Source organism: Topomyia yanbarensis, unplaced genomic scaffold (genome assembly GCF_030247195.1).
Source record: "Topomyia yanbarensis strain Yona2022 unplaced genomic scaffold, ASM3024719v1 HiC_scaffold_15, whole genome shotgun sequence".
Classification (NCBI taxonomy): Eukaryota; Metazoa; Arthropoda; class Insecta; order Diptera; family Culicidae; genus Topomyia; species Topomyia yanbarensis.
The window spans coordinates 99750-171838 of NW_026683327.1; the positions used below are offsets into that span (position 1 = coordinate 99750).

Genomic DNA, 72089 nt, shown 5'->3' on the forward strand with positions numbered 1-72089 from the left:
TGACTCATCGAGGAAATGGTGCTAAATGGCACGAGAAAGGAACAAAAGGATTTAAAACAGTTGCGGTGCCAAATGCAGCAGGACAGGGAAACAAATGGCTCAAAAACTTGTGGTACTGAGGCCAAAGAAGAATCGGTATCGGAAGAACCGCCGGTGAACTCTCAGTCGGCGTAGGCTGAATACACTGCCGGGGACTAGACTGAGTAGACTGCAACGAGACACCACCAGATCACCGGGGCACCAGCTAACCGGACGCTCTACTCCACCGGAATCGTCGAAATGTTTTCAGCACCTGGCTGGTTGGCTCGATTTCTGGAGAACTCTCGCCGGGAATTTTGTTTTTTGTGATCTTTTTTTCTGCTAAGGGTGTTTTTGAATAACCGCTAAGAACCGGAGACCACAAGAAATAACTCTGAAAGTGGACTAACAAACTCTGCACTATACAGTGTGCACCATGCACGGACTGTGAAAAGCATCCAAACGTTCCGAGAGTCACCATACGAATGAGATTGACATAATGAAGGAAATGAATTTGTGTCTCATCCAGAATCCGCTTAAGATGGTAAGCCCTAGGTACAAAAATCGTATGTTTGTGTTAGGCTATTGTGCAATGATAATTGTCAATAATATTTTATGAGTTCTTATAAGGAAAAACAAATCTAAATCGCCAAGAATGTTCCTAATAAATATAACAGGTGTTTCAGTATATTTTATCCACTAATCGACAACATAACTATATCACAAACCGTACATTATTAACGCACTAAAAATCTTCCAAGTTTCATCATGAAATTGGTGCGTTATTCGCTTCCAGCCGCTTCTGGCGAGTTTTTCGTTTCACGTACACCATCTCGGTAGCCCACATGACAAGCGTTACAATGGTAAATGCATTGATGAATGTAATACTTTTCGAGTAGTTGCCAGACAGATCTCGCATCAACCCAACCAAGGGTCCGATCGTCATCAGAATGATACCGTTCATCATCATCTGTATGCTGGAAGCCGACGGAAGACGCTTGATCGGTATGTAGCTGGGGATCACCAGGCTCATGTAGACTGTACGGACCCCCTTCGAAACTCCGAGGAAGAAAGCCACTACAATCATTTCCGGGAAGCTTCGGGCTGCCAAAATGCCTAATGGTCGAAGAAAGAAACACATTACGATTTATATTTCGAATTTGTTGATTAACTTACCGAATCTGAAAACAATCAGCATCGCAAGGGAAATCATGTACATGACCCGCGGGGTTAGCTTCAGCAGATCACCCACGAAAGGGGAAATGAATCGGAACATCAAATCTGCCACAGCCAGCGTGGACATTATCGATGCAATCTGTTCCGTGTGATAGCCGAGATCGTTTAGGATGAATGGAGTCATTAGTGAGAAATTAATTTCGGCAAATACAGAAATTGCCATTCCTAGCATCATATTAACGTAAATCTTGTCCTTCAATAGTGTGAGATCAAAGATGGCGACCAATTTTTGCAAAAATGTTAGCTTCGGCTTCGTATCGCTATCGTTATTGCTAAAATCAAACTTGGTGGTCTTCGGAGTGGCCGATCTCGGGGGGATCGGTCGATCCAATTGGCGCATGATGGATGGAAGCCGATTGTCTTCGGTGAGACCTTGGTTTTCACTTAAAACTGGTAGCTTTGAGTGTGAAATTGTTGGTAGCTGGACACTTGGATTGGACCCTCGTCGAGTACCAGGATATCGTTCGTCGAAGATTCGCAGTGAACTACTCAAATTAACGGAGTCGTCGGATTTCCCCAGCCATTGCTTGGAGTTTCTAACCCCGAAAATACCCGATAGCTTCCGTTTTGGTAGATTATTGTCCAACGAGCTTCTTCGTTCACTGTGCTCGAAGATTTTCATTGAACTACCCAAATTAACGGTTTCAACAGAATCTGACTGAAACCAGCGTTTCCTATTCTGACTCGTTTCCAAATTCTGCGATCCGGTGTGGAACATCGATGTATCAACCAGCGAAGTTTGCCTCTGTGTTGGAATAAACACTGATTAAAATGATATGCATTAATAAAAGTGCCATTTCGAGTTTGAGTAACGAAAAGATTACCTTCGCTTTTGGTTCTCGACAAAAAGGCTGCTGCTACCATTGAATCTCGTCGCCGTATCTGCGAAGTTAGCTCGAAACCGTAGATACTTTGGGCATCCGTATCGTGATCGGTAATAAAGTTTTGCTTTTCGAGGTACCCATCTTCGTCATCCGATTCGGATTCCCAGATCCCATCGGTATGGTTCTGCAGTGGAGTTACCCCTGTAAAGAAATTAGTCATTGGATCGTCTTTTATTTTGGATTCAGATCAATTACCTTCAACAGCTGAGTACTTGTCGTCGTTGGGTCCCTTTTCATTCGTGGAATCCACTTTCGACTCGATTGGTAGCATGTGACGTTGCACTGGTTGCAGGAGTAGAGCAGCTGCGATGATGTGTGTTGCCAGTGCTCCAATGATGAGAAGGCATGTTCTCGGATCGTACAGAGCCACTAGAAGGGAAACCAACTGAGGAAGCAGAATCGGTCCCAAACCGGTGATGGTCATCGCAATTCCTGCAGCCTTGTTCCTTCGCACAACAAAGTAGGTGTTCAAAGCCAAAGAAAACGAAGAATTGCAGAATCCCATTCCGAGAGCTAAAGAAGATAGAGGAATTGTGTTATTATGGAGCACCAAACAAAAAATTAATCAACAGTACGTACAAGCTATAATACTATAGGTGATGATGAAATGTGCGAACGTCTGTGCCCCGGATGTGAGCATGAGACCCAGTGAGAACATCGAGCCGCCCAGTGCGGCCACCTTGCGGAAACCGAAGTTACGTAGCAGAGGTCCGTTGAACAGACCGAAAGTCATTCCGACCGCCGACGCCAGATTTATGATGAGTGATGCGTCCGTAGCCGAAATGTGAATTTCCTTGAAGGTGTCTTTAAAGATTAAGCCGAAACTCTGGAGAACTGGAATGATCAGGATCTGTAAAAAATATAGAAAATTCAGGTTTGGGATTTTTTCAAGTTTGAATCAGTCTACGTTTTATCTAAAGCTAATTGAGATCGACAAGACTAGACAAACCTGTTTTTGATGAGCCACAAAAGATAACCTGAATAGTGGTCGCAGTGGCAAAATTTTCCCTAACAAACCTGTTTTGCTACTTTTTACTCCGGTTTGCTACCAGAAGAAGAAAAAAGAAGAAGGAGATACAAGAATTATTTTGTCCCAGTTTGCTCCGGAGTACTTCCAGCTTCTCCTGGTACTGGAACAAACCTATAATCTTGGCAAGTTGTTCGAGTAGATGTGTTAACCGTGTTAACAGCGCCACACAGCTAAGCGAGCCCCTCGGTGCCCATGCAACAAAAAAAAACAAAAACAAACCGTGCCATACGCCTTCTCGGATTGGCACGCATAGCGGCCACGGAAAGACAGTTGTAGCGAGGAAAACATAAACGTCAAATCATTCGCAGCCGAGTTGGTCTGAAGGTATGGTAAAAAGCTATCGTAAACTTATTTTTAAATCGTGTTAGTAGTTAAAACTAATTAAACCTATTCATAAATTTAAAAAAAAATTGTTAATAGATTGTTATCATCCATGGTAAACCGAAAATTAAGAGCTAAAACTAATCCTATCAAAACTAACAGCTATAATACGGTATTGCTCTATGGGACTTTATAGTCCACCTTCTCATTATACCTGTAATGAAGGGATTAATAGGAACTGCTAATTTCACTGCTGTCCAGCAACATCTCATAAATTCTTTCAAGAGAATTGTTTCACAGAGGAAGGATGTCATCCAAGAAAACCAAATGTTGATCCAGCAAGAAGATGACGGATAAGGTCACCCCATGTGGTGACAGCGGTTGACGGTCACAACGTCCCAGCGACAACGACTGAGCTGCAGAAGGACGAAACGAATGCTAAGGATTGACCGCTTTTCTTCCTGATCTTTAATTCATCGACCCACATGTGTGCGAATTCTCCAATGAAAATATGTTACGGTTGCGTAAATGCTTGAAAGCAAGAGCATTGGGACCAATAAGATATCACCTGCTGCACCCGTCCAGCGCTTCGGGAATTTTTTCAACTTTCAGGTCATCAAGAAGATACGATCATTGTCGTCGCCAAACATTGTGAAGTTGGAGACAGTGGTGAACTTCGCACTGACAGTTGAGAATTTAGTCGCTACCATCCAAGCGTGCGACGTCAACGACTTCGTCTATAATGCGTCACTGCGATACGAGTTAGTAGGGAGGTTGCCATCATCGTTGAAACTGAGCTGGGCCAGAAACAACCCTGCTCCGAAGCTGTTGGACTTCAGTCTGACTAACAGTAGAGGATGCAAATGCGGTAGTAGATACCGTACACAGCTATCAACGGTTTCGTGGTACTAAGCGGGATGGTTTCTTGAATGTTCTCTCGGAAATAGACTCTAAGGAGTCGAAACCAGCCAACTTTCCATAGAACCCAACAATCGTTGACACGAAGAAGTTCGTGATGTGCGAAAGCGATACTATTCAAAGTGGGCGACAATAAGAGCTTACAAACTTTGTCGAAAATATATAGATGAAACTACGCGGAACGAACGGCTGCATATATCTGCACCATCCCCTGCTTGACGGTTACGAAAACCCTCGACCTGGTGAAGCTCCTACAACAGCCGCCGTTTACGAGAAAAGCTGCAGTTCCGGTCGTTGTGCACGGCCCATGAAAAACAATTCGAACCTACGGATTTCTGGCAGACTGCTCGGAACTCACGCTTCTAAAACAGACAAGCTGGGGTTAAAGGACCAAGGAATCCATTGTGCTTGCAGTGAACTGTCAAAACCTCCAAGATTGAAAACAGATCACAAAGCTTCTGCGTAACGAATCCGATCAAAAGGTATGATCTCTCCAGTGTATTAACGATCGAAAATTAGCAGATCCGACCATAGAGTCTCGTTACCGCGGAGTTGCAGCAGAGATACCAGCACCTCTTGAAACTACCGATTGCGTTGTATAACGAGGACAATCCGCGGATATGTAATGAAGACTCGCAAAGGACAGTGAAACGAGTCGATTGCAGTCAAAACACGGCTCGGTTCAGGGTCGGCGGATAGCGTGGGTAGTATGGGTAGTACTACCCACTCAAAAATGCCCGAGTGGGTAATTACCCACTCGAAATTTTGAACAATTTAAAAAAATTTAGATGTGTAACGCATGTATGTCGCATTATACACATTTGAAAACGTCGATGTACCACAATTCCATTTGCATAAACGAACGTGATTTAACGTGAATGTAATGTCAGCGTGTATATTGCGAAAAGCGGAAAATCCTTACTAATGGACCCCTCATCCTATGCTTTCTATCCACTCGGGTGTAAAGTGTTTCGCCGCCCCTGGCTCGGTTGGATTGTTTTCGGCAGTTGTGCGACAGAGAAGAATACTGGGCACTACGTAACCTATCATACGCGGCAGGGTTGCCAGTGCAACCGGGAGACAGGTTACGAACTCCTCAAAGGCAGACTTTGCCATCGAACGCTTGGGAATTTCTAAGCAAAGCAAACTACTTCTGTTACATGAGGACCAGGGAGCGCAGTTAATACTGGAATTACCCACTCGGCCCGTAGACAGCCGGTTCGAATCCGGGTTTCTGTGGAAGTACGATTCGATCCGACTTCCGGATAGCGCAGCAATGGCACTGTTGAGAAAACGAAGCCTAGAGAACTGCACGAAGAAGGATTCACTGGTGGCGGGCGAGCTGGTCGCAAAAATCCAAGATCACATCCACAATGGCTACATTCGCAAGTTGTCTGCGGAACACCTGGAAATAGACCGTCCTCCTACAAAACAAGACTCGTATGGGATGCATCCGTCACTGTTTCCGCAGTTTCACTCAACTCTTCTGATCCAGATCAACTTATATCTCTTCTGTCTGCGCTGATCCAGCTCCGGGAGTATCGAACAGCGGTATGGAACGACTCCCGTGAAATATACCACCAAGTAAAGATACGGGAATACAACCAGCATTGCCAGCTTCTGGAAGGCCAGCGAGACACATATTGGCCCTAGCGTCTACGTAGTGCAGATAATGACTTTCGGCGCATGCTGCTCGCCGAGTATGGCACAATATGTGAAAAATTATGACGCAAAGAAGTTCGACCAAGAACATCCAGTAGCAATTCACGCAATTGTAAAGCAACACTACGTTGACGATAAGTTCTTGAGTGTGGAATCTGAGGAGGAAGCAATACAAGTGATTCGAGAAGTACAAACTGTGCACAGGTCAGTTGGCTTCGAAATGCGAAATTGGATCTTCAACTTATTCCAGAGTTGTGGCAGTTATGAGCGAAACGAGCTCCACTGAGAAAAGCCCTTAGTATCGGCAACAAACACGTGTCAGAACGCGAAAACCTCAATAAACTGCTTCACATACAAAATGTCACCAAAACGCACAGTGCTTCGTACGTTGATGAAGATCTTTGAGTCCTCAGAACTCATTGCGCACTTCTTAATGGATCTAAAATCCTTGCTACAAGAAATCTAGCGAATTTCAGTCGATTTGGACAATCTAACCGATGAGCCGCTATTTCAAAAGTGGAATGGCATGGTTTACAGTATTGCCGCAGGTATCGTCTATTGAAATACCTTGATTATACCGAGCAATCACATCCGCGTTCGACGGACGCGGAAATACGGAAGGGTGGTACAACTGCACACGTTCGGACGGACGGAAGGGTGGTAAAACTGCACATGTTTGTCGACGCAAGTGAGAACGGTTTCGCAGCTGTAATGTCTTTGCGTTTTCAGGAAGGAGAATCCATCGAATGCAGACTGGTCGGAGCAAAGACGAGAGTTGTGCCGTTAAAGTTTCTCTCAATTCCGAACTCCGCACTGCAATCAGCTTTGATGGACATGAAGTTAGCGGACACCACTGCCAAATCGCTATCCATCAAAATTAATCAACGCTTCTTGTGGACTGAATCCAGAGATGTCCTCTGCGGGTTCAACTAGGATCACCGTCGGTATAGCCAATTCGTGGCCTGCCGGGTCAACGAGATCCTGGAAACGACGAATATCCACGAATGTCAATGGGTGCCAACGAAGCTGAACATGGCAGATGAGGGAACCACATGGACACGAGTTTCGGATATGACTGCCTTCATTTGACGGCTTTGCGGTTCCGAATTTCTCTGGCGACCGAAGGAAGCATGACATGTTTCCCCGCACTCATTTGGATCGACTAAATAGAAGTTGCGGCCTCATCTTATGCTTCATACCATGACGTTGGACTCAATGATTCAACCACAGGATGTCTCTACTACGCCGAATGTCTTATGTTTTGTTGACAACCTGAAGCGAACTAAAATGAAACGAACTAAGAAAACCTGTTTCGTCTCGCAAAGCACAGTGCATCTTTGCTGGAGGGGGAATTCCGGCAGTGATCTACAGCAACCGTGGCACACACTTCCAGGGCGCCAGAAAGTAATTACAGCTAGCGCTAAAGGAACTCGACAACGACCGGCTGATGCAGGAGTTCACAACGGCTCGAACGGAATGGACCTATAACCCGCCCGCCTCTCACCATATCGAAGTAGCTTGGGAGTGTATAGTTGAGTCCATGAAACGGAACCTCACTGTACTGCAACCGAGTGCTACGCCAACTCACGAAGTGCTCCAGAGCGCATTGGTAGATGTTAGGAATGTTTTCAACTTACGGTCACTCATTAGTGTGCCGCTGGGGGTGATGAATCTCTAGCCCTGACACCCAACCACTTTCTCCTGGATACGCAAAACGGCCTACGACGGTGAGTGCCATTCGAGGACAGCTCTGCAGCTATACGAAATAGTTAGCAACGTTCGCAGACTATGGTCAACCGATTTGGAAAGCTATGGGTTAGAGATTATCTTCCAACACTTACTCGGAGACCGAAGTGGTTTACATCAGTAAAACAAATTGCAGTCGGTGACGTCGTCACCCAAATCTTCGGAGGAACTGCTGGCCCAAAAAATCGAGTTATCTCCGTCAAATCTGGTGCAGATGGACAAGTGAGATGGGCTACGGTACAGGCAACCAACGTAGGTAAACGAGATACGCCGTCCTGAGCGTAGGCATTGAGATGAATGCTTCAGGGAGACCCTTATTGCATTCCGGGGGGAGTGTTAACAGCGCCACAAAGCCAAGCACAGGAGCTCTGCACAGATTGGTTAACCCAATTGTTTTTCCTCTCATACCAAAAGACAGTTCGTTTCCCTATACTCGTTAGCGACCCAGAGCTCCTGTGCTTGGCTAACCGGAACATCACTCGGTACCAGCCAGTTGCTTTAGACGGTCACATATGTTGTGTGAACTGTTTGGGTTTAGTGTGTAGCTGTCGCCAACTTTGGAGTTAACTATGACACATCGTCCAACTGACAGCAAGTTGGTGTCAATCATTGACGAGTGGAACACGGTAACTTATTTCGAAATCGTGAGGCCTAGTGCTAAAATTTTAAATTCATTAATCCTATTCCTAAAATTAAAAGTGAAGTTGTTGATAGATTATTATCATCCAAGGTAACTCGAAAACTAATTTAACCCTTTCATGCCCAACTTTTTTTCTAGTGCACGTAGGATTTCAAAACTATTTCTCATTGAAAACGATGGGGTGACGAAATACGAAAAGCCATTTTTCATAAAGATTGGTGCTTCCCTCGCAGTGCTAGAAGCTGCTCAACTTTTACCTTTCAATGCTCAATACAATTCTCCTAGAATGTTTACAATAGTCCATTTGCGTGGAAAACGTAGCCAAAGGCACTCTAAATTGATGAGTTTTATCAGTTTTCAATAATATTGAACAATAACGAAAATATATGAAAAAATCATTTTTCGTCGTCAACGTAAACTATCCCTGGCAGCACTGCTCCATTGGAATCCAATCAGACTAATTGCAATAACTTCAGTTCTAGAGCTGATCCTTGTAACTGTTAGTACTCAAATGAAAGGCAATAGTCAGGTTTATTAGCCTCACTTGTTTTTGTGAGCAAATCTTGCCTCAATCAAAAGTTATAGCTGTTTAAAAACGTTGTTGTCCACAAACAACATGGGCATGAATGGGTTAAGCGCTAAAATTAAACCTAACAAAACCTACAGCTACAGTACGGATCAGGTTTGTGTGGAATTAAGTCAGTACGAATTGAAAACAGCACAAATAAGATTACATAACCTAACATTACCCTGAGTTAACATTGGGAATTCGGAATTGAGTATCTATTTTGAACTGTTACGTAACCCAACACGAACAAACATATAAACAGAACTGTACTTAGTTATTTGCTCCCCTCATACCTCTGTTCACTGAGCAAGGGACAGAATATCTGTCACCTACCGAAGTATGATGGGTAATGAAATATAAATCAGTTACCAGACGATAATATCTGGCCTTTGTATCTAGCGGAAAAATTAAATAGGTCAAATGATTTTGGTGACAGTGGCGGTTGTGTGTGATCTCGCTTCAGAGGCAGTGGTACGATCACTGTCGCCAATGCGATAATCATGTGTTCTTACTGGAACGTCATCATAGCTCAGGGATAGCATAAAGGTTTGTCCATTGGGTCGAAGTCCCATGGGTTGAAGGGTCGAATCTTGCTTCTGGGGTGATTTTTTCACCCACAATCGCTTTCGTTTAGCTTACCATTTCGAACTGCTTTCCTCGTTTGATATGACCAAAAACGTCTTACATAAGGTGTTGGCACTTATGTCAAAACAAATGAATTAATTATTTAGGAAATTTCCGATTTGAGTTTCATTTTTGGATCCCAATTATTAAAAATAATGTATTAAAAAAAAAAACAATCTGCCAGTATTGACAGCATACGATAAAAAACAGCAATTGGTCGGTATTAAGTCAAACCGGACTAAGTCGCAAAACATCGAAAAATGAGATAATGGAAGCAGTGGATAAAGAATTTCTTCAGCTACATTTGACTTTTGCCAGATTTAAAATAGGTAATAATATGCAAGAGTTATGCCAAAAATATGTTTTCAATTATAATGTAAAGGATGCTGCGATTCAAACGTTAAACTCGTTTTCTCGAAATCAATAAATTGTCACTTAGTCCGGTCTGACTTAACACCGATTCATTGTGAAAAGAATTGAAGTTTTCGCCAAACTTTGTTCGAAATAGCACCACTGTGCGCCGCTTTGTACTAAAGATTTCGGATTAACGAGCATCGGCATACATGAAAACGGTAATGCGTCATCCAGAGAGCGCAAAATCCACCGCGTAAGACGCCTTTGGATTTCGCGTAAATCATTTCGATCCAACACTATCTCTACATACATAGACCACAGTACGGGGCTTGGCAAAATATTTTGCCTTCCCGGTCGCTCGTATCATAATCACATTGGATACGCGAAAAAGTTTGCCTTTGTTCGTTGATATGGAACGGGGGGACACGGTTTTGCCGACAAAATCGGCGCTTATCACAAAACGGGCACCTAAATACTTAGCGCAGTCCGTTTCGTATGTATATCGTACTGTGGTCACGTGCTCTCTTGCTCCAAGGTAGAGTGCAAACTTCTGCCCATGGCATAAGATTACACAGTATTCAACGGGAACAACTAACAGCTTTAGGTATTAGGCGTCTTTTCAGATAAAATATATGATATTGGTCATAGCTGCTAACGTTATCAGTCGGTATATATGAGCGTATATGAGCGGAAGCTAGTGTTCGACGAATTCTTATTATTAGTTGCTTCTGAATTCGGTACAACTTGTTAAAAGGGGCCGTACACAAATGATGTAGCTTTTTTCTGGCGATTTTCGACCCCTCCCTCCCCCCTCGTAGCATTTGGTCACAAAATTCTAACCTCCCCCTTGTAAATGACGTAGTATATCTCTAACCCCCCTCCCCTCCACGCAACGTGACCGGGAGATGAAAAAATTACATATGTTTTTCAATTCTTTTAAACATATGTCCTTACAAAATATTTGACGACTTTTATCAACATTTTCATTATAACAGCAAATTGCCTACAAAAGAAGCCCATTTCATGACAAATATAGTGTGGATAGTTTTGTTTAGAATTTTACATGTCATAAAGCATGAAGAAAAGTTCACAATCCTGCAGCTGCCAACGATTTTAGGAAGCATAAGCTCAACTAAATTACTAAATTTTCTTTGATTGAATCCGAAAGAAAATTTAATTCAGCTACCAAAATAAGTCTACTAGTTAGCAATATTAGCTAACTAATGTGGAAATTTAAATCCGCATGAAAAATCTATCCTTTTCTTTGCGAGCCTGCCATTCCGCGAACAGTAAAATTTACAAAATGAAAAACCGCGTTAAAATCAACTTAAAAATGGAGGAACATTTAATTGTTTTCTCTAATTAATGGGTTTTGATGCCTGCCAAAAAATTTAAACTTAATGCTACGTCGCACAACTTCTGACCCTACCCTCCCCCTCGTCACACTTCGTCACAAATTTGGTATACCCCCCCTACACCCTAAAATGCTACGTCATTTATACATGACCCCAAAGTGAGTTTTCAAGTACATTCTACCTCCATCTTTAGAATATGGTGTTTTGATAGCACACAGTTTCGACGATGCACTTTGACCTGTTTTCGACAAATTTGAACGCCGAAAGGCCAGAATCTGGAACATGTGTGTTTTGTATTAATGATTGATTGATAAAGGTAGCTGAATGAGATAAGATAAGAGATGATTGAATAAAATGCACTTCCGTATGTTTTTAAAGATTACATTCTGAAGGTGTATTGATTTGTTTCCGATTCAACTGATAACGTCTCGTGGGTCAACCAATTCATTTTCACCAGCACAATGAGAAAGAGGTCAGCATTTTCAAAGTAGGTTAATAAAATATAGATGACTTGGTTTGTAGAATGGTATCAGAAAACCAACGACTGGAATACTGTTGTAGGATCTAAACGAAACAGATTTAAGGAGTTACCGTAAAACGGGGGAACATTGACCATTTTTTCAAAAATATTTCGAATAACTATATTCACATCATGTGAATGTGACTGTTTGCATTTTTAAAACAAGTACTGGTACTCATAGATTGAAACTGTTTAAATAGTTGGGCATTTTATTTTGTTTTACTATAAACATAATAGGGGAAGATGGGGTAAAACGCACCCCCGAGGCAAAATGCACCCCTTGCTTAGGGTAATTTGGAGAGAAATGCCGTACATTTTTAAAAATCGATCCTGCATCAAAGTAAACCATTCAATAATTGATGAAATAAGGTGCAAAAATTGATGTTCTTGTACAGCGCAAATTCGCTACTTGGGGGCAGGTTAGATGGGCTGTTCGTTAGGTGGGTGTTCGCTAATTGGGTCGTGCCCCAATTAAAAAGCAACTGGACGTAAAAATTACATGTCAAATTGACTTTGACAATTAAGCAGACAATTGAGCTCTTGTCGGCCGGTCTCACGAACACTAACGCAGTTTCTTGGTTGAAAACAATCCCATTTGCTTTTGCTGCCTTTGTTTAATATTTTCCACCAAGTTTTGATGTAGTGTTTGTGTCAGATGAAGTGTACGTACAGGAGACGTAGTCTTTAGTTGAGAGTGTGAGCGGTTACTTTTTGACATCTATCAATCCACCCAACTAGTCAATCGTATTCGTTAGTTGGGGCGAGGTCGAATCTGTGCGGTATGGTGGGTGCCATCCCTGTCATCCGATATGGAGATATTGAGACATTCACCGAAACGTACACGCCGCACCAACTGCTTACTAAATGCCGCTCTAAGGTTGCCAGCCAATTTGGTAGCATTGAAAATGCTTTACTCTACTATATGGGGCTAGGGCTAGGTGTAAAACCAAAATCTGATTTCGAAAATTGTCACGAAAATGTGGCATAATTTTAAACAACTGTAGCACTGTTAATTGTTGATGGATTTGCGTCATTTAAATACTAATAGATTCAAAGAAGTCCAACTTAAAAATTGGTTGCAATTATAAATTAGTATTTCGACTGTACACTATTGAAAAATCCGTATTATTGTAAAACATTGGGAAAATGTAAAAAAACAGACAAAGTTTTCGCTTACGTTTTGTTAATTATTCATGGATTTTCATGATTCGAACACCAATCGATCCAGAAAGTTGCCAGTAAAAAAATGTTATCAATTTCAGTCAAATTCAAATCTGTGTATTTTATTAGCACACTATTGTCAAATCCGTATATATGCAATAAATAGAGAAAACATATACAATTGTCACAAATTTGTGCAAGACTTTCTCTGACAAGGACCTCATCTTGACATTCATAAGCGTCCTACACAATTCATCGCTTGATATAAAAGGAATGTTTTTGACCGAATTCCTTCATTGCAATGCCTGCTCTGCTGGCAGAACCAGTTGGATTATCGGTATTGTTGCTTGTAGGATAACTGTTAGATCTCTCATTTGATCACGAGCTACGGAAGGGGGACGTTTGTCTGTATGGTGGAAGGGTTTTGTTCGCAGCTTCAAATGACAATGGCGGAACAGAAGCGAGATGGCGAATAGGGATCTTTAATTTGGAAAAAATGTGCCAGTTTTTCGTATGTATTGGTAGCGGGTGTCCTTACGAGTACACTCATATTATTCTTAAACCTTAATTATTCTTTTATGATTTTTAAATTTAAAAAAACCAAATTAAACTCAACCAGCAAACTGACAGTTGTCCTATTAAATGACGTATCTGCAAATATCTCGTTCGCCTCATTGTTAACCGGGACAGCACCCCACACAGCATGATCTGGTACTTTGTCAATCCGCTAGCAACCTGCCATCCCAAGTTTCATCTGCAAACTATGGTAGATTTGATAAGGCAACCTATAGGGTCGTGCAAGTCGCATGGGTTTGGATGTGTTATTGTCCTAAAAGGAAACAAACAAAAAAATGTTTTTTTCGATAGTTTCGGGCCAAAAAATTGAAAAAGGACTGAGATATTAACTCACGCTACTAATCTGCATCAGAATATGCCTTAACCCGCACACCCCTAAAGATCCCTATTGCTGGTTTATGCCGTCGTATCAGCCGTGCAGGCATGGTTCAAATCGTTCCATAGGATTCTCGTCACATATCCCAAAATATAATTATTAGCAAACCGCCTTTATTAGGACGAAAACATAATGGAAAAATGATAATTCCTTTTATTAACTTTTATTAAGTTTGTACTTGGTAAATCTGTACCTTTACTAGTGAATCATAATATATGCAAATATTCTTCAAAATAATCTACCAACCCGAGTTTTTCCAAATCTTAAAGGAAATCAGTGAATGTGGCAACCCTGACACTAAGCGAAATAAGTTAAAAAGAATGACTAAAATATTTTTATTTGTCGCACAAAAGGATTGTCTTCCGTTTGCACCAAAAAGTTAGTAAAAGAGATCGCCTAGTGCTCATTTGACATGAGCTGCGAAAGAGGAATGATCATCTGTGTGTATGCAGCAGAAGCGAATCGCCGGCGCAAGGTTCGAATTGTTTCAAAGGATTCTCGTCCCGTATCCCAAAACGTAGTTATTAGCAAACTGTCCTTATTAGGACGAATATATAATGGAAAAATGATTTGCTCCTTTAAAGGTTAAATGTTGCATTTTCAACGTAACTGCGGTCGTGTCTTGTACACAACCATTTAATTTTTTTTGTGTAACTAGTACTTGTATTTGCTTTTCGCAGTAGTAATAAGTAATAATAAGAATTTGTTTGATAAGTATAGTTCATTAAACCAATTGTATCAATTCTGTAATCTAATAAGAATTTTTTTAATTTTACTGAACATGATGAATTTGGCACCACTTGCATCTGGTATACTCAACTTAAACAAAACGATGCATAACGCAGGGCTGATTTTTGAAACAACTTGTTTACTCATTCAGCCCTTCGTTATGCAAATTTGCAACATTATGACAGATTGGCTAAGCGCGGTGTTTTATGAAGCGCGGCCGTTCCTTTCGATTAGGAAAGGCCGCGTGGAATTTTGGGGAAATGCACTAATATACAGACTTTGACAGTAGTCAACATATGATGGACATGGGCGCATCTAGGACCATATCGCCCATGCTATTGCATTAGGTTGTTTTGATTTTAACAAAGGCCGATGTTGGCTAGGAAAAAAACGGCCGTCTGGCAGGGGCCTGGTATAATTATTACAAAATCAAATATTTTTAGGTTATGTTAAAATGGAATCATAAAACTACTTTACGACTTTTAGTTTTTATTCAGAGCATCGAAAAACTTTAAAAAAATATTTATTTTTAATACATTTTCCGAAGCTTATGTCGTGTCTATAGTAATACCAAAATGCGTAATTTTGAATATTTTTTTCAATCAGGTAAATTGATCAGAACTCTGACAAATTTATTTTGTCTGAAAGAAGGCGCTACAGCTACAAATATGGCTATTGTTGATCAACATCGATTGAGAACTTGTGAAATGGCAGCATTTTGAATTTTGCAAAATGTAAAATTTTCTTAAAAAAGTGGCATTTTTTTGGCTACACGTGTTTTTTTTCAATTTTGGCAGTATTTAGTACGCCTTTCCAGATTTCCATTTTTTGTCCAACATTTGTCAGATGTTTGTAGCAACTTTTAATAATAGGTTTGATACAGCTTGTAAATTCAAAAAAAAATTTTAAAATCTTCAACGCGGACTAGGCGTTTTTTAAAGAGAATGTGTATGCAAAGTTTGAAATAAATCGGTTAAATAGTTTTTGATAAGGCTGTTAACCCTTACCCTCTCCTTAACAGTTGAAACCCTTACTCTCTCCTTAACTAATTTAAACTACCAAAAGACGAATTTCGCGCCAAATCGTATTCGGAGTTGGCAGCACCCTCTCAGATTTTAATGAAACTTTCTGTACATGAAGACTTTGGGGGGGAAGAGGAGGAGTTGCTTCTCTAATCTTCCGGTCATCACATCGCATGCTTTGGTATTCTTAATATGTATAACAAACATGAAGATGTGACACAAGGTGCCAAGAGCGCACTAACCATTCATAAATGATGATGAATATTGACAATAGGGGAAGAGCGTCACGTAACGAGATAAAAACTAAAAATGAATTTTAGACGTATCAGCGGATCAGGGTACAACATTGTTTATGAATGGCCCCCAAACAAAGAATATTCCATAACGAATATCACGTAACATCGATGACAGAGCATTGGGATCAAGGCCAAGTCCCCCCTGGGTCGTGCAAAACTGAGAAGCAACATCAATTTAGGCACAGATAGCAGACGTCCATTTATTTTCATCTTGTTTTGTTTTGTCTTTTCATTTGTTTCTCCTGCCATGATATGTGCGGACTGATGCGGATTGAGCATGACGGCCAGGGAAACGGAAAGCCAGTGGCCCAAACAGATCAGGAACAGGAGGGAGGACTACGAACAAGGGAACGGACAACAGAGGAGAAATCGTTTACTTATTTATTATAATTACGACACTAATCACAATTATTTTGCTTTTCTTGTTTCGTTTCAGCAAACCAAAATCTAAACGGACTAGCACATACGAACAGTTAGGCTTTGTAGGTTCTCATCTTGACAGTCTAAATGGGCGGATGAATGTCTGCCAGAGGGTGGGCTGAGAAATGACAATGACACTGTACGAGATGGCGCTGGGCCTGTGGCCTTCGACTGGCATGGTCCATTCTCATTGATTCGGAAGTCTTCTTGGCTGGTTGGTAGATATGTGCTCCTGCTTGCAAGTTGATCAATTCGCTTGGGTGGGGGACATGTAGATCCTACTAGTTGTCGACTCTTTTGATCGTGAGTATGAGGCTAGTTCAGGAAAGGAGTGCAGGACTGGCACCTAAGAGATAGTTAATTATTCAGGATTTGTTCTTATGATTATTAAACTCGATCAAGCACGCCGGCTCTCAGAAATGATAAGCAACCCTTTCGGGTCGGTGCGGTCTGTTCGAGTCGAACCAGGCGGACATTCGTTTCGAGCAAACTTTATGTGGATAAATATTGCTTACACCTTTATTGGCAGAGATTCTTTTTAACGAAATCCTAAAATACCTTCACTGGTATAGCTACTCAGGATAATAATAATAGAAAAATTATGGGTTTGCCTGGTCCATAATGTAATCAATATGTATATTGACTAGAACAGGGATAATCGAGTTATGTTATAAGATAGAGAAGAAACAGCACAGTTGTAGGAAAAGTATTCGTGAGTAAGGACTAATAATACTGCTAGTATGTTTACCGTTTCAATTAATAGTCGATTGATCCGCTTCGGACCTAGGAGACAAAAAGGAGATTAGGAAGAGACAGAAGCGGATTCAATGCGAAATTTGCCAATATGACGTTGACCTCAAGGCGATGGTAGGATGATTTTCCATAGGATGACAGACTAGATGACGCGACGTTACACGCTCTAAACTTGCGCCAAATAGTTTGTATGTATGTATGAATGTAAGCCCGTATGTATGCCTGTATGCATGGATGTGTATAGGAGCAATGTATCCCTGAGCAACATGGAAGGACACCTCTGAGCCGCCAAAACGCTCATGGGAAGCCGGGTGCGCGGTCATAGGTGTGACCATAAAGCACTGCACACACTGTCAAGTGCAACGGATAGACGGTAGGTGTACAGTTAATGCACATAGGTTGCAGAAATAGGTTGTTGAGACAGCCCGACTGCACACTGATAAATAACAATAACAATAACAATAACTTTCTGTACATGAAGACTTTGTCACAAAAAGTCACTTTGCATACTTTGTTTTTCCAAAAATTATCTAGACTGTCTTTTGAAAATGGAAAATAATCATCTCAAAATCCAAAAAAATCTCATATATATTGACTAATTTAGCAACCAAGCAAATTTTTATTAAGGGGTTAATACTTTTTCATTTTTCATAAAAACGAATTTTTTTTATTACTTTATCTGAAAGTACAACTCCTTGAGAATGTTTTCCCAAATTTTTATAGATCCGAGAAATAGATCGAAAGTTACAGCGCTTCCAAGCGCGCTTCGTCTACCAAGAGCAATAGTAATTTGAAATTTTAAATTCGATTATCTCGAAATGTCGTCTTACTAAAATGGTTTTTCCGTGATCACGATTGCCGAAAAACTACTCAATCAATTTTCTTAATTTTTTTTTCAATTGATCGTAATTAATTTTTCTCATACTTTAACGATTCCTTTTTTATTCATAAATTTTTGCTTCATGGATAAGAATTTTGACGTAGGACTTACGTCTTTCTTTACTATACTGGGTGTCATTTCAAAATTTTCAAAACGGATGCGTTACGTACACTTTGAACTCTAATAACTTTTCTCCTACTAAAGGAATTACTAATTTTGTTTCATAAATCGAAAGGAAAACGTTCAACGCTTGCTATTGATACCTTGTTTGCTATGTAAAACTTGTTTAAAAAGTTCAAAAACTACTTTTAATGCGAATCAACATTAATGCTAAAACCTATAAATATGGGTGTCACAGTTTTTCTTGAAGCCAGACTGTGTAAGCCACAGAGCAGAACACACGTACGTGTGCTGCTCAACGAGAAGCTGCATTTTGACCACCAACCAAATCATAGCTACTGCCTTATCGCTGCCAACCAAGAACAGTCGTCGCCCTGCGTGAAATTCATTGCTCTCAGAAGTGGACAGAGTTACTAATTCGCAAGCTGCTCTTCCAGTGCCTGGTCCGTGAGATTGCACAGAATTTCAAAACCTACTCTTCCGGAGCTCAGCCGTAATGGCCCTTTAAGAAGCCAGCGAGGTCTGCCTGGTTAGTTTGTTGGAAAATACCAATCTGTGCGCTATCCATGCCAAGCTAATAATCATCATGCCGAGCGGGAAACGGCGAAATAATATTCACAACAAACGGTCCTTATTAGGACCACAAAATCGTTCTCAGAAGAATTACAATTGAAATTTCCATTTCGTGCTTTGGAAAATAACTTCCCTCTTATCGGGTTAGTTATTTTTTTTTTTTTATTTCGAGGTTTTAACCTTAAGGTCATTCGCCTCTTCGGGTTAGAAAAATCTCTTATGAAAAATTTCTAACCCTATGTGCGGGGTCGGGACTCGAACCCAGATGCGCTGCGCACAAGGCAATCGATTTACCAAGTACACTACGCCCACCCCCTAGTTATTTTCTATAATAATAACCGAAAAATGTGCGATAAAACCAATAAACTGACCAATTGGACGGAAGCAATAAAATACCTACAACAATTTGAGTCAGAAAAGTGATATTAACGGAAAAATGCTTCGATCGTTTCTAAGTGTTTGGCAGCTGAAGTTGCCGATTTGTTTTCCAACGTCAATTATTTGCGCTGTGCTGTACGGAACAGATTTTTGCGCGATTTGTTGGGAAATAATTAAAACAATTGTGTAGTAGATTCCGTAGATTTTACCGTAAATTTTGATAGAAATGATTTTGTAAAAGCATTAATTAGCCGTGTTTTGAATGGTGGTTTTTGCAAATCTTTCTAGAACATTAGTGAATGTGGAAACCCTGCTACTAAGCGAATGCCACGCCAAAAAGAATGATGAAAATATTTTCATTTGTCGCACAAAGGGATGGACTACCATCTGCACTAAGAAGTTTATAAAAGAGATCGCATTCCGATATACAATGCTCATTCGATGTGAGCTGCGAAAGGGGAATGTTCGTGTATGTACGCAGCAGATGCGAATTCGGGCAAGGTTCGAATCGTTAGCAAGGATTCTCGTCTGGTATCACCAAACATAGTTATCTACAAACCGTTCTTTTTAGGATAATGGAGAAAGAATTGAATTAGAAAGTTCCATTTAATAACTTGAATTGAGTTTGCGCCTGTCAATTCTTGTATACATTTACCAGTGATTCATATAAGCAAATGTTTATCAAATTAATCTACAAACCCGAAGGTTTTTGCAAGTCCTAGAAAATCAGTGAATGTGGCAATCTCATTCGACATGAAATTTCCAGTAAACATTCATTCAAAAAGTGCATTGGCTCAAATTATCCATGAATGTCATATGATATGCCCAAGTTTAGTCCTACGTCAACACCGCGGTTACGTCCCGGACATTACCCACTCCTAGTTTTTTAATACAATTACGTTTTCGAATGCAGGAAAAAATTATTATTTATTCAACTAATCGTTAAGGTACGAGGAATACTCATATACACATTTTTTGAATTTTGGGATTTTGGATGATCTATTGGTCTTTAATCATGATCACTGCAAACGTCTTATGCTTGTTTATTTCACTTAAAAATGTATTTTACATTATTATTTATTTATTTTTATATACAACATTTGTCTTAAAACCATCTTCATGCATGCTATTTTGTATTATTTCTATACAAGGAAAATATGTTTGGTTCATCTTCTGAATTAGAATACCTTTTCGTCTCTATTTGTCCCCAGTAATAGGCACAAAACTGTGGATTTTTTGAGTTTCAGATATTGTTTTGGCGTTATTATACAGCTCTTCGAATTCTTCTGACATTTGGTCGTATTGTTCAGTGAATATGTAGCAGAAAATAAATTTTGTGATGTTTTTATCAGTTTGTTCAACTGCCCAGTTGAATGGAAATACCATAACAACTCTCGGGGAGTTGTTATGGTATTTCCATAGTCGCGTGCAGGACTGGCTCTTTTTGCCATTCGCTTGAGAGTGCTACTAATAGCATCACAGGGTCCTTTCCATGGGATGCTGCAACAAAATGCCATCCTGCGCTTAACTCAGACTTTGACTGGAATCTACACAAGCTTGCTAAGTTTTGTTTATTTTTGTATTGTGCTGCTGCTCCATCAGATATAAAATAAATTTTAGAAAAGTTTGTCAATTATTTCATAAAATTTAACAGTTTTGAGAGGAACAAATGAACTGCAATCTTCAAGTCTTCCAGTCTTCCGATCTTCCAGTCTTTATTCAGGTTTGTTATGAATATATACCAAATTAATTACTTTCTGCATGTATCAGACAACCAGCTGGGAAAATGGATCCTGACATGATTATGACTTTCACTGGTTTAGTTTTCGATAAAAATACACTGAAAAAAAAAGTTTTTTCATATACCTTTTTTTCCTTGAATGTGCCCAACTTGAATTTTTACGGTAGGTAGGGAACATAATTACTTATCTTGGAACAAAATTTCATCCAAATCAAAGATGGTTTTTTTGTTAATCGACTTTTTTTAAAATCGATTTTTTCAGTGTAGGAGTCAATGAAGAATTTTTTCAATATTTTTATTCCAAAATTTGACTAATTTTGTGAAAATCACTTCTACAACATTTTTTTGTAGGACTGGTAAAAAAAGTTTGGCCCTTTTCAAAAGACAGTCTAGATAATTTTTGGAAAAACAAAGTATGCAAAGTGGCTTTTGGTGACAAAGTCTTCATGTACAGAAAGTTTCATTAAAATCTGAGAGGGTGCTGCCAACATTTGTTCGAGTTGGCGCGAAATTCGTCAGAAGTGAGATATCTAGCTTACCTTTCAAATTGATCACCAAAATGTTAAAAAATAAATGTTCTGGGCCTCCCGATAGAACGATTCAAAGTTATGCTCAGAAGAATGAGGAGAATCTAAGCTTTCGATTAGTGAGAACTTCAGTGACACAAATTTTTAGTGTTAATTAAATTTTCTATCAGAGACACCGTGCCGCCACTTCCCCAGAAGTCAGTGATTTCGGAATTATAAAATGTTTATATGGTTCCTTCATCGTTGCCCACAATAACCACTTACGCACATCAATGTACCGTAACATCAAATGCATGGATGGACTCATAACTCAAAGAATCGCCGCTAGACGGCGATAGTGCACAAAGGGATTTTGAATTTAAAATAGTGATCATGTCTCGTTCAGTAAACAATTTTGGAATGGTGGGCTAAATCTACGGATGAAGATATCATTTTATTGTGATTTTATAAAAGAGTGTCTGGAAGCTAAATTATGTTTATTCTTTCTGAGAATTATTCCCATTATTTATAGCTCTTCATGTTCCCCCATTATTTATAGCTAGCATCTGTCAAAATACATAATAATGATTATATCGATTATCAAACAGCGACGCACGGACCACACCGATCGACCGTTGTGTAAACAGATTTATCGTGGTAAATTTGTGCAGTGTCGGCCTTATACATATTTATGTTGAGTTTCAGGTTAATTCGACATGACAGCGATAGGAAAGAAAACAAAACAAACTCGGTCCATCGCTGGATACGACACTTCAAACGCTTATCATTTTATCTAATTTAATTCGGTACAGTAAATCTGGTATATGTACTTACATTCGCCATTCCATAGGCAAACACCACCATCCATCCCCAGCCTCCGTCAGGCGGTCGCAACTGCGCTGGTTCGGCCATCCTTTCTACTTATCTGCTCACCTGACAACGGGTATCTTCACCAAGGCAAATAAAGTAATCTTCACAGTCACGTAGGCACTCTCTACTAAAACAACAGTCGTTTGTGGTTCCAAATGATTCTGCAACTATTGTGTGCTCAATTGAAAATATACCACATCCACTATCACTTTGAGTGGCATATCTAGCAACTAATACAAAAATCATATCACTATCGTTAATCCACTTTGATCGAACATTGTACATTTGGTGTAAATAACCCTTTAGACAAACAATGACCACCTCACGAATGCAGCGACACTCCAGACGACCCGCTGCAAAATGCCATTATCACATTTGATTGGCCTGATTACGTCTACTTGTTACACTTGGCTCGGTTTTTCCCCCTCACACTTCACTTGCCTACCGCTGAATTTGATTGTTTATTCCTACTTCCAAATAAGAATCATCGATAGACACTAGACAGGGTTTGCAACATTTGCCAATATCAAGTTCAAAAGAACACTTTCTTCATATTACAGACGCACCGCATGCATAAATTACTGATAGCGTAAACATTCACACTAACCGGCTGATTAGCTGGAAGGGAAGCTCCCGGTTGGTTTCGAGTTCAACATTATACTGAATGGAGCTTGCCCTGAACAATATCCGAAATGCGCTAACGCGCAACTAATTCGCGCGCGTCGCCGCCGTCTCGATGCGACGGACATCCATGATATTGCACATGCGTGATAACAGTGGCTGACGGTACAATATCAAGCTAGATCTGGGTATCGGTTGGCCTTTGCATCTGTGTGTTGCGCACAGCCAGCGTTACTGGTCGCTATCTGGGTTGACAAAAATAATAAGAATAACAAAGGAGAAACCATTAAAATCTAATCTGCTCGCAGAAAAAAAATACATATTTTTTCAATGAAATTTTTAGGCTTTGTGTTTATAAAAATACTTTTCAATGTTTAGCAAGTTACAGCCTAATTTGATGTGTTAATCCCTCGTGATGACAAGTTAACCGTCTCGAGTTCAGTTGAAGAGTGCTTTTTGGATGACTAAACCGGTCTAGTGGGGCATGGTATCGTATTCAGATTCAAGGTTACCAGTATTTTTCAAAGAAAATTTGGCAGTGCAATAGACGAATTTCGTGCCAACTCGAACAAATGTTGGAGTACCCTCTCAGATTTTAATGAAACTTTTTGTAGACTTTGCCACAAAAAGCCACTTTACATATTTTGTTTTTCCAATAATGATCTAGACTATATTTTGAAAAGGGTCAAACTTTTTTACCAATTTTTTCAAATGACTATAGTCTTAAAATGACAAATCCTACAAAAAATGTTTTAGGAATGATTTTCACAAATATTAGTCAAATTTATGAAAAAAATATATTGAAAAACATCTTCATCGACTCCTACACTGAAAAAATTCAATTTTAAAAATTTAAAGTCGATTTACAAAAAAACACCATCTTTGATTTGGATAAAATTTTGTTCCAAGATGCATAATTATGTTCCTTACCTACTGTCAAAAATTCAAGTTGGGCACTTTCAAGGAAAAAAAGAAATTTGAAAAAAACTTTTCCTAGTCCAAACTGATTTTTTTTTCAGTGTATTTTTATAGAAAACTAAACCAATGAAAGTCATAATCATCAAAGAATTCAATTTCCCAACTGCTAGTTGCCTGATACATGCAACAAGTATCAGTAACGAATTTGGCATTCGTTTGGCATATTACCCTGGTTACTCGTACCTTACCTGCATCAATATTTATTTTACCAAATAACAGTACTATAAAACTAAGGCTTTATAACAGTCTAGTAACAACAGTTGAGAAGAGCAGTTCTAGTAAAATTATCATTATGGATCAATTGTATAAATCAAAGTTAAACAGTATCAAGTACTGTGCAAAGATAAACAATCCGAAGTGTGAACGTAATAATTTATGTTCGGAAGTCGCCATCTTGGATTTCAGACATAAATTTCTGGCATTTACTCGTCAGGAAGACCTTTCCGAAAATACTCAGTGAGTCTAGATTCTAGACTGTGAAGTCTGGACTCTGCATTCTTTACGCTGGATTCTGGACACCGGGCTCTCGCCTCGATATTCTGTGCCATGGACTCTGAACTATAGTCTCTGGGGTCTTGATTCTGGACTCTGGAATCCGAACTCTAGACTCTGACGTCTAGACTCTGCACACTGGAATCTTCACTCGGGACTCTGGATTCTGGACTCTTGGCTCTCCCCTCGTGACTCTGGGTTCTGGTCTCTAGAGTATGGACTATGGACACTAAACTTTAGATTCTGGACTATTCACTCTCATCGCTGAATGATGGACTCTTGGCGCTGGCTTCTCTCCTCGGGACTCTGGATTCTGCTCCCTGGGCTCTGTGCTCTGGATTCTGGGCTCTGAGCTCGGAGCAATGGGATGAGTATTTTGGATTGAGGACTCTGGTCTCGGGATTCTGAACTATGGTATCAGGATTCTCGTCTCTGGACTTTGAGCTCTAGATTCTGGACTTTGAGCTCTGGATGCTGCACTCGTCACGCTGGATTATTGACTCTGGACTCTCGCCTCGAGATCCCGTGTTACAGACTCTGGATGCTGACCTCTGGGTTCTGGGCTCTGTGATCTGGAGTCTGAGCTCTTGCCAGTGTATTCTGGACCCAGGATTCCCGACTCTGTTCTCTGCACTCTGGACTCAATATTCTGAGCTCTCGTCTCGAGATTCTGTGCTATGGACTCTGGACTGTAGACTGTGGTCTCTGAGCTGCGGGCTCTGGGTCTTGATTCTGGACTTTGGACTCTGAACTGTGGACTCTGGACTGTAAACTCTGGACTATGCACACTGCACTCGGGACTTTGGATTCTGGACTCCGGACTCTGGGCTCTCTCCTCGGGACTCTGGGTTCTGATCGCTGGGCTATGGAATCTAAGCTCTGGATTATCGAATCTGAACTCTGGATTCTGGATTCCGAGCTCTGGAATCTGGACTCCAAACTCTGGTCTCACTATTTTGGGTTAGGGGCTCTGGACGTTGCGATCTGGGCTCTGGATTATGTGCTGAGGATGTTGGGCTCAGTATTTTGGGACAAGAACTCTAGACTCTGGTTTCTGGGCTCTGGACTCTAGGTTTTGGACTCTGGCATCTGAACTCTAAACTCTGGGCTCTGAACTCTGCGCTCTGAACTCTGCACTCGGAACTCTGGATTCTGGACTCTGAGCTCTGTCTTCGGAACTCTGGGTTCTGATCGCTGCGCTATGGACTCTGGACTCTGCATTCTCGACACTGAACTCTGGATTCTGGACTCTAGACTTGCCTTACTATTTTGGGTTAATGACTCGTGACTCTGCATTCCAGTCTCTTTCCTCGGGACTCTGGACTTTGGGCTATGTAATCTGGAGTCTGGGTTCTCTCCTCGGGATCCTGGGTTCTGGTCTCTTGGCTATAAACCCTGAATAACAATACACTGAAAAAAATTCTGTTTGGACAAGGAAGTTTTTTTTTTCAAATAACATTTTTTCCTTGATAATGGCCAACTTGAATTTTTGACGGTAGGTAGGAAGCTTAATTACCTATCTTGAAAAACAAATTTCATCCAGATCAAAGACTGTTTGGAGAGATAAGGGCGAAAAAATTTCCGCGATCAAAATCCAAAATAATAACCAACAAAATCGATACAGGAGAAAAAATCGGCAATTAAAACAGAGGAACAAATGGAATATTTAGAATTCTGTGTTTATAAAGACGCATTTTTTTAAAATTTCAATATATGCACTCTTTACGTGTTTCTTCCCGAATTGATACGCTGCTCGATTGGAACCGTTTTCAGTTCGACTGTAACTTTTGATTTCACAGACTCCGCGCATCTCTATACAACTCTGAAGCAAAACAAAAACTGACCAAAAGTCGGTCACCCTATCATATGTTGACATGAATGTTTATAATCGAAAACGAAGGACAACACAATATTTATGATGTTATGAATTAAACATAACATGATCTGTAGCACCATTATAGTTTTCAACCATTAGGTAAATACTCAAAAATATATTGCACAATAGCCTGCTTGAGATGTACGTGGACTCTGCTATTTTTAGTTTGGTTCTAAAATTACACTCAAGACAGTTGTTTCTCGTCAAATACACATCTGGCCAATTTGTTACTATATAGTTAACGAATTTTGCATTCATTATAGCTACATTTCATTCAAAAACTAGAAAATAAATAGTTGGTGTCCGGCTAACGATTCTAAACTTCGCACAATCGGTAACGTTTCCTAACACACTCACAGCTGTTCAGCTGACGCGACGGTAGGATACTGAACACTCGCTACTCGCTGGTCATACCTCTCGGCACTGTCGGCGAAATGAAAGATGTAGCTTTAGCTGCTTTTGGAATGTCATTCCGCTCCGTGCCATTGAAAAAGGATTTTTCTCATGGGATTTTCGATTGATTGACACCGGTGTAGTGGATTGCACTGGTTTTGCACTTTCTAGCAGAAGTGTCAATGGAACATACCCAGTTTTATGCACTTCTGCTAGAAAGTGCAAAAACGGTGCAGTTTCAGTGCACTCCACTACACCGGTGTCAATCAATCGGAAACCCCATCACTTTCCTTTCGATCGTTTCGTTCTATCATTCTTCTCACTCTCATACCGATTCGAACAAGCACGTCGCAACGTATCCGAAAGCACGGAAAGCACATTTTATTATGTTTCATTCGAAAGTTTGTTTCGTTCATTTGTGCCCATATTTGTGTAGTGCAACATATTACTTGAAATACAGCTTGAAATATTTCATGCGCGACGCTGACCGAAAATGTGTTTCCAAACTATATAAATTTATTTATTGTGTTTTTCCCTTTCAATTGAGTCATTAAGCCATATGCTGATTGTGTTTTATATTTCTTATAAAATTATAAATTCGCTCAAACTTTGAAAAATTTTTGCGAAAGGAATTTTGAACAGTGCATACTTGGGGCAAATGACGGCTGAAAATTAAGCAACATATTTATTTTAATTTTATTGTTGGAATTAATGCTAATAATTCCACTTCGTGAAAAAAATATCTCAAAAACTCGACGTATGGATTAGGCATTTTTTTTACATAGAATGTGTGCAAAGTTTGAAATAAATCTTTTGAGTAGTTTTTGAATGGCAATTAACATTGCAAATTGTGTTTTTTCCAGAGATGTTTTACAAAAAGCTTTGCTACCGAGTCAAGAAAAATGCAGAATTTTATTGAAATGATAATGTACAAAAGTTTCGATCAATTCGCGTCACTCAAAGTTTAAAAAATCACAAAAAGTGCAACCCTTACCGCCCTTAAGAGAAGAAGCTTTCGGCTTATGCAAAACACAATTTATTGAGTTTTTGCTACGTTAGAGGAAATTTTCCATTTTTTAGATAATGATTCACAGAAATGTGATTTTTTACAAGTAGATTTGGGAGATCAGGGGTCAAAATATTTAGGAGTGGAGTGACGCTTGACCCTTGAGAGACGCCTGCTTAAACGAGTAGCATATTTCCAATTGTGGTAAGGTACGCTGGCCTTGATAATTTTGAATTATGTTTATTATAAACAAATAATTAATTATTTTACGAAGAGGCCAATACCCTTTTTAAGATTTTTTGATGGTATCCAACAGGAAAAAAATATCGAAGTAGTGAGTTAAGCAAAAGAAATTATATGAAAAAAATCCTTCCAGAGGCAGGACTCGAACCTGCAATTATCGCATTGGCGACAGTAAGGCGAGATGGCAATTGATGGCGCTGCGGTTGAGTGTGATCTCGCTTTAGAAGCAGGGTACAATCACTGTCGCCAATGCGATAATCATATGCTCTTTCTGGGAGGTCATTGTCTTCCAAGGATAGCATAAGGGTTTGTGCAATGGGCTGGAGTCCTAAGGGTTGCTTGTTCGAATCCTGCCCCTGGGGAATTTTTTTTTCATATAATTGCTTTCGCTTAACTCACCATTTCGATCTGTTTTCTTCGTCCGATACCACCAAAAAGTTCAGTTTTATTTGTTTTTTATGCAATTTTTATTTTTCGTGTCCCTTTCAACCATTGAGCTAGCGCATTAAGCAGTATCATATTGAAGGAATTTAGAATAAAAAGCAATAATCGTGACAATAATCGAAGCAAACTAATCGATTAAAAATTAATTGATTACCATAGCCGTTAATCGAATAATCGAGCCGTAATCGGACATCCATAAATTTACATCCTTATTGCAACTTATTGCGCACTACTGCCACGAACATACACCGGATTCTGTTTTTGTACGCACTGTTTTTGCACGGGTTTTTTGCACGACTTTTTTGCACGGTTTTACAAAATAACACGATTTTTATGTATAAAATACCTATTTAGATATACCAGTTTAATGATTTGATCATCCCGTGAAAAAAACGTGCAAAAAAAATCCGTGCTATTTCAAGAAACCGTGTAAAAAAATCCGCGTGATTTCGAGAAACCGTGCAAAAAAATCCGTGTTATTTTGAGAAACCGTGCAAAAAAAATCCGTGTTATTTCGAGAAACCGTGCAAAAAAAATATTTTTTTAATAGGCATTTAGTAACGGCAGCTGAAAATAAATGGCATTGGATATTTGCAATGCAAATGGAGATGATCTGCCAATGTGTAAAAATCGCGTATTTTTCAATTTTAGGAAAAGAGATGTTAATCAAAATTCAAGTTATGGTAGTTGAAAATCAATAATGTTGGGCAACGGTTTTTATAGGATTGTATGCTTTTTAGATATCATCAAATAATATTCCGGTTCATATATCACATCGCATTGGCAATGGAGCAATTGGTATATGGCCAAGTTCCCCCGGGTAGTGCCACTACACAAAGTATATTAATTTTGCTTGTTCAGTGTGATAAGCTAGAAACTCATTGGATTCGTAACCCAACTTTGTACCGGGAAACAGGTGCTTTTTGTTCTCTCCGGTGTGGTTTAGTTTTTTCGGTGGTACGAAGGTGCTTGATGTGGCAGAGGCTGCAGTAAAGCATTACTAATAAACAGTCCCGCGAGTGATAATTGTTACCTGCGATATCAGTTAAAGTAGTGCAGTGAGGTGCGTTACTAAACATTTTTCTTGCCTGAAAGACGGCTTTGTTTGGACGAGCTATATCAGCTCTACTGTGTGAAGGTCACGCGGGTGACGGATAAAAGAAACGAAGGATCAATTCACCTACCAGCTCGTCAGGAAACAACTGGTGAAGTGTTTCGTTTTTTACTTTTCTTATCGATTTTTTTCTTTTTATTGCTTTTGATTTTTATTTTGATTTAAGTTAAACAGTGCGGTCGAGCGTGTTGCTCCCGCAACAAAATGGAACAAACAGAAGGATCACCCTCCGAAGAGGAATATTATGAAGAAGAACGTATATCTGATACTGAGACAGATAATGTTATGGTCGATCCACTTCCCCCACTTTCCCCCAATGTCTCACAGCCCCCCCGAGTCAAGGTTTACCAGGATGGATCCGCTGGTCCTTGGGTGGTATACTTTCGGCCCAAAAATAAACCGTTAAACAGCATAACTGTTGCACGGGAGCTGACAAAACGTTACTCGGCCGTAACCGAGATTAAAAAGGTTCAGTCAGATAAACTGCGCGTAGTCGTTACTGACTTGAAACAGGCCAATGATATCGTTAGCAATAGCCTCTTTACGCTGGAGTATCGCGTCTACATCCCTTCTCGTGATGTGGAGATCGACGGTGTGGTAAGTGATGCGGGTCTAACTGTCGATGATCTGATGAATGATGGGGCTGGCCGCTTTAAGGACCCTAACCTTCAATCAGTTAAGATTTTGGAGTGCAAGCAATTGCACTCAAAGTCCATCGAAGATGGTAATTACTATCCATCAGACTCGTTTCGCGTAACCTTCGCCGGATCTGCACTTCCGAGCTACGTTGAAGTGGGAGGAGCTCGTCTACCTGTACGCCTGTTTGTACCGCGGGTCATGAATTGTTCCAATTGCAAGCAGCTAGGTCACACGGCCACCTACTGTAGCAACAAGCAACGGTGCGGTAAATGTGGGGAACGCCATGCGGATGATACTTGCAGTAGGCCCGCTGAGAAGTGTGTTTACTGTGGGGAGAATCCGCATGCACTTTTGACATGCCCAACGTACAAACTTCGCGCGGATAAACTGAAGCGATCCGCCAAAGATCGCTCCAGACGCTCTTACGCAGAAATGCTTAAAAGAGCTGTTCCACTTATCTCCGAAAACCCATTCGCTCTCTTGCCAACTGACGATAACGCCTCTAACGACCCTTGCGAGGGGCATTCTTTGGCTCCACTTGGAAACTCTAGGAAAAGACCTAATCAAAACTCACCTGAACTTCCTCGTAAGGGTCCTAGGTTGTCCCAAACAAGGGTACAAAATAAAAATAATTCATCAACTGGAAGTGCTGGTACAAATCCGAAGATAATACCTCCTGGTTTTGGGAAATTGAGATACAACCAGGAGTTCCCAGCTAGGGTTGTGGTACCGGTAATACCGGTACCGAAAATCCCGGGAATACCGACCCATTTTTGGTACCGTAATACCGGTACTGAACAAAAGCCAGTACCGGTATTTTCGGTACTATACAATTTTTTATGACAAATATGTTAACTCTGCAGGGGGATCTGGTTCAAAATATCGGACTGCAAGATAACGTTTATTTAATTATATTAATTTTCCTTCTAGATAAATCGTTGAGATAACACCTTTGTGTGGGAATAAGGTGGGGCCATCATCATAATAATTCTAGAAGTTAAAGTTTTATTAGCGACATTCTGATTGGTTTCACTGGGTGGCGCGTAATAATACTATGGTCTAAGTTATGTCTGTATTTGGTTTGCACTTAAACCTTTATCTATAAAAGAACGAACAGCGATTTAGTAGCTAACAGTTTTAGTCTTGGTGAACTGCTTCAAATGGGGCGATTTGTAATTATTGGTGATCGGAAAATTCAGCAAAACTCCATAGTTTACAGGAAAGCAAGCCTTGATATGCATTAGAGAATAGTAGGCAAACGACATAAAGCTCGAAAAAAAATTTCAGAAAAGCAAGAAAGGAAATGCTATTAACCTGCTCGGATTACTGCCATTCTCGCTTTGATTTACTGTTGTTAATAGGGTTTCATACATTTACCATCTGTTCAAGTCGACGAAAGTCGCACCACTTAGCAGTTATTGATTTCAAAGTGGCCGAAATAAAAGAAGGTGCCTTATACGAAAAATATCTTCTGTGAAAAGAGTCTTGCTATCCCGAAGCAATTTAAAACAATAAACATGTTTTTTGATCAGCGCAAATCAATCATCTGAGAATCATCAGTTTGAGCATTCAATTTCAGCTTGGAGCTTTTTTTGAATTTTTTAAAAAAGTATTCGGGTACCGGTACTTTACCGGTACTACCGATACTGAGGGCTTCAGTACCGTAGTACCGATTCTTGCCAAAAAGGGTCGGTACTGCGAACCCTATTCCCAGCACTCCCCGGGGCACCAAAAATCCCAAGTGCTCCAATTTTACAGTCAGAAACTCAACCTAAAACGGGATTCCTTAAATTTTCTGACATTGTGGACTGGATATTCACAGCTTTCAACATTACCGATCCTATGAAAAGCTTGCTGGTTGCTATTCTACCAACAGTAAGAACATTTTTAAAACAGTTGACTGAACAATGGCCCCTCCTTACAGCGATCGTATCCTTCGATGGCTAACTTATTAGACGGAATCAGGGATCTGATCACTGTTTTACAGTGGAACTGCAGAAGTATTATCCCCAAAATTGATTCATTAAAACACTTGCTAAATTACAATCATTGTGATGCATTTTCCCTATGTGAAACATGGCTAACTTCTAATATAAACCTCAACTTCCACGATTTTAACATTATCCGCTTGGATCGAGAAGACTCATATGGGGGGGTACTTTTAGGGATCAAAAAGTGCTACTCCTTCAATCGAATCAACCTCCCTTCGACGCCAGGCATTGAAGTTGTCGCTTGTCAAACAACAATCAAAGGCAAAGATCTTTGCATTGCTTCTATTTACATTCCTCCTAGGGCCATGATGGGATATCGAAGATTCTCCAACGTGATTGAACACCTTCCCTCGCCCCGCCTGCTTCTTGGAGACTTTAACTCTCACGGTACGGGGTGGGGCTGTCTATACGACGATAATCGATCTTCGACAATTCAAGACCTTTGTGACAACTTCAATATGACAATTCTGAACACAGGGGAAATGACACGAATTCCTAGACCACCTGCGCAAGCAAGTGCACTGGACATATCTTTATGCTCGACATCACTACGGTTAGATTGCAAGTGGAAGGTGATATCTGATCCCCACGGTAGTGACCACTTACCAATTGTAATTGCAATCACCACTGGTTCAAGACCATCGACACCAATCAATGTTCCCTATGACCTCACACGAAACATTGATTGGAAGAGCTACGCTGCTGAGATATCCAAAACTATCGATTCAACACAGATACTTCCCCCGGAGGAAGAATATAAGTTTTTGTCCAACTCGATTCTCGATAGCGCGATTCAAACTCAGACGAAACGAGTACCCGACGTGAACACCCAAAAACGTTCTCCCAACCCGTGGTGGGACAAAGAGTGCTCAGACGTGTACGCGGAGAAAGCTGCCGCGTATAAAACCTTCCGGAACGACGGGTTAGTTGCTAGTTATCGAGTGTACGCGATATTAGAAAAGCGAATGAAAAATTTAATGAAAGCTAAGAAACGCAGTTACTGGCGCCGGTTTGTCGACGGGTTAACAAGAGAAACATCGATGAGCACTCTTTGGGGCACGGCCCGACGTATGCGAAACCGAAACAGTACTAACGAGAGCGTGGAATATTCAAACCGTTGGATATTCGATTTCGCCAAGAAGGTTTGTCCGGATTCCGCCCCGGCACAGAAAATCTACCGCGCCGCGTCGCCTTACAATACCGCGAACGAAACACCGTTTACGATGGTGGAGTTCTCACTTGCTCTCTTATCATGTAACAATAAAGCCCCGGGGCCAGATAGAATTAAATTCAACTTATTGAAGAATCTGCCAGACTCTGCCAAAAGACGCTTGTTTAATTTATTTAATAGGTTTCTTGAGGGTAACATTGTCCCACATGACTGGAGACAGGTGAGGGTCATCGCCATCCAAAAACCAGGAAAACCAGCCTCCAACCACAATTCGTATCGTCCGATTGCAATTCTGTCCTGTATCCGGAAGTTGCTCGAGAAAATGATCCTGTTTCGGCTCGACAATTGGGTCGAAACAAATGGCTTACTGTCAGATACACAATTTGGCTTCCGCAAAGGCAAAGGGACGAACGATTGCCTTGCGTTGCTCTCAACAGAAATTCAAATGGCATATGCTAACAAAGAGCAGATGGCATCAGTATTCTTGGATATTAAGGGGGCTTTCGATTCAGTTTCGATCAACATTCTTTATGAGAAGTTGCACCAGCATGGTCTTTCGCCAATTTTAAATAACTTTTTGCTAAACCTGTTGTCTGAAAAACAAATGCATTTCTCGCATGGCGATTTATCGACATCACGATTTAGCTACATGGGCCTTCCCCAGGGCTCATGTCTAAGCCCTCTCCTCTACAATTTTTACGTGAATGACATTGACGAATGTCTTGTCAATTCCTGCACGCTAAGGCAGCTTGCAGATGACGGTGTGGTCTCTATTACAGGTCCTAAAGCCGTCGACTTGCAAGGACCACTGCAAGATACCTTGGACAATTTGTCTGCTTGGGCTCTCCAGCTGGGTATCGAGTTCTCCACGGAGAAAACTGAGCTAGTCGTATTTTCTAGAAAGCGTGAACCAGCGCAACTACAGCTTCAATTAATGGATCAAACTATTGCTCAGGCTTCAACATTCAAATATCTCGGGGTATGGTTCGACTCTAAAGGTACCTGGGGATGTCACATTAGGTATCTGAAACAGAAGTGCCAACAAAGGATCAACTTTTTCCGTACAATAACTGGAACATGGTGGGGTGCCCATCCAGGAGACCTAATCAGGTTGTACCAAACAACGATATTATCAGTGTTGGAGTACGGATGTTTCTGCTTTCGCTCCGCTGCGAACATACACTTCATCAAACTGGAGCGAATCCAGTATCGTTGCTTGCGTATTGCCTTGGGTTACATGCACTCGACCCATACGATGAGTCTCGAAGTGCTGGCGGGCGTTCTTCCGCTGAAAAATCGATTCTGGGACCTCTCATATCGATTGCTCATTCGATGCGATATTCTGAACCCATTGGTGATTGCAAATTGCGAAAGGCTTGTCGAGCTTAATTCTCAGACCCGATTCATGTCCTTGTACTTCGATTACATGGCACAGAACATCAATTCATCTACATATAACGTCAACCGTGCTCATCTCTTAGATACTTCTGATCCAACTGTATTTTTCGATACATCCATGAAGGAAGAGATTTGTGGAATTCCGGATCATATTCGCCCACAAGTGGTCCCAAATATTTTCTATAACAAATACCATCAAGTCGACTGCGCCAAAATGTTCTACACTGACGGATCAATTCTCGACGGGTCCACAGGCTTCGGTATCTTCAACGAAAATCTTGCTGCCTCATTCAAACTCAATGATCCTGCTTCAATTTACGTCGCAGAATTAGCTGCTATTCAGTATACTCTCGGGATCATTGACACCCTGCCCTCAGACCATTACTTCATCGTTTCGGATAGTCTCAGCTCCATTGAGGCCATCCGTGCGGCGAAGCCTGGAAAGCACTCACCGTATTTCCTGGGGAAAATACGGGAATATCTGAGTGCTTTATCTGAAAAATCTTACCAGATTACCTTGGTTTGGGTCCCGTCACATTGTTCTATTGCGGGCAATGAGAAGGCGGACTCTTTAGCCAAGGTGGGCGCATTAGAAGGCGACACTTACGAAAGACCAATTTGCTTCAACGAATTTTTCAGTATCTCTCGTCAGAGGACGCTCGATAGTTGGCAAACCTCATGGAGCAATGGGCATCTGGGACGGTGGCTACATTCCATTATCCCGAAGGTATCAACGAATGCTTGGTTTAAGGGGTTGGATGTGAACCGGGACTTTATTCGTACGATGTCAAGGATCATGTCCAACCATTACTCGTTTGACGCGCATCTCCGTCGTATAGGGCTTGCTGAAAATAATCATTGTGTTTGTGAGAACGGCTATCACGACATCGAGCATGTTGTTTGGCTGTGCGCAGAGTACTGTGTTGCCAGGTCCCAACTAATAGATTCCCTTCGGGCCCGAGGTAGATCACCCTATGTGCCAGTCCGGGACGTCCTGGCAAGCCGTGACCACCCCTATATTTTTCTTATCTATATCTTTTTGAAAACCATTGATGTCCAAGTTTAATACATTTTACCCTCTCTCATTCACAGTAGAATCTCACCAACCTATCCCTGTATCTACAATATGGCATTGCTTCACGAGTCTTCGGTGCACACTCTTCTTGATAACCGTCTATCCAGAACATCATGACATACCGCACATGCAGATGATATAGAGTGCCAATAATTATCCGAAATATCGACCCTCCCCTCGCCCCTGCGATTACAGGCTGGAAACTACAACACTACAACAAAGTGTGCATATCCGCCACAATGATCAATCAGCAAACGACGATGTCAATTACACAATATGTATCCCACTTCCTACCTTTTTCCTTTACTTACATAAGAGGGGAGCAAGCCGCCCCTAAATACGGCTTTCCCTTCCCCCACTAACATGTGACATGTAATATAAAAAAAAATGAATTATCGGCCTCGTTAAGCTACAGCATTTGGGCCTAAATAAACGTATTTTAAGATAAAAAAAAAAAAAAAAAGCTAGAAACTGATAGCGGAGATTTTAATATGCAGGGATACGCAATACGTATTGTTTGGTCTGAGTAGATAACGACTGATGTTTCTTTTTATCAACCAATTAGTGATCTCTGATTAAATAGAGCTTTCAAAGAGTTAGAGACAGGCACAAGTCTTTTTTTACTGAGATGGGACAAGTTGGTGCTGGACCTGTGGCCTTTGTCTGGCATGATCCATTCTCGTAGGTACGGATGTGTTCATGACTGGTTTGTAGTTGAGTGGTCCTACTTACAAGTGAATTGATCACTTCGCTTGGGTGGAGATATATGTGGCTTCTGCTAGCTGTCGAGCTTGGGTATGTTAGCTGGTTCCAAGAAGGTGTGCAGGACTGGCACCTGCGAGAATGTTGATTGTTTCACTCGACCTTTGGTTCTTGGAAATAACAAATCGCTTCCTCGGTGTGATATGTTCGAGTTGAATACTCAGTGGTTAAAATTTGCATTCGGTTCGAGCAAATTGAGTCGTTTGGAGGATGGTGGTCTCCGAGAGCAGATGCGAATAACTCTGAAGTATCCAATAAAGGGAGATTGTATCTATGGTACTTAAAATATTGTCACTACTCTAGCATATTTTCCTAATGTATTGTACATCATAACAACTACCAATATCGACTATTCAGAACAAAGATTTTCAAACTCTGTTATAAGATCGAGAAGAAATATAGCACAGTTGTAGTGAATAAAGTATTTGCGAAAAAGGGCCAATACAGCTGGCATCTTTTATCATATTTATTAATAGTCGATTGATCCGCTTCAGACCTATGAGACGAAAGAGAAGAATAAGAACAAGACAAAAGGCGGTTCTAATTCTAAATTGGTTTAGTATAGATATAGACGACTCAAACGCGCTGGCAGATAATATTTTTTAGAAGAAGACAGATTAGAGGACATCACACTTTTTGAGACACACATGCACAAAACTTTATCGTCCTCCTAAAGACCGGTGTTTAATTGACAGATAATCGCCATTTCGTACGATTTTGCAAAGTTTGCCTCGCGGGACGGACCGATATCCACCAAGGCATAGGTTGCAGTCGTTAAAAAAACTAAGTGTAAAATAGCAAATTTTTCAACTTTTCAGGAAATAATTTTTAATCAAGGTGCAGCTTTGGAAATTTTAAATGCAAAGAAGGGGTCTGTCAAAATGGCAAATGCTGCCACTTTTCAGGAAAGAGTATTTAATTAAGTAAAAGCCAATCAATAGGCCGTTGAAAATTGACAATTTCTGACATTTCAATTGCGCAAGAGAATCTTTGTATCAAAATATTATTTTTTTTACTTTTCACGAAAATTCTTTTAATGAGAAAATAACCATTTACATGAAAAAATCGCAAAACATGACAATTTTGATATTGTTGTCCCAGAATCGATCAATGTTTCTTACCAAACTGTATATGACAGCATACTGTTCGAAAGGTCTAGTTTTCTTCGTTCAAAAAATGTTTCAAAACCGAAAATCGGCTGAAAATGACAATGTAGCTAATTTTGTTGTGGCGAAGGTCCCAAAAATGTTTTTTTTGCTTCAAAATATCGTGCGTGCATTATTTTTTTTCCATTTTAACTATTGCTTTTCAACGAACAATAACTTCTTTTAACGAATAAAAAAACTCCTCGAAAAATTGAAAAACTTCTACTGTGCACATTGACAACCCCCTTGTGCATTTAAAATGTCCAACAGTATTCATTGTTAAATACCATTACCAAATAGCTGTTAATAAAAAAAATTCGGTTTCTCAAATAGCACGGATTTTTTACACGGTTTCTCAAAATAACACGGATTTTTTTTGCACGGTTTCTCAAAATAGCACGGATTTTTTTGGCACGGTTTCTCGAAATAGCACGGATTTTTTTTACACGGTTTCTCGAAATTATACGGATTTTTTTACACGGTTTTTTTGCACGGAACGCATCCCCCGTGCAAAAAAAGAATTTGGTGTATTTTATTATGAACAGCAAAGAGATGTGTTTAGGGAATTTGTTAGTGTGAGCGGGAGGATGCGACGGGAACCAGTTTATTGTGGTATGCGCTGTGGACAGTGATGTACCAAATCGGGTTTTTATAATTTTGGGGAAAAAACCCAAGGTTTTTTCCCGGTTGAAACAGTTTTTTCGCGGGAAGATTGGGTTTTTTTTTTGTAATTTTTGATATTTTAGTAATTGAACATTAATGTATTGTTATCCAAACATTTTTATTTTATTTATGAGCATTATTGTCATAAAGTTTTGCATGTATATTAATTCTGAATGGTTTTCCTCGATTGTATCATTGTTATAGCGGTGATCCAACATTTCTTTACAAATATTGTGGCACCTAAACGTACTAAACATTTTTTCTACTGTTTCTGATGTAGTTGATGCCGAAAGAATTCGGATTGCGATTTGTGAGAGTTCTGATTACTGTTCATACTAAAGACGAATATCAAAGCCACTCGCTTTCTGCATATTACTCACTTTTACTGTTCACTGAACTAAATAGGTATTTTCTAAATTTTGTGTGAATACCTACCTTATTTCGCTAAAAGTATAGCAACCCCTAAAATGAGTAACAAGCAGAATAAAAGTAGTTTAGGCATCACACGATTATTCTAATTTTCACTAGTCAAAGTAACAATGACTATTGTTCCCAGTATTATATGAAACAAGTTGGAATATGGAATGGACCGAAATTAAAGTCGCAGGAACAGAAATTGCTTCGTAAAACCCGTTATAAATATATTAGAATCTGAAAATTGGATTTGAACTTCAAGTTTCAAAATCGGACAGGAGCTTTTCGATTATGTAAAAAAGTATATCCGGTTCTTACAAAGGACTTTTCTTTATCCAACTTTTAATCTTAAATGTAACGTTGTATGGAGTTTCCTGTGAACGAATTATACTTGCCGACTTTTTCAGGTGAGAATATTCTAAGCGATTCTCATGCTCAAGGATCTCTGTCCGATTTTTAAGCTTGATGTTTATATTCGATTTCTACATGCTAAGATATCTGGAATGGGTTCTACAAAGTATGTTTTATCCTTGCGACTTTTATTTTCGGTCTCTCAAATGCAAAGATTCTTTAACCCTCCGGAAGTGGCCCACTGAACGAGCAGCCGCTGGTGTCCTAAGACGATTTCGCTAGATTTTCAGAGCAGAGTGCACTCAGTGCACTAGCGCGACTGCCGAAAGGTTAATAAACATTAAATGAACATCATACAGCTTTACGGTTTTCGATGAAGTTGTAGAGCAACACATTTTAGACAAATTTCTGAAGACATGCAAGCTCTAGCTTTTATACTTTCCATTGCACGAGAAATCCAAATGTAAGCTTTAGGGTGCTTCTTAAAAAAACGGTTTTATTTGTATAACATTTGTAGTTTTTATTTTACACTAAAGTACCCTTTGGACAATTTGAAGATTATCTTCTTCGAGTAGGGCACTTAACATTAAATACCGTTGCTGTCATATGAAATAGCATGCTTTGCAGTATAGGTCAAAAATTGCAAATACGTATTCTTTTATATCTTGCAATATTTACTCATATTTAGGATATTCTTTTATATCTTGCAATATTTATTCAAAAATAGTTTATTTTTAGTAAAAAGTATATGTAACTTTTTAACGAGAGAAGCTAGAGGTTTGGTATATTAAGACAAATTGTTATCCATAAAAATATCTGAAAATATTTTTAAAGTGATCTTAATGAAAAATCAAAACTGCAAAAGTTATACAAAGAAAACCATTTTTTAAAAAACGCCCAAATTTATTTAATAAATTTATTGTAAAATAAAAAGTACACGACATAGAGTTTTAGCACAGACAAACAGATGTAACAGCTCGAAGAAAATTCTAAAAAAAATCATCGCTCACGGTATACTAGCGACATCTGTTGAACACATTGCACACATTGTGATTCTGGCAACCATGGGAAACAATTTTTTTTTCAATCGAAGCCCTGGCAACAATGCTTACACCGCTTATATGAACTGCAAGATAGTCGATGAAAGGTAGGAGGAAAATCAGGCAACGCCAAAATTGTTTTCCTTTTCGTGCGAAGAAATCAATTCTTGTCGTTAATTGGCCGTATGATTGTCTCTATTTACTCTTCTTTACCGTCGCTCTTTTGTAATCCCGGAGACATCCGAAACTCAATTATTTTTCAGCCTGGCGTTTTCTTTTACTGTAAGAACAAGACTAGTAGCCTATTTTTAAAAAGTTGGCTGCGCTATCGGGGTCATCATTGGATCGCGGAGACGCAACCCCTAAAAATTTCCTTGCCAATATCAAGATCAATTCGCACCAACGATTTCATTTTTAGTTTTCCGCAAATGAAAACTCAGTATTTAGGCTATTGGAGAATTTAATTTTATAAAATTCTAAAGTGATTGTTCACCACGATGATGCTGCATACGAGTACATACATGGCACTACTTCCCCTTTCAACGAAATCTTTGCTTCTATCTTGAGTGCAAAGTATGCTCGATGTGTTGGTCTTCTGCGGAACTGTATCCTGAAGCAACCTAAATATGTAGTTATTATCATTCATAATAATCTCACGACTTAATTTTTTATCGCTTGTTGGGTTGCGATTGATCATTAAATATATCCAAATTGAATATGGTCTGAGCGTATCTTTAGTTTTCGTAGCTCCTGCGCCCGGAAAACGTTGAAATTCTCCGTCAGTTCCGGCGACCGACAAAATCGAATCTATTGCATACATCCTGGTAGATTCGTTACACCGAACCAGTTCAATTCGCAAGATACTAAAATATATCTGCTCACCAATCGACATCGTACAGGAAACTACGAGATGATTTTGAACAATTCTTGCCTTGGCCACATCGACAGGAATTCATTTCACATTTCTGGACCATTGTGTTTGTTTTGATTTGCATAAAATAAAAATGGCGGTAATGTTTTCAGCCAAGACGGTACAGGCAGCCACATTGTTCTAAGTATAATCACTGTGGTCATTTTTCTTCGAAAAAACCGATAAAACAAAGGAATATGAAGAAAAAAAACATAAACAAATAACGTAGTGGGCTTTTATGTGGCCAGAGGTTTTGATTCGGTTCAGTCATAATTATTTTTATCAGTAGTTTCGAGATAAAAAAAAGTGTCACTAAGTGTTCGAATCGGAAGATCCGTGCTGGAGTTCGGCCTTTTTTCTCTTTTCATCGTGCGCCAAAGAATCTGGATGCTCGTTCGGATCTTTATGTTTAGGGGAATTATGGTTAAAAACGACACTTTAAGTTTAACACTTTTTCTGAGTTGCCACAAAACCAATAAAATTATAATTTTTATGCAGAATTCTTCTTCAGAAAATTCTTAACAAGACTTAATTTTTTCAGAGCTTCAAAAAATTAATTTCATTGTTGGTTGTAAAACTTGGAAAACAAAGTGACTTTTCGTAGGCACTGCTGGTAAAACCGACACCCCATATGGATAAGATCTACACCCCCTTTAATTTATTTTCTCTCCACTTTATTAAAATCTTTATCTTTATTAAAAATGAGGAATATGCGTGATTAATTAAGTATGAGTATGTATGTTGCAAATATGTGCTTTTTATAGCTTCATCATGTAGTGAGGGAAGGAAAGTTAGAAAGCGTAGTACGATAAATAAGAGTATTTTATGCTATAAGATTATTTCTTGGTATGGATGTTTCCAAGTAATCGTTGCACACCTCATTGCAACCTTCAGTGTCATTTTATTTCGTAAGAGAAGATTTGCAAGCGTTCTACGTTCTGCTAATCGAATTCATTCACTTATAAGTGACACACAAACTATCTATCTAAAACTATCTTTTTCAGATTTGATTTTTCGGACTCTGATCATTAACGATCTATTGGGGTATACATAAGATCATTGTCTCATTGTGACAAAGTTCGTCTATGACAAACCAAGAGACACTAGAAATTCGGTTTGATGAGCTTTTTGCAGAAATAGTAAAAGCTTCGATAGAATCGGATATCCAAAAATTATAATTTTTGATTTTTAATGAGACTTACAATAAATAAACACAATAAAAGTATTTCTTTGTATTTCTGCTATTATTATAGTGTGCTAATAGTCTAATTGAAGTGTCACAAAGATCCCCAGCATTTTGTAATCAATCGCAAGTATACACAACCATCTTAACAGCGTGTTGGTTTTACCCTGACCATAGGGTGTCGGTTTTACCCCAACAGCACGCAGTTTTTTTTTATAAAAGCAATTAAAAATATTGAGTTTCTCAAACTCGTCTTCAAGGCACCTAGTTGATCATAGCAAAGACCGATAATAATAGGTACTGAAAAATGTGGTGATTTGAAAAGCTTTTGTTCGTAGGTTTTAAACCTTAATCTACCAACAAAATTTAACATTTAGCGTGTATGAACGCTGCTGTCGTATGTTTTGTTTATTTTTATGACATTGGCGCACTAACGTAAATCCAATTTTCCTTCAATTGTTCTACATAAACGTACTAATAATAAAGTGTCATTATGAAATGAATAAAAATTTGATTTCTAGGAAAAAAAATCGGGGTGTCGGTTTTTCCCACAATTCCCTTACTTATTTTATGGGGCGCGGATGTTCAATTTGACGTGTATAAAACTAATACATTCAAAAGTGACGAACGTTTCCACCTTTCTTTCCCTTCATCTTGGTTTTCGGGTGCTTGCGGTAACGAAGTGACGCATTATGGCTATGTGTCAAAATCGCTTCACAAGCGTCACGCGCGGTGATATGGCGCATTCTTCATAATTTAAATCGACCGTTTTTTCTGTGGGTGATGGAAATTCATCTCGTGTTACGTCTGTTTGTCTGTAGTTTTGAAGTATTCGCCAACGTTTTTAAAACTTTTTTTCTTCAATTTTCTCGAAGACAGCGGATCTCTACCTTGAACTATTAAAATGTTAATTTTCTGATTTCAAAAAATTTAGAACCACCCTACCCACTATTTAAAATAATAGAAAAGTATTGTATTGCACAGTTCCCACCAAATCGAACTGCACAGTATGAAAGTGTGATGAATCAAAAGTGTGATCAAAAGTGCAACTCCTTCGACCTGACAAATTATTGACATAGAAAAGTGTCAGAAACAAACTTCTTCTTACTTTTAGTAGCTGGAAGGTTAGCATGGCTGCCAGTATCCCGGTTTTTACAATAAACTTTCAAAGCAATAAAGTGCAATATTTTATCATGAAACAAAACTATATTTTTATATTGTCCACCGTGAAAGTAGCCAATTCACGAAAAACCAAATTTGTAATATAACTTTTTAAGTTTTAATTTTTTTCAACCTAACCTTCTTATGGTTTCATAGCTTTTGAGACGAATATTTTCTTCTAACACATCTAAACTCTGGCTTCTATTATTCAAAAGATATAAGCAGTTAATATATCAAAAATGGTTTTTTTTAAATCAATTTTATGAAATTTAAAAATATATCATATTCGTTATTCTTTGCTCAATTATAAATCCTTATTTACAGATAAAAAAGAATTATCTTTTGTTTGCCCCAATGAGTGACATTGTTATTAAAAAAAACCTATTTTTGGCGAAAAGGTGCTTATAACTTTTTAACGAAATTAGTTAGGTACGTGGTGCTATGAAACAAATTATTCGCCTTGAAACAACCTTAAAGTTGTCTGGAAACCAGTTCGTTTTTAAAGCACTACCGCAAAAGTTATTTGAATAGAACAGTTCTTCTAAGAAACACCTCCGATCTTAAGTTTGTTGTAAAACAAAAAGTATGACAGATAGAGTAAACTTTTCCAAAATTTGTCGTTCTACATCATTTTTGATATTGATAAAATTAGAACTACCATAACTGTTGTTTTAACAAAAAGAAGGGGCTGACAAACTACGAAAACTTCTCCAAAGACTTAGTTAGGCTAAATTGTTTAGTTTCAGTAAAATCTCAAAATTTTTGCTAAATTTTCATTCTGGACCACTGTTTATTGGAGATCTTGATCCTTGAATCCAAGTAATGTTGCACACATTGTAATATGCATTACATCATTTAGAAATCATGGTGGTGTCTGTTTATATGGGAATTTCCTATGTGATCGCACTATCCAACCCGTAACTCCGGAACCGGAAGTCCGATTGACTAAGAATTCAATAGCAGCTTATGGGAGCGTTATAATATTAATTTGAGACTAAGTTTGTGCAAATCGGCACAACCATATCTAAGAAAGTAGTGTGAGCTTAAATAATATACACATACACACATACACACAGACATTTTATCGACGAACTGAATTGAGTGGTATATGACACTTGGCCCTCTGAGCCTTCATTGGAAAGTTGATTTTTTGAATGATTGCTTAGCCTGTGTTTATATTAGAAAGATAAAAAAGCTTCGGGTAATCTCATATGTTCCACTCTATGACTCACAATTCCGGAACCAGAGCTCCGATCCAAATTAAATTCGACAACAGTTTTTAAGAATACTCTAGTTTGTGAGAATCGAGTTAGCCATCGCGGATAAGAAGAGGTGTACTTTGTCACTTTCTCGATTTTTTGTGTCATTCAGAAATCACCTACACTGGGTTATATCGGAATTTATGTGTGATAGCAGTCGGCAACAAGAGCTCTGATCACAATAAAATTCAACAGTAGCCTGTGGCGATGTTGCACCTTTCTCTTAGATATAATATTGTTGAAATTGGCCTAACCATCTCTGTGAAAGATGGGTGAGATTATGTACAGACAGTTTTCGATCTCGACGAACTGAGTCGAAATATATAAGCGACTCGATCCACCGGGTCTCGGTTAAAAAGCTGAAATTCCGAGCGATTGCATGACCTTTCTATATGAAAAAGGCAAAAAATAATTTCACAACTTTTGACTGGTTTAATATGTGACGTGTTTAGCGAATAATTCTTTGCCTTTCGTAAAACTAATTTAATTTTGAATAAGACTCAGCGAAAGCAGTAATAGCAAGATTTTCCTGAACGTCAATTAGGGCAACTTTACAGAACGGGACTTTGGGTTGTGCATTTTACTCGCAAGCATTAATTGGATGCCGGACAGTTCGACGTTCCACGAAGTTCAACCGCGGAAAACGTCACGATTTTTGTATTTTGCTAAATATTCAATCCTCCTGGGTGGCTTATATAATAATACAAAAAAAAAAACGAAATGCTCATAAAAACCGATCCTGACGCACTGGAGCCGAACGGCACACTTCATTTTTCATAATTTTCCTACTACAATATGCGGTCACAGCACACTCAAGTCGTTTTTTGCGAACGGTAATCATACAAGTTCAATAAATTCAACAGAATCGATATCTTAATTCCTAGTCAATATGGTAAAGTACTTTGTAGTATGAATATCAAAGAAGTAAAAATATCCAGAGTTTTACAAATCTCTTGTGTTTTATTCACTATTTTGTAACGGGTACATTGTGAAAGATTTTTCCGTTTGTATGTATTGTATTATTAAATGTTATGTATGCTATTCTATCAACTACTTGGCTTCGCAGTCGCCAGATTTCTAGAACGTAATCCAAGCTTTATTTTCAAACTCCAACACGCGTGTAATTGATCAATGCAGAAACAAGAGTACTAGCCAAATCTGACTGATTTAACCCCTCGCGAAAGGACTCTGCCCATTCGTCGTCAGGTGGTACACTCCATTGGCGATTCCTATGTTGGAAGGTTCCCCACCCATGTTCCTGTTCGGACCACTTGACGTGCACTGGTTTTGGTTCCAAACTTGCTCAAAATTCTGACATCGCACCGAATTAAATCGACCGGATCTAACCGATTCGGCAAAGAATTCCCATGCACGACTGTGGGCGCAGCCGCCTCCAACATCAACTCCACAGCCAGGCTGTGTGCGTCCTCCGTTCGGATAGAAATCAGCCACACCAATCGGTAGGTCGAATCCAAGCAGTCCAGCGTTGGTGTGAATAACCTCCACGTAGTTAGCGTCCGAGGGCGCAACGCGCTCCCCGGGGGAGTTGATCGAGAACAGTGGCAGTGCTGGGTCCAATGCGACTACCGTATGCAGTCGTCCTCGGCTAACTCTCTTTCCGGCGATTCCAGCAGTATGACCTCCTAAACTGTGCCCGACAATGTACACATTGTTGAACGACATGCCACCGCTCTGATTCAGGAAATCCACAAATCGGCCAACTGTTGCTCCAACTGCATTGATGTGGTTTCTAGCCGTTACGTAGTTCGGATTCTGGGCACCTCGCCCCCAGTCAACAGTAATTACATTGAAATCACCCCGATCCAAATACGCATTTCGAATGTTAACATTGACACCGGAATCACCGTTGTTATTCCAACCGTGGATGATAAGTCGAGTCTGGCGACCTCCGTTCCAGAAGCCACCCAAAGAGCCAGCATTATTCAATTGAATGACATGTCCTGAGTTTCGATTGTTTCGTGTGAACAGTCGGAAAATAGTATCGGCGTCGGAATTGAAGTGTGGTTCCGGTTCGTCCATACCGGCCAAGTCGTAAGGATCTGTGTTCACCAGATGGAGCCGACCATCACCGTCCGGCACCAATGTCCAGGTGGGAACATGTTCCGCACCACCATCATTGTCAACGGGAATAAACTCGTCTCCGAATTCTTCGATCGGAAAGGCTGCCACTGTGAGATGATTTTAGAGAAGTTATTTTTGCTATATTGTGACATTTTCATGGATTTACTTACCGACTCCAACTACCAGCAGAAAGACTAATCCGTACACTTTCATTTTGAGTACCTTGAACACTGTCTGGAGGTGGATTGAGCATTCCATTTTATAGCATAATCGAATCTTATCAACCCAACAGAATAATCGAATGTTATTTTATGCAGAGAAATGATTAATTTGCAGATTTGCAGTTTGTCGCTGAGAGCCATCTAAAACAGTTATTTATATCTTGCACCGCGGGAGGAACGCAATCTAATCTGATAGGGCATAATTTTTGGGACAACTCCATAAAGCATGATCAATACGTGATCACGTGCAAAATGAGCGATACACGCGAGTTGCTATTTAGCCTTTCTAATATAAAGAAAGGCTATGCAGTCACTCCAAAAAATAACTTCTCAACCGAGGCCCGGAGGGCCGCAAGGCATATACCATTCGATTCAGTTCGTGGAGATCGCCAAATGTCTGTGTGTGTATGTGTCTGTCAAATAATGCCACTTGATTTTATCAGATATGGCTGAACCGATTTGCACAAACTTAGTTTCAAATGAACGGCATAACGCTCTCAAAAGACGCTATTGAATTTTTAATTTATCGAACTTCCGGTTCCGGAGCTATGGGTTGAAGAGTGCGGCCACACAGCAAAATCCCATAAAAACTGGTAACCCTATGATGTCCGAATGATGTAACACATATTCCAATTGGTTGAACATTACTTGGATTTGCGGGTCTAGATCACTAATGACCAATCAAAGTAGTTTTGACCACATTGGCCACCTATGACGATTCCTTGATGCGCCCAGGGAACTCTCCAAGTTCCTGAGCACCTCTTTCCCAAGCAAACTCTTAACCGATTTTTACAAGCCTAATTTCAAATGGAAGATATAATACTGCCATTGACTGCTTTTGAATTTCATTCAGTTCAGAGTTACAGAGTAGTTATTACGGTCACATAGGAATTTCTCATATAAACAGGTACAATCATAATAACTCTAAGGTTTAAAATCTATTGAAATAAACATCAAATTACTTCGATTCGCAGGCCTAGATCACTGATGGTGAATCAAAGATTGTTGGGATATATTGTCCACTGGTGATAATTCCGGAAGCCCTGGTTTCCGGGTATATTCCAGATTTAAAGCCACTTCGATAATGACTGAACCATTTTTCACTAACCTAGTCTCAAATGGAAGGTATAATATGAAGTTCGGTGTTGAACTCTCCATCTACCCATCCACCTTTTACCTACCTAAATACCCCCCCCCCCCCCCTCTCACCAACCATCCTCTCAGACCAACCTTCCGCCTGCATTCCCTTCATCCACCCCGTATACAGGTTTACCTCGATTTAACATACTCACGATTCAACATATCCCCTTGATTTAACGTACTTCGATTTAACATAATTTTTACCTCGATTTAACTACATGTTAAATTTTTTTAGTTTTTTTCATTACACTAGTTTACAAATTTTGGGTTAATTTCATGAAGTTAAGGAAACATCCTATGTCAATTTTGGGTCCCTGAGCACGAAAATCATAACCATTTTCTTTTTCAAAGAACCGTTTCTGCGATTTTTTAAAAAAGGTGTTTTGGAGCACTTTTTGCAGTTTTTGGTCAATATCTCAGGAACAAATCTTCCGATTAACACAAACGATTCACCATTCGAAAGGTATTGATTGCCCAATCCAAAAATGTATAACATGTTAGGATAAAATATCAACAATTTAGGGTTAAGAGCAACCAAAGTCAAAAAAAGTAGTGTTTGGTAAAATTACTAATTTTTAGTTGATTTTTCATAAAAAAATAAATCAGCAAAAAAAATCTTTTAAAATTTTATGTGACAGGCAAACTTCTCGCGTGAATTTTAAGCCTAAGATCACGAAAATTCGACAAAAACTGGTGATGTTATTAGGCAGCGAGTGAAAATTGCTCTGTTTTTCACATATCTCTTTTGGTCTTAAATAAGATTACACTAGTTTACAAGAAAAATGAAGTTACGAGAAAAAGTGTTTTCTAGATTAATTTTGGGTCGCTGAATACGAAAATAATACTCTATTTCTCTTTCAAAGAAGTCCGAGTTTAACCCTCAAACAGGCACGCGGGTCTTCCAGGCCCGGCGGCTATCGATTTCTTTGTTACAAAGCGTTATGCATGCAGTAAGAGCTTGAGCATGGAAATTCCATTAACTGATTCTAAAATTCATCGAAAAAGTAAGATATTACGGAAATATCACATATGGTGTGCTTCATAGATTCGTATAAACTTTTTACATGCACAAAAAGGCGAGGGGGCCTAGCAGGCCCGCTAGGTATTTCGACATCAAGAAGAATTTTTGAAAATGTCCTATTCTAAGCATGTGCGAGAAAGACAGGCAGCATTTATCATTATATTACAAATTTTTTTTACCACAAAGTCGGATGAATTTGCAGCCTTCTACAATGTTAATCCTTTCATCTTCAGTGGTGTACCTGAGGATTTTACGCCAAATAAGACGGTACTGACATTTTTACTGAATTTATTGTTTCCAAAGTTCTCCATTTTTAGCCTGTGGTAAAACAAGATATTGCTCGACATATTCGAAAAGTGGTAATTATTTATTTACATAATTTAGTTTTTGTCTTCACCCAATGCTTACTCTAGTTAATCCCAAGAGTGAGTTTTTATCGGGGATTGGTATTTTATGAGAATTTGACTTTATTAGTATATAGTATAGCTAATAACTACAGGCGTGAGCTTTAATTTTGAATCCTTTAAAATATTCTGAAACAATCTATCAGTTCTTCATTTTTCGCTTATATGTTGTTTTTTCACAGTCTATTCTTCATTGTCATATAAATTCAAATAGAGAAATGATTCAAGCACTTAAAAAGTTTGTATTTCTGCATAAAATTGATCTATATGCTTTGGATTTTTCATGCTTTTACTGTAAGAGGATATAAAATTTTTCCGGGCCTTAGAGGCCCGGCTTGCCTTCACAAGGGTTAAAAAAACGTTTTTCTTTGCTTTCGCTTTTTTGTTTTTGGTCTATTTTTATTACAGAAAAATAATTTTTCATTTTTTCAGAATATAATGTGACAGATTTTAACAATTTTAAGGTAATCGCGATAAGCTAAGAAGAAAGGTGTTTCCTCAGTTAATTTTGGATCGCTGAATACGAAAACCCAGTCCATTTTTTAAAAGAAGCATTTTCAAGATTTCTTTGAAAAGGGTGTTTTTGGGCACTATTTTAGTAATTTGTCAATATCTTGTTCAAATAGGATCCGATCGAAACAGTTCGAAAGGTATTGATGTGCCCTTTCCGAAAATGTATAATATGCGTAGATCAAATCTCGACAAACATATGATTACGGCTTAAAAGCCAACTGTCAAAATTCTCTTTGAAAGGAAATTTCAGTCAAACTGTTACCCGCCAATCACAGATGTTTATAGTAAACAAAAGAAAAAAGTTTTCTCTTGCATTAACTGCTATGAACTGCGTTTAGCCAGTAACGGTTTGTCTGGAATTTCCTTTCAAAGAGAATTTTGACAGTTGGCTTTTAAGCCGTAATCGTATGTTTGTCGCGAAATGTACATTTATTATGGTTACAATCGACCAAAGTAAAAAAAGTCTAATGTTCGACATTTTTTTAAAAAAATGCATAGTAAATTTTTTATAATAAACCAAGAACAGAAGAAAATTCTAATGAGATAAATAATCTTTTTGGATAAATTTTAATCCAATGGTCACAAAAGTCGGATGAAAAATGTAGATGGTATGAAGCACTGAGTAATTGTAACTTTTTATTTTTCGCACAATCATACTTTCGGCTGAAATAATCTTCTATACTTGATAGTTAATGTTTGTGTTGGGTACTGTCTTCTCGAGCTTGCATCTATCCATCCTGCGGTATTTGAATGGTTTTGGATATTTCATTGTACAACTAAGTGCTCTTTTTAAAATGTGAAAATATCGTTGGAAAAGTTTTGTTTTGTCTGTGGTGAGTACATATTTTACGAATTAAAGGAATTTTAGCCTTCTGCTTCAACAGGCTTCACAGCAGATCCTCAGTTCATAGAATATTACATTGCTAGTGCTACGATCCCACTGAGACTCCTTCCCGATAGGGACTCGAATATTTGACGACTGGCTTATGAGACCAGTGCTACACCCTCTAAACCGCCGCACCAGGGCAGGGTCCGCCAAAATCATAAAATTTCCATTTCGCTCAATGTGCCATAGCATCAACATTTTCCATCCCATGTTAGTAATATTAGGCTTAAAATTAACGTAAATATATTATTTGTCATCTTAGATTCTAAAAGGCCCGAAAAAAAATGTTACTATGTTTTAATTGCCGCAAGGTTCTACAGTATCGATTTTGTTGGCTATTTTCGGCAAATTTGAAACTAAGAGAAACGAAAGCAATGAAATTGAAAGACGGATAGGTATTCTAGAGCGATTCAGTTATAAACTTAGAACGGATAACTAGAACTAGGCAGGCTCATATGGGCATGATCGAAAGGAAATGTGAAGAATTCTTTGCCTTCTGCAGAGTAGGAGTTGGGCGTTTCACCCAAGTCTACCGCATGATCTATGGTAGAACATAACTCATCATCATGTTTTACCGCCGACGCCGGCAAAAAATTCTTCACAAATCCTCGCCTAGAACGACCATGCGATCATTCTTTTCCCTTTCTGCTAGCATCAAGCCGTGACGTATGCATTCAATCGACACCAAGCTATCGGTGTGGCACCGATCCTATTGTGATTAAACTACTTATTTATTTTTTCGTTCCGCACACACGGATGGCTGATAGCAATTAATGACACAGCTCAGCTAACAGAAATCGAATTTTTATCTACTTTTTTACCAACTAGTTTATATGTTACTATGTTATAATTGCCGCAAGGTTCTACTGTATCGATTTTGTTGGCTATTTTCGGCAAATTTGAAACTAAGAGAAACGAAAGCAATGAAATTGAAAGACGGATAGGTATTCTAGAGCGAATCAGTTATAAACTTAGAACGGAAAACTAGAACTAGGCAGGCTCATATGGTCGTTCTAGGCGAGGATTTGTGAAGAATTTTTTGCCGGCGTCGGCGGTAAAACATGATGATGAGTTATGTTCTTTTAAATGGTCAAAAATGCGCTTTTTGCCTTTCTCATATAGAAAGGTTATGCAATCACTCTGAAAAACGTCAACCTAATCCCGGCCCGGAGGGCCGAGTGTCATATCCCATTCGACTCAGTTCGTCGAGATCGGAAAAAGTCTGTATGTGTGTGTGTGTATGTGTGTGTATGTGTGTGTATGTGTGTGTATGTGTGTGTGTATGTGTGTGTATGTGTGTGTATGTATGTGCGTATGTGTCAAATAATGTCACTCATTTTTCTCAGAGATGGCTGGACCGATTTGCCCAAACTTAGTCTCAAATGAAAGGTGCAACCTTCCCATCGGCTGCTATTGAATTTTGGATCGATCGGAGTTCTGGTTCCGGAATTACGGGTTTCAGAGTACGGCCACACAGAAATTTCTCATATAAACTATAGGAAAAATTAAAAATAGAATTTTTATTTTTGATGCTAAATGTGTTCAAGGTGCATAAAACGTCGAGATTTGATGCAAACCCGAAAAAAAATTTGACGACGATTCACTTTTTTGGATTTTGGCACATTTTTGCCTTTCTCATATAGAAAGGTTATGCAATCACTCTGAAAAACGTCAACCTAATTTTTTTTCGACTCGCATAAGGTTTCTGGATTTTAACAGGGGCGTAGTTGATGGTTTACGGAGAGGGGTTACACCCCCCCCCCTCTACTGTTCACTCCCCTCCTTTAAAAATCTCCTTAAATCAGCCCTCAGACCACCACCCCATCCAGCCCTCATACCCCTCCCTTTCAACCCCATCATCTTTAAACCACCACTATATCACAAAGCATACCAATTTAAGCTGGGGAGTCGTTCGTTCATGGGACTTTCGCCCTCCTCACATACCCATCCCCGCATGACAAAATGAGTTAGCAAGCAGATAACATTGATCTAATGCTGATTAGGCTAATGGAGTATGATATTTTTTTGTTTCAAGTGTTTCACCGTCGACACGTAGCTCATCAAGTTCGTGGCTGCCATGCCATTGTGTATAAGTGCAAAGTGTACTAAGAATGTAATGGACATTTCCACAAGTATGTTGAACATAAAAAGCCTCCATGCCATAGTTTAGAGAAATGAGAAAGGCACAATTGCACCGCTAGGTGGATTAAAACAGGTTTTTTAAACTTTGGTCGCTTGCAGCACTAAAAATTTTACATATGATCGACACATATTATATGTTTTTGGAAGGGCATCTCGGCACCTTTCAACCTGCATATTGACTAAATTAATTGAATGTCTTTGACACGAAATATTGACTAAAAACTACAAAAAGTGCTCAAAAACGAGTTTTTTTGAGAAAATCACAAAATCGCTTCCTTGAACAAAAAAATGAATATTGTTTTCGTGTTCAGCGACCCAAAATTAGTCTAAAAAATACTTTTTTTTAAAGCTTCATTTTTCTTGTAAACTAGTGTTATCAATGTTACTAAAGTGAAATGTTAGAAATAAATACTAATTTTATTGTATGATCCGCTTCAGTGAGGGAATATGTGCATCGTTTCTAATGCTTAAAGCAACATAATTTATCTTCGTTTTTTGCTAGATTATGTTCAAGATCCAAAAACTTTCTTATATTTATTTTAGTGCACACAACAAAGTGAATAAATGAATAATTTTCATGGTACAAGTTAATTTCTGATAAAGCGGTTGCTGGCGTCTTCCCTCATCGGCGGGTATCGACAGGCCCAGGACGATACCGGAGTGACCGTGTCAAGAAGAATAAGTGCTCCTGATTATTTTTACTAGTACGGTTTCCACATCTTCAATCTGAACTTGTAAATGTAGAGTCTATAGTAGCCAAGCGTCTTTAATATATAGGCGATTCGAAAGAAATAAGTAAAGTATCACACATCCCAATTCTCAAAATGCTGATAAAATATACTAAGCAATATTTGTTGTTGATTTGAATCGTTGTTCGTTTGTATTTTCGTTAATTTTTTCGGAGTTCTCGTCTCATAGCTCTAAAGCAAAAGAGCCATAGTACTCAAGAGAGAGAGAGAGAGAGAGAGAGAGAGAGCAAGGGGTTGAAGGAAGAATATTTTATAAAAGCGTGGAAGGGGTCATCTGAGCAAGCCTAGAGTTTACCGGTGACTTAACCCTTTGTCTGCTACCGAAGGAGTTAGGATCTTTTGGTATTAGATATGCGAATCACCTGAGTCTACGGCATGTCCGGACGAGCGTAAAGAAACTTGTTACTTAATGCTGTCGGAACCGACATGTGCTCATATGACTCTTTTCACGCTTTTCTAAAACCATAGCTCTTAATATTGAAAAATGTACTTCATTTTTCAGTCCTTTGCTAATTGAATGTCGTTAAAAACATAAAAAAGGAAAAAGGACTAACTCTAAAGCTAAAAAATATCCAATCTATAAGAAAGGAATATAGCTAGGAATTGGAAATGCATTTGCTCAGGAGTACGAGTCAAGTATACCATTTGACCTTGTATGATTTGTTGGGCTTAACGTTTCGAATTCTTCTGATCAGCGTATGACGGCCATCTTGATCGCAATAGAGACGTCAAGCTCAAAAATGCAAACAATAGATTTCAATGTCAAATAAAATTAATTGGTTTTTATTCTACGGGAGTTACTACTAGCGCGCAGTAATATTGTCCCGTTTGAAGTTGTTTAGAACCTTTTGATTGAGAGCAATGAAATTCCAATGAAATTTTCACTTCACCTAATCTTGCCTAGGCTCCTTGTTAAATAATTCAATAGACGTTTGGTATACTCGTTTATTATGATCGGCTTGCAATGAGGCTAAAAAAGAATTAAACGATACATTTTAACTAATAAGAATCTACCTACTTACATTTTATAGGTGGTTAACTACCAAGCCTGAACAATTCAAGCTATCTTTCGTACCGGAAGCGGATCATATTTTGACCGTAAACTAAGGTTTTAAATGTAACATATGTAAACTACTTTGTAAAATTTAAACCATTTGATTTCAGGATCACAAGGTTTCTTTATAGTCAGAAAAAAATGATTATTAGTGACAAAAAGAATGAGGTTGCTCCTTTTAAACATGATTGTGCGAAGTTCTGTAATGTTTGAAGGTTGACCTCTTTGAGGCTAACAACATTATTGGTTCCGTACCTGTTTAAGAGAGTCCAGGAATAGTGGAAAAGCAGATTTTAGAGAGTTTACTTTTGTAGATTTAACCGTTGTGATGAAAACCTGAATCATTGTTCCACATCCGAAGAATGCTTGCCACGCACAGATTGATTGGCCATCATCTTATCGCTACGGTTCGGTCCTTTCCGAACTTCGTATACTTGCAGTCCAAATTATGTCATTGAATTTCCTTAGACTAAATGAAAACTTGAACCGAAAGGCTTGTGCGTCGCTTGAATTGGTTAAGTACCATCCTGACGTTGGCGTGATCGGTTTCCTGCCTCTAGAATCATTCCGCTTGGATGTCTGATACGCTTTGAAGGTTTAACACTCGGAATACCAAGGGGGTAAAAAAAATGGGAACGCTTACTTTGACCGGTCATATCTCAGCTGTTACATAATCGATTTTGAATCTGTCTTCACCACTATACAGGTATGTCTTTTGTGAACACGTCGAATTAAAAAAATAGAAGAATAGAGTTGTCTACCGTAAGTTACAGTAAAAAGAGTATAACAAAGTCAGTGAGAAAAAAATGGGAACGCTTCTTTGACTTGCCATATCTTAGCTGTTTGCTCACCAATTTTAATTCTTTCTTCACCATTGGATAGGTAAATCTTTTATAAAAACAGTGAACAAAGAATGATGGAAATCAAATTTGTATATCTGAAGTAATTGTAAAAACAGTAATTGAGGGTCAGTACAGACGAAATGACTTTTTCTGTTCAAACAATCGTATCACGACCGTTTGTCAACCAATTTCAATTTTCCTTACACCAATGCAATCCTTAGAGCTTCTAGACTTGTAATATATGCAATAAATAGTAGATTTTCTAAAATTACTATACTTTTTCGAGTTTTTAGGAGATAGGATTTTTACAATGTACGTAGCATACGGTTGATTGAAATTCTTTGCGACTTGTTAGTTTTACGGTTTGAAAATTACCTGTTTACTCAATAGTTCTACATATTAAACATGGATATTATTATATCAAAATGTTTGCACGGACGTGGAGAAACACAATATTGTATGTAAGTTACTAAATAATAGAGTGTGTTAGGACGATTCAGTAAATACGAAGAAGTTCAGAATTTTAAAATATTCGTCATATAACTTTAAATTTGAAGCGATGACCTATACATTTTAATACACCAGTCGATTGTAATTGATGGCGGCTACAATTTCTGAAAAAACACATTTTTATATTTTCTCAAAAAATAGCCAAAAGTACGTAGAAGTACAGAAATTTCATTTAGTTGGCAAAAATGTTGAATTCAAAGCGATGGCCTATACCTTTTTATATACCAATCGATTATAATTGATTTTGGTTACAATTTCTGGAAGAACAATTTTTATATTTTCTCAAAAAATAGACAAAAGTACGTAGAACTACAGTAATTTCATTTAGTTGACAAATAGCTTCAAGTATTCAAAGCTATCACCTATTCCATTTATACACCAATCGATTGTAATTGATTTTGGCTACAATTTCTTAAAGAACAAATTTTTATATTATCTCAAAAAATAGCCAAAAATACGTACAAGTACAGAAATTTCATTTAGTGGGCAAATAACGACGAATTCTAAGGGATGATTTATACTTTTTTATACACCAATCGATTGTAATTGATGGCGGCTACAATTTTTGAAAGAACACATTTTTATATTTTCTCAAAAAATAGACAAAATCCGTAGAAGTACGGAAATTTGATGTAGTTGTCAAATAAGGTCAAATTCAAAGTGATGGCCTACACTTTTATGTATATACCAATCGATTGTAATTGCTTTCGGCTACAATTGCTGCAAGAGAAACTTTTCATATTTTCCCAAAAAAACGACAAAAATACGTAGAAGTACAGAAATTTCGTCTGATTGGCACATAACTACAAATTTCCGTACTTCTACGTATTTTTGGCTATTTTTTGAGAAAATATAAACAATTGTTCTATCAGAAATTGTAGCCGCCATCAATTACAATAGATTGGTGTATAAATAGTGTAGGTCTTCCCTTTTAATTTGCAGTTATTTGTCAATCAAACGAAATTTCTGTACTTCTACGTATTTTTGTCGTTTTTTTAAGAAAATATAAAAAGTTTATCTTGTAACAATTGTAGCCGAAATCAATTACAATCGATTGGTATATATAAAAGTGTAGTCATCACTTTGAATTTGACCTTACTTGCCAACTAAATCAAATTTCCGTGCTTCTACGTATTTTGTCTATTTTTTGAGAAAATATAAAAATGTGTTCTTTCAGAAATTGTAGCCACCATTAATTACAATCGATTGGTGTATAAAAAAGTATAAATCATCCCTTAAAATTCGACGTTATTTACCCACTAAATGAAATTTCTGTGCTTATACGTAGTTTTGGCTATTTTTTTTAGAAAATATAAAAATATGTTCTTTAAGAAATTGTAGCCAAAATCAATTACAATCGATTGGTGTATAAATTGCATAGGTGATAGCTTTGAATACTTGAAGTTATTTGTCAACTAAATGAAATTACTGTAGTTCTACGTACTTTTGTCTATTTTTGAGAAAATATAAAAATCGTTCTTCCAGAAATTGTAACCAAAATCAATTATAATCGATTGGTATATAAAAAGGTATAGGCCATCACTTTGAACTCGACGTTATTTGCCAACTAAATGGAATTTCTGTACTTCTACGTACTTTTGGCTATTTTTTGAGAAAATATATTTTTTCAGAAATTGTAGCCGCCATCAATTACAATCGACTGATGTATTAAAATGTATAGGTCATCGCTTCAAATTTAAAGTTATATGACGAATATTTTAAAATTCTGAACTTCTTCGTATTTACTGGATCGTCCTAACACACTCTATTATTTAGTAACTTACATACAATAATGTGTTTCTCCACGTTCGTGCAATCATTTTGATATAATAATATCCATGTATAATATGTAGAACTATTGAGTAAACAGGTAATTTTCAAACCGTAAATCTAACAAGTCGCAAAGAATTTCAATCAACCGTATGCTACGTACATTGTAAAAATCCTATCTCCTAAAAACTCGAAAAAGTATAGTAATTTTTGAAAATCTACTATTTATTGCATATATTACAAGTCTAGAAGCTCTAAGGATTGCATTGGTGTAAGGAAAATTGAAATTGGTTGACAAACGGTCGTGATACGATTGTTTGAACAGAAAAAGTCATTTCGTCTGTACTGACTCTCAATTACTGTTTTTACAATTACTTCAGATATACAAATTTGATTTCCATCATTCTTTGTTCACTGTTTTATAAAAGATTTACCTATCCAATGGTGAAGAAAGAATTAAAATTGGTGAGCAAACAGCTAAGATATGGCAAGTCAAAGAAGCGTTCCCATTTTTTTTCTCACTGACTTTGTTATACTCTTTTTACTGTAACTTACGGTAGACAACTCTATTCTTCCATTTTTTAATATGACGTATTCACAAAAGACATATCTTTCTATTGGTGAAGACAGATTTAAAATCGATTATGTAACGGCGGAGATATGATCGGTCAAAGTAAGCGTTCCCATTTTTTTAGACCCCCTTGGTAGTCCGCGTAACTTTTTACCCCCTTGGTATTCCGAGTGTTAATCACATGGGATACTAATCAATGTGCGATTCCGAACTACTCTGCTACCGATTCATCGATATGATGCATTAGGATATTGATAAAACAATGCCAGTATAAACTTTCAACCATAAATGACATTCAATTCAAATTTGTGCCATTTTAAAAAGGCACTGAGGAGTTACAAATATTCGAGTGCATCTTTTTTAGAACACAGGCGTTAATATGGATTTATATCCATCCTCAGTGGGAGGCCCCCAAAATGCTGGGCCCCTGACTTAGGCCCACTGTGCCCGAACGGTACTGAGAATAAAGCATTTTCAATGCAAAGTTTCGGTCACCACGGCCATATGCACATCATGTACCCCCCAGAAGTTGAAAAATTCGTCTTTGCACATTAAAAAAAATCAATGATTACACTAGTTTACAGCATTTCTGAACTAAATCAGCTGGTGGTCATTTTCAATGTAAAATAGTATGCTGAATCCGAAAATGAGGTCCAAAAAATTTACAGTAGAACAGTTTTCGAGATACAGTGAAAAAATGAATTTTACCTTTAAAATTAAAAGTACGTTCAGTAAAATCCAAATATCTTCGGTTGTGGTGCATCGATATGAAGTATTATTACATTGAATTAAAGGTAATTGAATGCATTTTCGATCGTTAGAACATTTTGTTTTAGTGCGACTACTGGTTCTGACGTGATTTACGAATCTATTGAACTTTTTCTTAATTTTTCGTCGTTTTTGAACAAAAATGAGCGTGTGGTCAATATTTTTGGCAAGATAAAGCAATCCAAAAAATATATTTTTATTGGAAATTAAAGCCTCCTGATAACCAATGAAAATAAGCACTTGTTAGTTTAAATCCTATGAAAGTTGCGAAAGTTATTCAATTTTTTGTAAAATGGCAATTTTTGTGTTTCTCTGGGTCAACTTATTGAACCGTCTCGATTCCAATTTTTTCTAGGGCTTGTTTAATAATATATGAGGGACTCTCTGTCAGAATTCTATTAAACAAGTAAATGGAAGTATTTTGAAAGAATTTCATGTGGGGTAATATTCGAACTCGTTTATCAAAATGATTAAGGACTTCTGATAACAATAATTTCAGCCTCAGTGGAGTACTGTCATCAAAAATTCGGCATAAAAAATACGCATAATATTTACATGTACAGAATCGTATATGTACAAAACACATTGTAAACTGCACGCTCCACAATGCCTTGATACACACATCGGAAGCTTATGACTGTGCAAAATGCTAAATTCGGGCACTAGCTTCACGAATGATAACTTATCCACCTATTTCGTCACGTTTTATTCTACTAACAATTTATTTTACACTATTAAAACGTTTAAAAGTTTATAATTTGAAAGTATATTGGATTCATATTGGCTTCTATGATGTACCGATTTTACTGTACTGGGTCACAAAACTTCAACATACTACAATATATTGCGTAAAACATCTAAGTGCAATTAAAAAATATTCTACGTTCTTTAAATCATTGTTAAGTTCCGATTTTCAGATTTTAAACCTAAAATAAGTCTAGGAAGGAACACAAATTAAAAGTTTTAAAAATTAATTATGTTATAATACTTGACGTATGTAGTGTCACATATGTCTACGGATTCGTATAGTTTGTATTAACATTGTACAAAACCCAATTAGCGTTTCAAAATACGAATTTTATAACGTGTGCGGGTTTAGTTTACAACGAATTTTGTATCGTAAGAGTGTTATTTTATGTAATACACTTGTAAATATTACACGCAGTATTGCATACCAATCATTCGATGACTTATAATTTCATTGAGCCTGAAATTATTGTTATCAGAAGTCTTTAATCATTTCGATAAACGAGTTCGAATATTACAATACATTAAATTCTTTCAAAATTCCTCCATTTACTTGTTTAACAGAATTCTGACAGAATGTCCCTTATATATTATTAAACAAGCCCCAGAAAAAATTGGAATCGAGACGGTTCAATAAGTTGACCCAGAGAAACCAGGCATGGCAAAAGCACCGAACGGTACTGCACGGTACGCACTTCTGCCAATAAACACGCCACCGAGAGCATTCATTTCAGCACGCCATACTGGTGCTCGAGAAGAAACACCAGTCGTAGCGACAAAGGCACCGGTGTCGATGCCGACGCATAATATCCAGCTACCGCGCTTAATGTTTCGGCAAAGCACCGACCCGAGTGTTTTTAACTTCGGCAGGCACCGCAGCCGAGGTGCTTCTGACTTCAGCAGGCACCGCGACCGAGTGTCTTTAGTTTCGGTAAACACGCCAGCATGTATTTCGGTGGCGATAGTCGCCGTGTTACTGCTGTCTTTTGGGAAGTTTTGTACATCGCAGTTTGGTGCGTTCAAATGAATGAACGCGCTTGGTACTTTGTGATCATTAAGGATATAGATTGATGATGGTGCTGGAGTCGTATTTTACATTCCAGTAATTTTTTATATCGAAACACCACTGGCCGAATATTACGTCGCTGAAAAAATTAGGAATATTATTTATTCTAATTATACAGCATAAAAAAAGGTTTTTTAATTTATTTTCTTTTATTTTATTACATTTATGCGTACGTTTTTTCAATGCAAAGCATGTTGGATTAGGAGATATTTTTAAGCCATGAAACAAAACAAAACACTCTTAGAAAAATCAAATACTTACAAAATGTCAATTACTCCCGGTTATCCATTAAATTCTTTTTTAAGTAGACAGTTGTAAAGTCGTAGAATGTAAAGACAACAGGAAACTATCTTTCATCATTTGCGAGCTATAGATAAAAGTTGTGGTACTTGTTTTTTTTAATGATCTTTTATTTCAGATTTCAAAAGCAAAACTCATCGTAAACAAAGTATAAAATAAATAAAAAATATAATAATATAAAAAAAGATATCAGTTAGATGGAATACTACCTTCCATTTTTTCGAAAAGATCGCTGTTCAACTTGACAAATAAAATATTAGGCAAATTTTTATCACTAAGGCGCAAACGTTTATCAGTCAGTATCAAACCTAATGCGCTAAACGCACGTTCAGCAGAAACTTGAGTGCACGGTACAGCAAGAGCGACTTGTGCCAGGGAGTAAAGGATAGGCTCGGTCCTTCTTTGGTTCCAGTAATATTCGATGACTGAACCTGATGATGGCATTCGACGTCGTAGTGGCATTTCTCTCAGTTTAGTATCCACTGTTTGTTTTGACTGATCTATTACTGAATCTTTTTTTCTCAACATTGCTTCGATACGCGAAACTGGAGTATTTGAAGATGATGGAACGTCAGCTGATGTAATCAATTCATTATCACTACCCTTGATTCTTTCCCAAATCATTTTAAGTGAGCTAGACCAACACTTTTTTCATCTTCCGTGAGAAATTCTGATTCTGCATAATTTATGCGAGGGTCAAGGTATAGAGCTGCAAGAAAGGCTTTTCCTTCAAACATAACTGTTTTACGTGTATGCATAGCTGCGACCAGAGTTAAAGCCATATCACTATTTATTTCCTCCAGTTGCAGCACACATTCTAGCCAAATGAAGAAGAAGTCTCCCATAATGATTGTTTCATTTTGTAGACGAACTGTTGCGCTATATACTGGATGAAATGATCGGACGAATTCTTTTATAAATTGCCAGTCTTCTTCAGTTAATTTAATATTGTTATTTTCTTCGATCAAGTCTTTGAGAAACTGTTCGTTCATTGCAAAATATTCCAACATAATATATGCGGAATTCTAGTGTGTATCGCAGTCTAACTTAGGGACGCTCACTCCACTTTGCTCAAAAATCCGACGGAACCTTGGTGTATGAAGAGAAGCTCTATTAAAAGTACAGTAAAATTGCGGTGTAATACACATTTGAAACAAACACGAATCTCGTGAAAAAATTGATGAGTTTAGTGAAGAGACCTACACGCGAATTGCATGAAAAAATGCAAAAAAATATATATTCAACTTTAAGCTGAAACAATATTGGGGAAACATACCAACGTTCGCTTCCCTTTCCCTAAGGAAAACTACCTTTAAAAGATTGATCCATGAATACAATGAACGTGCTGAAAGCTTCCCAATAGCTATTTATAACCGCTTACTCAACTATAGAAATAGTTCCGTTATTACTTATTTTAGTTCTAATAAGTACGAGAGAAATCATTTCAATTATTTTATAGCTAATTTCCAGGAAGAAGTTTTGATACTCGCATAATTAATCATTATTTTGATATTTTTTCAAGTAAAATATGTAAATAGCTCAACCGTTTTGTAAAGTTGCGGCTTTGTATCAATAAAAATTTAGAGAGAACACATAATTTCGTATCTCATAACTTGCAAATCTTGGAAATCAGTTGAAAATGTTAGAATTATTCAATTTTCCCCAAATTATAAACTCGCTCACATGAATGCATAAAAAATTTTGCATGCCATGTCTCATGAACAATTTTCAAAAAACCCGCTCCAATAAAATCAATCAATCAATCAATTTTCAAAAAATCGACCTTTTTTACACGATTGCGTATACATTAAAAATTAAGTAAGTTAAATTTGGAGTCAAAATAGGAAGAATAAAATATGGAAGTAATTAAAGAATCCAATGGTATGCGAAATTGCCACACTAATCCCTCAATGGTTTCAGCGAGTTTCTAATTTGGGAATAATTGAGTATCTCTGGCAATTTTCAACCATTTCTGATGATCTGGTTGTTAGTTTCGGAACTAATTGTTCTCTCTAAATCTTTATTGAAAAAGAAGACGTTCTTTTATAAAAATTTAGAGCAATTTTATGAAAAATCGTAAAGTACCAAAGTATTTCTAACAAAAGAACATAACATAGCATTTCAATGGAATGTTGAATTCTTCTGGTTTGCAGAATCATTGCAATGAAAAACGCTTAGAAAACGACAGCGTAGTGAATTTGTTAGTGCCGAGGTTTTTTTTGCTAAAAATCAGGATTTTGTAGATATACTTGTTTTTGCGTTTGCATGTGATGAAATTTACAACCTACACAAAATCATTTGAAAAGTACATTATAGCACCATGTTATAGACGTACGACCCACTATCGCAAACATTGGGTGAACAACCCTAGAACAGTTTCACTACAATATACGAATTGACAAAATCGACATTTTAACAGACGCATAAATACACACATACACACATACAGATAGGTGTACAAACCAGAAGAACCAATGCAGGCTTGTACGTAATTACTGATCAATGATACTTACTGCTTCGTCCGAAGCTGCCTTGCAGTAGCTTTTATTTTGTCTAAAATTGGTTTTAGTTTCAATTTCTTGATTGCATCGTATACGCAGAGCTGTAAAGTATGAGCTGCGCATCTAACACTATCAGAAATTGCGTTCGTAATAAATTCCAGAGTAGATTCCTCCTCAATGGTTCCATCGCAGTCATGTTCATCAATTTCTTCAAGATCTATGTCGTAATCAATAAAATCGCATCCTTTTTGAGCTTCATGAATAAGTCGACCAGCTTTGAGATAATTTGCTCCGTTATCAGTAGTAATCGAATATATTTGATTAGTGTCAACATCAAACGTGTTTACTACACGTATTATCTCGTCTTTTAATGCTTCAGCAGTTTGAGAAGCATTGTAATCATACACTCCCATGGTTCTCAAAACAAATGTGCGACCCTTTATAAACTGTACGGCAACAGCAATCACGTTTCTACCTTTACGGGTGGCAGAGTCCACCTTCAAACAGATCATTCTGCCTTTCAGCTCATTTTTCATTTCTCGTTTAAACGCCAGCGCAGTTTTCTCTACATCCTCTGGAATGGTTTTACGGGTAATATTCGGTACTTTCAAAGCTTTGGTTAGCGTGCCAAGCAAATCAGCTAGGCCGGGTTGATCGAGCATATTGAACGCTAAGCCACCTGTCGTAACCATTTTCACAGTCAAATCCACCAGCAACTTGTTATCGATGGGGACGGAGACCATGGGAATTTTTCGTGTAGGTCGGCAATTTTCTACATCCGCAGAATTAACCATATCGTTGTAGGCATCACTATGTACCGCTTGCAGGTGCCTCTTTAAACTGTTCAACTTGTCGGTCATAATCACTTTTGAACACATGACACACTTTGGAGGGGTTCCCTCTCCTTCTCTTACGAAACACTCAGTGACTAATTTTGCCACATCCTTTGAGAGCTTAGGACGCTTCATTGCTGACATTTTTCGACTCTATTTTTTAATTACCGCACAACACGCAACACCGAACTACGCGCAAGACAATCGAACACTAAATAAGCAAAAACACTGGATCCTTTTTCGTGTGATGAAAAGAAATCATATAAGTCGTGTGATTCAGCAAGAGAGAGTCCGGCGAGAGAACGACAGCAAGAGTTAAGCCAACTTTACACCTTTCCGATCCGATCCAATGACGGTTCAGTACCGTGCACGGATGCCAATATTCTTTCATAAAATCACATGCGAGCATATACACTTGTCCGGGATGGTGCCGTGCCGGACAAGTGTGAATACTCGCATTTGGATTGTATGAAAGAATATTGGCGTCCGTGCACGGTACTGAACCGGCACCGAAACGGATTGGATAGGTGTAAATAGTGCTTTAGACAGACAGACTGGGAAAGAGTAAATTACGTAAAAAAATCTCCTAGGAAGGGTCCATCTCGGCGTGACTTGTCTTTTTTAATCCTATTATACAGGATACCGAATAGGATGTCCAAAAATCAGTAGCAAATCCCTTGTAATAACAAAAATCCCAACAGTTATAAATGTACTATTGAACCGAAATGAATGAATTGAACAAAGATAGCATCCAATTTCTGACAATAGGAATGAGTTGAAAATAAGCTAAACACCCTATGTGCGATATCCGTATGCATTGAGGTTCTGTATTTTCTGCTATTTTGATGCTAGCAGGTTTGAAAATTCTCTTTCGGGTGCAAAGGCAAAGAATTTCCGAGGTGTTAACCGAAGTTGAAAGCACTCGGCTCCGGTGTCTCTAAAATTTTTAAACACCCGGCACGAGTGCTTCCCGAACTATGCAAGCACCGGGTCGAAAATAAAACACCGCGACCGACACGGGTGCTTCGTTCGCAATCCACCGGTGCTTCGCATCGAGCACTGGTATGGGGTGCTAATCTCAATACGCCCGGTTGCAGTGTTCTAATGCAGCACGCGGTGCCGTGGCGTGTTTGGACATGCCTGAGAGAAACACAAAGATTGCCATTTTACAAAAAATTGAATAACTTTCGCAATTTTCATCGGATTTTTTTTTCATTCATCGGCTTATTTTCATTGGTTATTAGCAGGCTTTAATTTCCAATAAAAATATAATTTTTAGGATTGCTTTATCTTGCCGAAAATATTGATCACACACTCATTTGTCTTTAAAAACTAAAAGTAAGAAAAAGTTCAATAGATTCGTAAATGACGTCAGAACCAGTAGTCGCTTTAAAACAAAATGTTCTAACGATCGAAAGTGCATTCAATTACCTTTACCAACCGAAGATATTTGGATTTTACTGAACGTACTTTTAATTTTAAAGGTAAAATTCATTTTTTCACTGTAACTCGAAAACTGTTCTACTGTAAATATTTTGGACCTCATTTTCGGATTCAGCACGCAATTTTACATTAGAAATTATTAAACTTTAAATTCATTACAATTTTGTTAGCAAATTCCCATCTAGTTTGAAAAGCTTCAAACATGGAGGTAGAATTTACCATTGCAGTCATCTATTGAAGCATTGATTGATGCAAAAACAATCCATTTTTCATCCATTATGTTACCTGAATCCATTCGAGTAAAGGGAGCTTTGTGTGAAGATGGAATTAGAGGCGTGGCAGCCATCATTCTTTTAGCCGCGTTACCTGCCACTGAAGCATAAGATGACGCACCATGGCATTATGCGATGGTGTGACGGTGTATAGGAAGAGAGGTTGTATTTCTATTTTGAAGCGGATTCAGCGGACTGTATTTTACTTCTGTATATCTAACGATCCAAGCTTAAATCTCCAAAATTTCTATTCACGGTATTTGTAGGTGTGTCTGCCGTACTTCAAACTTTAATTGGCCTCCAATTTGAATTGTTATTGAACGTAATGTAAAAAAATGTTTTTGGCGTAAAGTAACGTACGTAAAATAGCGTTATCGGGTATCAGGTAGAAGTTTATTAGGTTCAAGAAGGATTTAAGAAATCAAAACACCAACCAAGTTTCATTTGAATAGATCTCAAATACATACCAAGTAAAAACCAAGTTCAAGATAGTATACTATAATCTACATCTCGATTTATGCAACTTTTGTTAAGATATTGCGATGAGTTTTTCACGGATCATTTATAGTTAAAACACTTAAAAATATTAACATTACGGTTGACGTAAATATCTTCGCATCATAATTTTCTGGCTGATCATAAAATTTCACATGTTTTAGCAACTGTATGTCAGTATGGTTCAGTTAATACAGAGGTATGCTCAGTGAGCAAAGAGTTGCTGATTGTCGACTCGAATCTCAGTATTTCCGGTTGACATTTTTTTTTTTTCAAAGGACTCTAGGGCCATGTAATTTTTATATCGCATATAACATTTCGTTATATTTGATGGATGCCTTTTGTTACATCAGATTCAATGGACATTTACAGGTTTCTTTCAAACTATGTTCTCAGTCACCATGATGTGTAGAAGACTTTAAACTGAAAAAGTGGTCAAATTTTACTAAAACTTTGGGAAGAGACCTGTTAAGTTTTTTAACCGATACAAACCACCCTTGAAACGCCCGTTGTATTTACGCACCTATTGATATTGCTGTCTGCCGATGTTCGCTACTCACTTCCGCGTGATACTGTCTTGAAGGGACTGTGATAAGGTTTGTGAACTAGGTACTATATAAGGATTTCGTTTCTAGCTGGTAAGTGTCCACTTTAGTTTTTTCGATAGCTTGATAAGATGGTAAAGTCAATTGCTGTCGTGCTGCTCGGATTACTGGCATTTGGTTTGTAGTTTGTGACTATACTTACCCACAGCCTGTTCTGACAAATCTTCTGCTATCTATATTAACAGCTACTGCTGCTCCACTTGACCAACCGGTGGATAACAAATGGAGCCTGCTTCCAGATGCCAATGGCCGGCTACACTTAGCGAGTCTTAATCCTTACAACATTCCCGAGGCACAAGAACCAGAGAATCGATTCACGGCATCAACGGACACAATTTTTCGTCTGTATACAAAATTGAATCCAACAACACCGCAGATCATCGCGCTGAACATCGTCGAGTCGCTGACCAGTTCAAATTTTAACCCTGCCCATCCAACCCGGTTTATTATCCATGGATGGAACAACGATGGGTTCTCCGAGGTCAACACGATTCTCACGAATGCCTGGATGACCCGAGGTGAGTTCAACGTAATAACCGTGGACTGGGGAATCGGTGCCAATACCATCAACTATCCACTCGCTCGCACACGAGTCGCTTCCGTCGGCTCGGTGGTTTCGTCGTTTATCAACTTCATCCAAGCGAACACTGGCATCTCGTTCAACAGCATCAGTATAGCGGGTCACAGTTTGGGGGCTCACGCCGCCGGCAATGCTGGATTCTTTCAACTCGGCCGCTTGAATACAATTTTCGGATTGGATCCCGCTTTCCCGTTGTTTTCGTACGCCAGTTCGGACCGAATCAGATCGACCGATGCGGTCTATGTGGAGACAATCCACACGAATGCGGGATTATTGGGCTTCGATCTACCGCTGGGACAAACGGCATTCTATCCAAATGGCGGTCGTATCCAACCTGGATGCGGGGTTGATATCTCCGGTGCTTGTGCACATAGTCGGGCGTACGAGTTCCTGGCGGAGTCAATCGTGTCAGGAGGTTTCAGTGCGGTCCCGTGCCAGTCGTATGAGGAGATTCTGGAAAACAGTTGCACTGCCAGTGGTCCCAGTCTGGCGATGGGTGGTGAACCATCTAATTTTGCCCTTCGACCGCAAGGAATTTTTTCACTGACAACGCTTTCGTCCAGGCCGTTTTCGAGGGGTTAGCCGATGGATCTGATCAAGAGGAGTAAAGAAGATTTACTGTGATAGTTAAGTCAAATAAAAGAAGAAAAATGGAGAATTTGTGTGATGAAACTACACATCAAAGCTGATAATATTACTTCCTTCACATTAGAACTTTTACGCATTTGAACGGTTTCTCCTGGAGAATATTAATTTTGGAGCAGAAACGTTAATAAGAACATTTTATGTTTTTACAAAAAACTCAATCTTTTCAATTCTTCTATTTCGGCAGGCTTTGCAGCTGATTTTTACGCCACATCCGTTTGCCCCCAAAACTGAGCCAGTGGCTATCAGTTCATACAATTTGACAGTAGTTGGGGTTAGGACCTGACTTAGTTTCGTCTTAATCACAAACTACATTGCAGGACATTAGTCTGTGCACGCTGACCAAGTCGACATCATTTGACTTTTACTGTTAGATTTTTCGATTGATTGACACCGGTGTAGTGAAGTACACTGGTACTACACCATTTTTGTACTATCTAGCAGAAGTGTAGAAAACTGGGCATATTCCATTGACACTTCAGCTAGAAAGTGCAAAACCAGTGCACTCCACTACACCGGTGCACATCAATCGAACATCCCATGTGAGTCGCCTTTACCATCATTACTTCACCGCTCAAAGGCAGTGTTGGTAAACACAGCTCACAGTAAATTTCATTTTATGTCGACTTATCAGTCGACTTCTTAAGCGTGCACAGGCTGATATAAAACGTTTTGCGTAAACAAACTTTCTAATCTGTTGTTTCTGGTTATTGCTTCTGGACGTTTCCGGGAGGTTGCTGCCCGATCGAACTCTGAAAAAATCGTCGATTCGGTGCAACATACAACAAATAAACTTCAAACAACATAGACGTTTAGAATCAAATCAATAACGCGTGTAAGAACCTACAACAACCATTTCTAACCAAGCAAGCTACTAATACACACTTAACAAACGTGTGTAGTTAGGGGCCGTTCATAAACCACGTAGACTCATAGGGGGGACGGGGGGGTCTGGCAAAAGTCTACGTTTGTCTACGAGGGGGGAGGGGGGGGGTCTTTGAAAAAGTCTACGTAGACTTTTATTTTTTATTATTCTCGTATTACTAATTATAAATGGGATTTAAAGAGAGTTGTATTCAAAATATCGGTCTATTAAGCTAGGTGTATTTATGCAGACACTTCAAAGCTAGTACACTATTGAGGTAACTACTCGTTAAGCGACCACTCAACCCAGAACCCATGATTTTTTTGGACAACCTAACACGTTGTTGTTTCTTGCGTATATTTTGATATAGTTTTGATCTAGGAATAATACAAAATAACAGTTCCAAAGACGATCACCCAGAATTCCTCTCGACGGAAGATTTTGACTGTGAAATCATCTGAAACACCCTACGCAACTTCGTGCAAACCGGTTCTACTATATTTATCTTGGAAAATATTCGGAGTTAAACTTTGATACTTTGCGATAATACTCTCTGGTGATATGGCTATTAATTACATAAGAAAAATAAATATTTTTGGGAAGATTTAAATAGCTTCGTCTCCTTAATCAAATAAGGCAATTTAGATTATCTTATTATCTTAGAAATATTAAAATTTGTTCACGAAAAGTAAAATTTGTGTACATGTCTGGTTTATTATTTTAGTCTAGATGATAGTACACATCGACAGTATTATTTTGTAATTGTTTCTTATAATTTAACAATTTTGAATGCACCAGTAAGGCTCAAAAAGTGTTTAGCAATTGTGCATTGTTAGTGTATGTCGCACTTCGGCCAAAATTTGAACTAGTTATAGCAATATATCTTTTTACATATACTTGAGTGAGTAACCTTGAAAAGAAATATTCCGCTACACAAACGTTGGAAAGCACCTTGAATTGGTATTAATTGATTTGATCAAGCATAGACAAAAACCCAATGTGAAAAACCTTTCTTTAACATTTAAAAAGCTTGAAATAAATCTAAACGCTAATTTTTAATTAAACATTATAATAGGCTTCTTGCTAATTTCACTTTTGCCGCGAATAAAAAAAATTAAAAGTCTACGTAGACTTTTGACGGGGGAGGGGGGTGTTGGTAAAAGTCTACTAAGGTCTACTAGGGGGGAGGGGGGGGTTAAAAATTCTCAAAATTCGGTCTACGTGGTTTATGAACGGTCCCTTAGTGCAGCGATAGATTAGCTATGTAACCGGCTGTCAAAGTACAGTTGAGTAGATGGCAGTTGAAGTACGATGACGTCACAAATGTGTTCATTTTTGACAGTTCGCTTGTACTGTTTACATGGACTTAGAAAAATTCTTTACGATTTGGTTCGAGCAAATCTAGTCGTCCACAAATTTTTCTAAGTCCATGTAAACAGTGCAAGCAAACTGTCAAGAAAAGTGAGGTTAACTGTGTCTGTAAAGAACCTAGCAGTGAGACACTGGCTTTCAATTTATATTGATGTGAGTTTTTTGTCTGTTATCTGTGGGTAAACAAATAATAAAATTCATCCATATTATCTGAGTTGCGTGCGGTAGTTATTCCTTTCTTTCTAGTCCCGAAATCCAATTGACGTTGGCGGAAGCTTATCTGAGATGGATCTGATTTCAAGCTGGGTGGCAAAAACGATAGGCGTAGTTGGTAGTTCAGTATAAATGATTTACGGTTTTACTGTCCCATTGTTTATCAGTGTATGGTAAAGATTAGCCACAAGTGCTTCCTATAAATATGCGCGCTGACAAGGGCTCCATTGTGGTGAATTTTGACTGGTCTATTATTGGGATTTCCAATTTGTTTCTTCTGGATGAATCTCTGCTAGCGCGTGTGACACAGAGGAAGAATGAGGACAGCTGCTTCTAGGGGATACAGGATTCCCGGATCAAATAGCATCAATGACGTAGAAATCCTGTTTTACGTGGAGGAGCAAATCTTATTTTTTTTATTCAATTCGTTTGTTTGATAAGGCACGTTTGCATTAGCTTAAAGGTGCCATTTATTTCTTTGTTTTCGATTTTGAATTTCTTAAAAATGAGAGGGTTACACATGCGGTCGTTTTTGCTATGCTATGCTTAAAACTGAGAGAGTTACACCTTTAAATTTAATTTTGTTTTTATATAATGAAACTAAACAAATTTTACAGTAAACTTACACATTTACAGGAGGGGATAATATAATATTCGTAAGATTAGAGGGGGGTCATTTTGTGTGTTTTTATATAGTAACCCGATCAGAAGAGCATAACTTATTTATAACACCTGGAGTTATTCATTTCAAAAATATTTTGAAACAGAACCTGTTATAAATCCAGCTGGTTAGTTGTTAAAATAACAAAAAAAATAAAACAAAAACCTGGCTAATGATAACAAAATTGTATCAAAATTTGAAATGATTTTATCA

General features: G+C 38.4%; 3 protein-coding genes across 4 annotated transcripts; 1 reads left to right on the forward strand and 2 right to left on the reverse strand.

The window, feature by feature from the left end:
• Positions 1 to 676: 676 nt before the first annotated feature.
• Positions 677 to 26597, reverse strand: LOC131694780 (uncharacterized). 2 transcript variants are annotated; one of them, XM_058983282.1, is made up of 7 exons: positions 26512 to 26597; positions 22242 to 23143; positions 2718 to 2988; positions 2334 to 2651; positions 2079 to 2279; positions 1195 to 2016; positions 677 to 1134 (listed from the first exon to the last, which is right to left on the reverse strand). In XM_058983282.1, exons 2-7 carry the CDS (start codon positions 22317 to 22319, stop codon positions 785 to 787), a joined length of 2040 nt encoding a protein of 679 aa, XP_058839265.1. In that variant the 5' UTR covers positions 22320 to 23143; positions 26512 to 26597; the 3' UTR covers positions 677 to 784. The 2 variants fall into 2 exon arrangements, with proteins under 2 accessions (XP_058839265.1, XP_058839264.1); XM_058983281.1 differs by having other exon boundaries at positions 26095 to 26583.
• An 18606-nt stretch (positions 26598 to 45203) lies between these two features.
• Positions 45204 to 46919, reverse strand: LOC131694787 (phospholipase A1-like). Its single transcript, XM_058983290.1, has 2 exons — positions 46859 to 46919; positions 45204 to 46795 (listed from the first exon to the last, which is right to left on the reverse strand). The coding sequence occupies exons 1-2, from the start codon at positions 46899 to 46901 to the stop codon at positions 45774 to 45776; spliced, it is 1065 nt and encodes a 354-aa protein (XP_058839273.1). The 5' UTR covers positions 46902 to 46919; the 3' UTR covers positions 45204 to 45773.
• Positions 46920 to 67590: 20671 nt separating this feature from the next.
• On the forward strand, positions 67591 to 68779 carry LOC131694785 (pancreatic triacylglycerol lipase-like). The gene is made up of 2 exons (XM_058983288.1): positions 67591 to 67658; positions 67727 to 68779. Exons 1-2 carry the CDS (start codon positions 67613 to 67615, stop codon positions 68701 to 68703), a joined length of 1023 nt encoding a protein of 340 aa, XP_058839271.1. The 5' UTR covers positions 67591 to 67612; the 3' UTR covers positions 68704 to 68779.
• Positions 68780 to 72089: the final 3310 nt, after the last annotated feature.

What these genes read in the sequence shown, in the direction of transcription:
- LOC131694780 (XM_058983282.1), bottom strand. Translation starts at nt 22,319, where the DNA reads ATGGCCGAACCAGCGCAGTTGCGACCGCCTGACGGAGGCTGGGGATGG. An exon ending in GTCGAGAACCAAAAGCGAAG is followed by an intron (nt 2,017 to 2,078) that starts GTAATCTTTTCG and finishes CATTTTAATCAG; the next exon opens with TGTTTATTCCAACACAGAGG. An exon ending in GCTGATTGTTTTCAGATTCG is followed by an intron (nt 1,135 to 1,194) that starts GTAAGTTAATCA and finishes TTCGACCATTAG; the next exon opens with GCATTTTGGCAGCCCGAAGC.
- LOC131694787 (XM_058983290.1), bottom strand. Translation starts at nt 46,901, where the DNA reads ATGAAAGTGTACGGATTAGTCTTTCTGCTGGTAGTTGGAGTCG. An exon ending in TCTGCTGGTAGTTGGAGTCG is followed by an intron (nt 46,796 to 46,858) that starts GTAAGTAAATCC and finishes ATCATCTCACAG; the next exon opens with TGGCAGCCTTTCCGATCGAA.
- LOC131694785 (XM_058983288.1), top strand. Translation starts at nt 67,613, where the DNA reads ATGGTAAAGTCAATTGCTGTCGTGCTGCTCGGATTACTGGCATTTG. An exon ending in GCTCGGATTACTGGCATTTG is followed by an intron (nt 67,659 to 67,726) that starts GTTTGTAGTTTG and finishes CTATATTAACAG; the next exon opens with CTACTGCTGCTCCACTTGAC.